The sequence below is a fragment of the Amblyomma americanum genome, chromosome 7 (assembly GCF_052857255.1).
Source record: "Amblyomma americanum isolate KBUSLIRL-KWMA chromosome 7, ASM5285725v1, whole genome shotgun sequence".
NCBI classification, from domain to species: domain Eukaryota; kingdom Metazoa; phylum Arthropoda; class Arachnida; order Ixodida; family Ixodidae; genus Amblyomma; species Amblyomma americanum.
In genome coordinates, this window is record NC_135503.1 from 98,645,326 (window position 1) to 98,717,414 (window position 72,089).

Genomic DNA, 72,089 nt, shown 5'->3' on the forward strand with positions numbered 1-72,089 from the left:
GTATGAACCGCATTACGAGCCGAGCAAGGCAGCTGTTTCTGGGCGGCGTTATTTAAGCGAGAAAGCTCGGGTGTGAGGTGGGCGATCGGCCCTGGATCAAAGGAAAGAAGCTGACGAAGCCTCTTGCTTGTTTGGAGGCGACTGCTGAGCCATGCATTTGCCTCTGTTCTCTCCTGAAAGAATCCGGCCAAAAAGCAAGTCTACAACGATTGTTTGTGGCTCGGGAGACGCTTTTTCTTCTCCGTTCTTTTTACAGTGTTCGGCGTCTCCTTAGGGTGACGCGTGAGTGAGTGCAGGGTTTCTTTTTCCCCTGCATCCTGCAACTTGGAGGTGACTGCGCTGTTAGGTAGGTCTCGGCTATCATTGAAACCGCCGAGGAGCCGCATTTTGGAATAGTTATATTTCCTGATCGATCCTTTTGATTGTTTGCTATTTGGCGACGAGGGCTCTTACGTCAGGCAGCGAATAATGGCCGTCGCTGGCTCTCGTATCGATTGCGCAGCTGTGCAATGGAAAAAATAAAAAAACACTGATTATGAAAACAACTGCGTGCGAAATTTGGCAGTTATTTTCTTTTTGCAGACTGAAGGCACTGCGCATTAGAGAGCTTAAAATGCGTGTGCCATGAGGAAATACCTTTCGGCGACTATTATTGTGCCATTTTCTAATGTGGATGCCATAATAACGACGTGTCGCGAAACAACGTAGTCATAAACCACACATAATAACTAACTTCTGGCCTGGTTTAACCATTTCGACTTTCTTCTCCCATTTTATTAAAAACAGTGCTTCGAGAATCCACTGTGCACTAGAGACGCCTTGTACGTTTGCAACTCACCGTTGCTTTGTAATCATTTCCATATCAAGAAAAAACAGCTGTGAATACTTTTCTCCCTCTCGAAATATGCATTTTTCATCCACAATGCGAAAACATAATTCACGAGAATGATCTGGTGATTTATATTTATTGCTTTACACTGTACAACTGGAAGCGCACAGAACCTCAGCGGCGCCAGCGCGTTCTCTCTACTTTAGGAACTCTGCAGTACAGACGTGCGGCTGTTACAATATTGTTCAAGCGTTATGGTCTTAAAGCTCCTGTGCTTTAAATTACCAGCGCATTTTTCTATATCTCTCAATATTATTTCAAATAGTTTTTTTTAACTTCTGTACCCTAATATGCAAGTATGAAAATTCTCGTCCGACTGAAATAAGTTTTTCAAATTCTCATTACGGCCGCCTTCCCATCACAAGCTGCATCACTGGGTGCCAGACTTCGGTCCTGCTAAATACATGTTGACGTTTTCAGCTCGTAATTGTTTATGTGAATTTTTCGAACGTGGGCTACCATTTTTTTCTGTCTGCGGCTGTCGCATTTGAATGGTAGCCGGCGAAGTTTTCTAGGATCTTCGGTGATCATTCTGTTTACAAGTCGCTGGAAGAGAAAACGCTATCATGACATGCTCCGCAATTCTTTCCAACGTTCTGTCCAAGAAGAAACGCTGTGCCTTCATTTATTAATATTACACTCGTCTTCAAAACGTTTAAAAAGTTGGGAGGGCTGAAGGTGTACGAGCATCAGTAATCCACCGTACACATAAGAAGTATCAACTTGTCTAGGCTCCACAGGACCGCTTTTTTATCAACTGTCGCTAGCTTCTAAGTGTTTGTGAAGGATCAAATAGGCGATACAATCGAAGGCAGTTTTCTAATAACCACGCTCTGTTCAAATCTTAATTGAATCCAGCGAATCAGAGATTTGTTACAGCACCTGCAAGATCACGCGGTCAGACCGGTCGACTGTATTGCTTTAAGTACCGCATAAAAGTGGAGATTAAACCACTGTTAATTCGGTCGCTGTTAGTCACAATAACTCTAGTCGCAGGACTCGTGACACCTCTTGTTTTGCAGAAGTTTTTCACTAATAGTTACCTCCTCTGTTCTAGTTAGCTCCTCTTTATTACGCTGCAGAAGAATTTTCGCTGAATTCTAACGTGAATTGAATATGTTTACTTTCTCATATCTTGTTCCCTATATGCGCGCTCTCAGCTCAGAACATCAATTGCTCTTAGTGCCTTAAAACCTGGCAACACTGACTGCAGTTGGCAGAGAGAAAAACAGCCCAAAGGACGGCGACACAGAACAGGAACACAACATGAGGCTGGACTATTGACTGCTTTTATTTCCGTAACGGTCACATATATAGAGTTCAGAATCGAAACCAAACAGGCGCACACATGACAATTTGCAAAGAAAAGGTAAATTGCAGGATCACAGACAACCGTTGGCTTTAGCACTAGGAGGCTTATGCAAAACAGCCGAGAGTGGTCAGCGCGCAAGCCTCTGGATGAACGTGGACATCGCCGTTCAAGGCGCTGCCACTGTAGTACGCTGGGTGAATACTCTTCTCACCTCATTTATTCGAAAATGCTCAGGCCCGGTGTGATAACAATTGGTTTTTTTTTTCTATTTTGATAACGTCGACCGTGATGGATAAGTATTGCAGACCGTGGACGGCTCTTTAAGCGAAGCGTTATATACTTCGCCAGCAATGGTAACTGAAGGAAGCGAACATGCTCCGACTGCAAATCAATAAATACATGCAATAAACGAACCTTGAACCTTGAACCTTGGTTGCGCAGCGATGACAAGACGGATGAGTAGGAGAGACGACACTAAGAGTCATTTTTGATCAAGCTATGGTGAGGGATGAAAACATGCGTGTAAAATTCGGAGCAGTTGTGTTGACGCGTGCCGCAGTATTATAAGAAGCTGCTAATATTTGATTGTTTTCTATTACATCTATAAATATATTGCATGTTTAAAGCGCGCAGATTCGGCTGCCGTATCATCACTTCTCACTTCCCTCCAATTTGGCATTTCTGAGCTTTAGAAATACGGAGAGTGTTTCTCTGCCCAGGGATAGATCACTGACGCTAAATAGGTTAAGGAAGCATAGATGATTGTTCTTTTAAGGCAGCAAAACGGCGTATCAGTTATTTGAAAGGTCAAGACTACCACAAATTATTGTTGCGTTGCAGTCCAGTCAGGCACATATTGTTAGTTTGTATTTACGATGCCGCGATTATTATTCCTCTATATGGCACAGGCGACGTGCCAGTGTTTTGCGCCTTTATCCTGTCTCTCTGTTCAGTATTATTGCTGTGTCCTGTCTCTTCTGGAGGAGATATATGCAGCCCCCCGAACAGTTCGAATTTCATTCCTTGTCATACACTTCGCATGTTTCTTCTTTATTTATATGCAGAAACCAATTTATAACCGTGTGCACTTTTTGTATCGTTAAAGAAAAACAACAGATCGCAACCTGTTCCCTTTTCTGGAGCCATTATTGACAGCTGAGCCAAGAAATTATTTCACTGACCAAGTTAAGTACCTAAATATTTTATTAGCTTAACACTTGAGATTAAAAGAGCTACAACTGGGGCTAGGTGGAAATGCATCCTTGAAGGTATTGGTGAGCGTTACGAAAATACGGAAACGGACGAACATCGCTTGTCCTGTGTGTTCGTCCGTTTTCGTATTTTGGTAGCACTCACCAATACCTTCAAGGACTTGAGATTACTTGCCGAAGGAGCGGTGACCTAAGGACAGGTTATCGACTTAATTAGCTTTTGACTTGTTCTTCGCCGCAAGCGTTGCTTTGATGCTTTGATGTGTGTCAGCGTGCTCATTTCAGAGTAAGCATTACTATATAGTTGGACTATAGGAATGTGCCGCGTTTAAAACGAAATGAGAAATTGCAAAATGGCAATATTCGTAACATTTAGCGGTTCACTCTCACTAAGCTATCGTTAAAGCTACGCTACTACGGCCAATTCAACGATAGGTAAGTTCAAGAGCATTACAAATGGCGGATATAACAGGTAATCTTTTGCACAATTATTTCTCTTGCCATAGACGACGGAAGCTCATTGTTCGTGGTTGGAAAATGTCGTATGTCAAAAATTTAAGCATGCCTTTATAGCCTGTTTTCCCTCCTGTGCATTGTCTTCGGCTGCTCCCACAGACATACGGCTAAAGCATTAACAAATAGAGACACCGGTATATTGAACGCAGCGTACTTCCAGAGAAGTTGTGGCTCCTAATTATTACGTACGCAGAATTTGCGAACTTATTATTTTCCAGAAACTTTAGCAGTAGTACTAACTTTTGATACTGCGCCCTTCACCTTGTGCCCAGAACCATTCGCCTCTTCCCTCCACATCCTCTCCCTCTGCCCGGCGGACCCTCCCTCACGCGGCCTAGAGGACCTCAAGACCTGGGAGGACTGGGAGACCCTGCTGCGCTCGGAGGACCCGGCCTTGCCACCGGCCGGGCTGCCAGTGTTATGGACCTTAGGGACATAAACACCTGAGTGCAGTGGGGTCGTGCGGAGACCCAGGGACGTGCCCCGACTTCCTCTCCATCAACAAAGTTTTTCTCTCTCTCTCCCTTTTACAGCCAGTGGCAAATAGATGCGTAATATACACGTGCACCCCCCTCCTCGCTTTTCACCTATAATTCTTGATTAGTACATTCTGAAAAGGTGGCACGAATTATAATTTGTTTAGTCCACAACTTGTCCAATGCAAGTTCGCGAATGAAGAAGTTTTCAGTTATTGAAACCGAAGTGCTTGAAATCTTTCTCGATCATTTTCGCACTGCCCTCTTCCCGCTGTTTTAGAAGCAAAATCAAGATAAAACTGCATTCTTTAATGGCGTCATGCTGCTAATAGCTAATAGAGGAACACGGAAGTGGCACAACCAGTTACCATAAGTACGCACTTAGAGCGGATAAGGTGTGCTACTGCCTTTCTAACTTGGCCTTCCCGCGTGGTCTGCGGTGTGTCTATCATGAATTCACCTTCGTCGGAGCGGTGATCACCTGCGTCGGAGCTTGTCAGAGACACTGACGGGAGCTCCAGTATTGGCTTCCAGAGCAAAACATGCCAGGTTTATTTACGTCGGCCTTTGTATTACCAGCCAGTGCTTCCCCCCGCCACCGTCTGGCCCCTGTCGCCTCTACCTATGCTTGGGCATGTGCTACACTCCTCTGAAGAACTTGTTTACGAGCACCTAGACCGGACAGCAGAGTTCCGGGTTTGCATTGCTGTTTCTACCATTTTGTATGGAGGCGAGTGGACCAGGAAATGGGTACTGCTGTGTCTCCTGAGTGTTGCGCAGTACATTTGCGCAGAGCGCTTTATTGCGGGTGGCTAGCCCTGGAGAAAGGCGCCTGCACTCACAAACTTGGCATGGTAAAAAATAACATACGCTTGAGGGATGCTCACTCGTGTGTTTATTCAGGGAATGCAAATGCATGCTGGTAGCTTTATCACAAAACCATGTTATTTTCATAAAGCAATGCCCTAATCTTTATTTTAGAGCGCAGCTCGTAAGCGGCCGTTCGTGGATTCCGCGGCGTAGTCTTCGACGTCGTCGTCGGCGCAACATGCCTCCTGGCAACCGTAGTAGTTACTAGCAGAGCAAAACGCCACATGCCTGGGCGAGAGCGGATGAATAGACATCCGGAAGGTGACTTCCACGGCAAGAATACGGAGGGTGGCTAAGCAGCCTAACATGCCACCTGCCAGCGGCGGCAGGTGGCGTGTCAAAAGCTGCGCTCATATTTCGTGTAATCCACTTTCATATTCGTCTAACGATCATTTTAAACACATTTATTGTCCGTCACTCAAGCGTTTGTACGCAGGAAATTACAAGAGGGATGACATGGTTTACGCAAAAAGCGTACAGGCGCTAAAAGACGAAGACAAGCACACTCAAGACAGGACAGGCGCCAACTTCCGACTAAGTTTATTCATGGAAAAAAACCGCTTAATAACCACACCAGCAGGCAAAGATAGAAGGAAAACAAAAAACACGCAGTGACAGAGCATAGAAACACGTGCCAAAAGGATCAAGCAATGGTTAGAACTCTGATAATGACCCACTGAGAAACCTAATCTCTTCTTCTGAGAGCGAGACAGATGGCTTGCTTATGCAGATATGACCCCTCTGCTTGATGTAATAAGCTTCTATTATTTCACGCTCTAATTTGTCTTTAGACCTTGCGATGAATTTGGTGTTTTCAAAACCTGGACGACACTTGCACCTTTTGCAGTGAGTGGCCATGTGGCTCCCAGAACCATTTTTTATTGCAATCTTGTGCTGCCTCACTCTTTCATTATAGCATTGACCTGTCTGGCCAATATATTCCAGACCGCAGCTAAGAGGCACAGCACACACAATGTCAGTAGTGCAAACAGTGGCTCGGATTTGTATGCTGTGCCTCTTAGCTGCGGTCTGGAATATATTGGCTAGACAGGTCAATGCTATAATGAAAGAGTGAGGCAGCACAAGATTGCGATAAAAAATGGCCACATGGCCACTCACTGCAAAAGCTGCAAGTGTCGTCCAGGTTTTGAAAACACCAAATTCATCGCAAGGTCTAAAGACAAATTAGAGCGTGAAATCATAGAAGCTTATTACATCAAGCAGAAGGGTCATATAATCATAAGCAAGCCATCTGTCTCGCTCTCAGAGGAAGAGATTAGGTTTCTCAGTGGGTCATTATCAGAGTTCTAATCATTGCTTGATCCTTTTGGCACGTGTTCCTATGCTCTGTCACTGTGTGTTTTTTGTTTTGCTTCTATATTTGCCTGCTGGTGTGGTTATTAGGCGGTTTTTTTCCATGAATAAACTTAGTTGGAAGTTGGCGCCTGTCCTGTCTTGAGTGTGCTTGTCTTTGTATTTTAGCGCCTGTACGCTTTTTGCGTAAACCATGTCAAGCTACAACCTACTAGCTCAAATGAAAGTCTTGCTACAAAAGGGATGTTTGCTTAATGTCAAAACAATCGACTTTATTTACAATAATCAGGAATGATTTGCACCCAGATACTTTCTTCCTCGGAGACAAATCTCACGGGTGTACTTTAAGGAATTAGGATTGCTAATATGTAACGGCAGGGGCTGTTTGGAGAGAGCTGAGGTTGGGTGGCTATGGCAGAAAGTGCGGTAGCACCATGCAATATACTGAATAACTGACCTGCAGGAAGGGTGCGAAAGCTCTTTTGACATAAGCAGCAGCGAGCTGCTCGAGGTCGAGAGGGAGGTGTAGATAAGCGCTACCAAAATTTAAGCGTAGGTAGGCTTCTATATATAGAGTGGTTAGATATGATAAATCTGGTGGCTGCAATATGGGCTGACTATGTGTCTTCAATGGCATTGGTTCAATCAAAATCCCAAACACAGCTAGCATCTGAAAGCTGCGCCGGTGCGATTCTCGACTGGTAATTTTAAATCAATATGGTTAGCCGGGAAGAGGTCTTGATTGAGTTGGGGTAATCAATATCTGGTCAAACAAATGTCGTGGAGGCCACTGGCTTGCAAGCGCTTAGCACTAAAGCAGTGTTGACACTGATGAAGCTTAAAACACTGCTTGCAGGCTTAGGCATTGAGTTTATACGCTTACATTAGGTTAGATGACGGGAAATATGAACACCTAAACACTTATGAATGACTATTTTGCAGTGAAACGCCCAGTGTATTAGTTTGGCAAATCAATCTTTGGGTTAGCGTGTAAAGAAATCGGTGAGGTTTCAGAAGCTCAATGGATACATTTCAGGCGTTACACTGATGCTGTGCTTCAGCAAGGTTGTTGTGGAGGGCGGGGACATCGGACGTGTATGTAATAGAATGCTGGTTACGAAAACGTCTGGAAAGAGTAAGATATTACAACTCATCTTAAGAAACAACGCAAAGGATGGGAGACAAGAAAGATGACAGGACGAGCGCTGACTATCAAGTGACGTTATTGATTTCAGAGGGCGGGCAGAAATATATAGGCTTTGGACGATGACAACAAAGATACAGAAAGGCAATCATGACTGGCACAACTTATCATACGAAGACTAGAGGGAAGGCGCGTGCTCCGCTCGGCCACTAATGAGATCCAGGGGGTGGGGGGGGGGGGGGGGGGGGGGGAGGAGGTTGAAGGAGCAACAACGAAAGTACAAAACCGGGAAAAAAGTCAACAAAATCCGGGAAGGGCCAACAAAAAGGTTTCTAAACATCGACAGCAAGAACCGTGCGGCTTAGCGCGTGTCAATGAAAATGCTGTTAAGTGATGTGATTTCCTTAGGAAACAGTGTGAGAGATGGAGTGCTGACACAGGCTTTAATTTTTACGCGGATGATGATAATAATAATAATAATAATAATAATAATAATTGGTTTTTTGGGGAAAGTAAATGTCGCAGTATCTGTCTCATATATCGTTGGACACCTGAACCGCGCCGTAAGGGAAGGGGAAAGGAGGGAGTGAAAGAAAGGAAGAAAGAGGTGCCGTAGTGGAGGGCTCCGGTATAATTTCGACCACCTGGGGATCTTTAACGTGCACTGACAACGCACACCACACGGGCGCCTTAGCGTTTTTCCTCCATAAAAACGCAGCCGCCGCGGTCTCCAAATTTCGCGCGGGCGCCGGCCCTGATATTTCTTTAAGAGGCGTGTTTAGTTTAGCAATGAATAGCAGTCGTTGCAAGTGGAGCAGTGAATATTAAGGTTACAACCTGCTATCGATCCGAGGGAAAGACATAACATTTTAGATAAATTATATTGTGGCAAAGAGGGACAACGGCTGTCATAAATCGCTATGAATTGTTCGGTAGCCTTAATGATTAAGTAGTAGAAAAGAAATTGTCTACAGCACGTTCATAATGCATTGGAGTAGCTCTCATCATCTCTCTTAGATACGATAATGAATGGGATGTGCAAGTTTTTAAAGCATTATATTTCTACTCTTAAGGTGATGTTGAAGAGGAATTTAAAAATACGACAAAGCGCTGAAAATGACCTCTCAAGATGGCCTTATATCGAGACTTTGTATTTAATCTGCATATATTTGAGCAGATTGTTTCGTTTTCACATTGAATGACGACACGCCAAGCCGTGTCGTCAACTGAACGGCGAAGAGTATGGGGGTCATTGCACCCTTATCGGACAATTAAGCGCCAGCTGTACACCAAGCGCGCTGTTGCAGAGCTATGTGACGTGAAACCTGGCTCTGTTGACGAAAAAATCGGTCAGTGCAAGCGAAGAATATGAGCGTCAAGAGAAAGTATCTTTGTATTAAAGGGAACAAAAGCAAAGTCAGTGCTCATGACCACGAGCCATTAGCGACAACGAACAAGCAAGGGAAGTGAACGTACTGGTCAAGCATGTCGGAGCGAGCGAAATCTTGTCTCTCGCATGCTTAAACCACAATGGCGCCCAAGAGTTGAAATGACGCTACGTAAGCAGCTATGCACATGGTGTGACAGTGAGGTCAACTTAATTATTTCTCCTCGTCGGGTCCTATCTCCCAGAGACAGGGCACTGCCACTCCTCGCACAGCACGTAACGGATGCGCTGTGTAAGGTGTGCCATTAGACCGATTTCACCAGCAGTTGCGCTACGCCACCGCCGCCTCGATGCATTCTCGGAGTTGTGGTACTACGGACGGCGACCGCGACTGCGCGTTGCGTGGCGTAGGCGAGAAAAGCAGTGATGTCGGCGTCGCCACACGATGGCTTTCTGCATAAATGCTGGATTTGGGAGGGAAGTGGGTTCATCTGGCGGGTGTCATGGGCACCGACAACTGCACGAAGCAAAGGACCCCGGATTTTATTTAACTCGAAAAGAACAGGTCCTCAAGATAGAGTGTAAAAGCTGGTACGAGATGCACCTAAAGTCCTGTTCAGCACATTTAGCTGTCTTGTCTCTGCTGATCACTGCATGTTCGAAAATGGTGAACTTTTAAGGTCTTATTCACGGGTATTTATTAAATACCTGTGAAATTTTTGAAGTTTCCTGGTCAATCCCGAAGCCTGCCAAGGGAATGATTCAAAGCACTCGCACGAATACTGCGGAGGGCCTCTGACTTTGAAATCTGTGCCAAAGAAAACATAAAATGGTACTCACAGGACGGAAGGCTTCGCTTAGGCGAAGGCTTCGCTTAGTACGCTGATACCGCTCACTCGTGTCTTGGTTATTATGCAAGATTTCTACTATTAGGGTATTAGTGTGTTCGGGGTATTTCGCCTCTGAGATGATAGACATTTTGGGGGAAGAAGCATCACAGAGAATGCGGCTACAAGACATACGTTTGCTCTCACAGATGAAAAATAAAATCTTGTTCGAATTGTCGCCGTCTGCTATGTTGCTTTGAGGCATTTCTGAGCGTTGGCTGTTGTGCGCAGTATGTCGAGTGATTTCTACTCGTCAATTTTCTTTGGTTGCATATATTGTCTTCAGAGTTCGTAGAATGCACTGTTTCGAAAAAATAAGGAAACTCCGTTCATCATTACTATCTGGTCTCTGAGCTCTGAATCCTTGGAACTACTCTGTGTGTTTTGTAATTCCAACTAAATGTGGCTTGCGATGGTTTCTTCCCAGCGTCTCGGTATTATTTATACCGAATCAAGCGGTATGCACTAAACAAGGAACAGAGATAAATCCGTGCATGTCACGCTCGGCTGCGGCAGAAGGCCGTAAATCAATATTCGGTGCATAAAATTGCCCGTGAGAGAGAGATAGAATAATTGTAATGACCAAGGGAATTGGAGCGCTAAGAACCCTGGATCACCGCACGACCCCCCAGCAGTATAAGTTTACGAGTTCGTCTATCACCTGGGTGGCCCGGTCAGTGGCGATCTTCTACTTGGCCAGGCCCGTCGTCCGCATCGTGCGCTTTCGTCGTCCGCATGAGTTTCCTGATAGTGTAAGTGTTCCGGCTGTTACTAATGCGAAAGCATTAGATGCCTATGTCGCGTCAGTAAACCCTTCTCCGCACGATTGTGTCGACCCATAAGTGAAAAAAATTGTGAATGCGTAGTTAAATATTTAAACGCGAAAATTACACTTTGGCGTCACAATTGCACCGTGTTTCATGTCAGCAAAGCTTTCTCCGCACAATTACGTCGTTATGCTAAAATAAATTCGCAAAACTCTTATTTTGTTAGTGCGTCATGAGGCCTTGCTTTTGAAAAAAAAAATTGTTTGATGAATTTAGTTACCTAATTAATTAAACGCGAAATATACACTTCAAAGTCACAACAGCCACGGACGTCGACATAGCCTCTGTACGCAAAAATAAAAATAAAAATTGAAATAAAAAAGAAATAGAACGCCTTCTGGCATCGTGGAAAAAACACGCGTTCTGGACAGTTTCATGCTTTCACATTCCTCTACGCGATTTTTCTGAATGCGAAGGTCCAGAATCTTGAGTGTGTCACCCTCTAGGAGAGGGCTTCCGTCTAGAGTAATCGTGACAAGGACCGTGGAAAGGATACGTGGTGAGGGGCGTATGAGAAGTAGCTCAAACTGTTCCGGGGAACAGGAAATACCCATGGTTTGTGCGTGTTGTAGTGTGATGTTTACAGCAGTTTGCAAGGTTTCATCCAATGCGTCATTACTACCGTGGGCTGTCCATAGAAGGATATTCGCTTAGAGGGTGCGTAGAGGGTCACATATACTTTGAAGAGCGCATGCTAGGGGAATTAGTGTGGCACTGAAGAGGAAATGGGAGAGTACAGGAGCTTGTGGAGTGCCCACCTCCTCTAAGGGTGCAGGGAGGGGACGCATTAGGGCCCTCATGAACCTCGGCCGTGTGTCCCGAGAGGAAGGCTTGCATGTAGGCATCCATGCGGACGCCTATATTGGGGGGGAGGGGGGGGGAGACCCCATGATTGCTGGGTGTTCTACGCGATGAAAGCCTTGTATAAGTCGAGGGCGAAGATGGCTTATGTATGAGTGGGGGTGATAGGTCCAAGATGTCATGCGTCAATTGAAGTATTGCATCTTGGGCGGAGAGACGCAGGCAGAAGCCTGCCATGCTGTACGGGTATAGGTTGTGGCGTGAGTAGGTTGAGTGAGTCTGTTTAAGGTAACATTCTCGAGAAGTTTCCCGAGGCATGATGTGAGAGATATGGCGTGGATGTTTGATATGGTGTAGGGTTTGTTTGGTTTGCATATGAAGGTAATTTTGGCGAGAGCGTCGCGCTCGGACTGTAGGATAGTGCCCTCTCATCAGCAGTGGTTAACGTAGTCTGTATCCTGTGTGATCGATTGATCACCAACGTTACAGAAAATAGAGGTGGTGATTCATTCCTCTCCCGGTGCAGATCTAACTTACATTTTGCAAGTAGTTGGCCATCTTATTTCTGTTCCCCAGAATTTATTGCTCGAGAAGTCCTCGGATGGGGACTGTTATCGAGCTTTACGAGCCTGGTACAATCTAAAATATTTCCATGTCGTCAGCTATGCACTGCTTTCGTTCCTAGACCACTTGCGAAAGTTTCATATGTTGGCAGCGGAGAATGCGAGAACGCAAACGTGGTCCCGACATTGCATGCAAAGTTCGACCGGTGCAAAAAATGTCATACCAAGAGTTGTAAGGACTTTTTTCCTCGTATGAAAAGTAGTAGGGCTACTGCATTATGTCTTTGCCTTATAATGCACTTGATGTCTTACTTTTTAAAAATACAGCATAAAAAGGTCCTATTACAAAAGTATTTTTTCAGCTATACAAACTAAGTGGGTCTCCGTACAGTGCCGTTCTTGGTCTGTAGCTCAGTTTCCAAGCTGGCCCTCATTATTGCTACGTTCTAATTAGTCAACAAATTGCGGCCATTGTAGATGGACTCGAGCTATTCGATACTTTCTGTTTACAATAGGCTGCACATGATATATATATATATATATATATATTATATATATATATATATATATATATATATATATATATATATATATATATATATATATATATATATATATATATATATATATATATATATATATATATATATATATATATATATATATATGCGATCCCTGATTGATACATTTACGCAGGTCAGCACTGAAGCTACCGCCGAAGGGAAACGTTTTATGGAAAAAGGATGGCCTGGTAAGCATTAATGTCCACCACTCTTGGACAACTATTTTGAATATCGAAATATTGCAAGATATCGTTATGAAAATATCGAAGGTAGTGGTTCATTCTTCCGGAGACTAGTAAAAGTTTAGTTTTAGATTGTTTCTGTCACTCGCATCCAGCAGTCAAGACGGCCATAAAAACCAATGGGGAACACTTTCGACGACAGCAAAAGTGTAGAGAGCAAAAAAATGTTATCCTGCCGAGTGGAAATCTGCGGATAGGTTGATTGATCTTACAATATATGAAAAAATTGCGTTCATTAACTGGTTCGCGTTCAAAAATTCTTTTTGTCTAGAATTTTTGGGGATGCTAATGCCTGTCAGCAGCGGCGCTATCCACACTGCATAGAACTTTGATGCCATAGCCGACAGGTTAGAAGTAAAGAGTTCTGGGCGACGCGGAAAGCGAAAACGGTGAGCCTAGCACCGGCATTGGTGCACAGGGAGATTATACCGGCGTCGAAAGAATTGCCTAGCTCTGCGTTCTTCGCGAATCCTGCGAGGTCAGGCAATACTTCCTAAGCCAACAACGGGATAAACACCCGGAACGCGGTGCCCCTGTGTAAAAATGTTGAAGACAGTGACTCCACCGAAGCTGCCACGCTAACCTCACTGCCTTCGTTCCCTCTATGTTATGCATGTTGAATGAGCTGTGACATCACGCCAAAACTGCGGCCCCTAGCAACAACAGGTGTTTCACCCCATTCTTGGTCTCATCTCTCTGCTTGCGAATGGCCGCTCGAAGAAGGCTGTACGCCGTTAGGGGCTCACGGCAGTGAAACGGTCTTAATACATGCGTAATTTCTGCTGTGAATGGGTTTGCACCTCTCTAAACTCCCTGTTTCCGCTCTCTACACTCTGTTAGTCCTAGCCTTGATTGATTCCTCGAAGCGTTGCCGAAGAAAAGTTAAATTTTACTGAAGACCAAGCTTACGGGCACTGTTTGCTTCCTAGAAGCGAAGTGAGGAGATTACGCATTAAAATATAAAGCTCGTCATATGGTCTCTCCTGGGCACCTCATTAATATGCATTTATTGAGCCACAGAAAGTTGCGCTAACATAAACAATCCTAGCTTTATTACAGCGTTGTGCAATCAGCAAGCCAGGATTCGCTACAAACTACCTGATTATGCATTGTAGTATCCAAAGGAAACGTGCAGCTTAGCTTTGCAAAGAGATGATGGATGACGCTATCACCTGAGGAGTAGCTAATGAAAGCATTAGGTGCGAAAGGCGAATAAATATTTTTGATTTCACAGTGGGAAAAAATGTTCACCTGGGTGTCCACATGTCGACGGCGGTTACATAACGTAGCCTTCCTATGAATACCTCCATATCCGCTTGCAGCATAAACAGCCTAATAATGCTGCCTTGCTGTCGCTTGCTATAAATCGATTGCATTGCCTACAATGAGTCGAGGCGTATACGGCGGTGCTTGTTTATTGAATTTTTATATACATGAAGAATATACTATGCATCAAATTAAACTGTGAGGTATGGCATGATCAACGCCTCATTGCTGTTATTAGCGGTGTTAAGAGCCGATAGGTTTAAACTGCTTCAAGCAAGGCAGGGCCCACTTTAGCTATGATATACGAAGGGCGTTCTATCGCAGACAAAAATATCCAAGACGCGCTAGCGGCAACTAAAGAATATAGCTTTGTTACCGACCGTTGTTCTTTGGAGCATAAAACTAGACTTGTATTCTTAATCGTGCGCTGGCGAAATGAAGCGATCGTTGAAAGAAATCATAACAACATGCCTGAAATGGTGTTTGCGAGTCACGAAGACTTTTTTTCCTCAATACTAAAGCGAAAAAACCTGAACAGTGTCCAGCAAAAATTGAGTAAAAGCCCGCAGTGCCTCAGCGCCTTATCCAACGCAGGTCTGTTCCCCAGTTTTGGTTCAACTGTGAAAAAATAGTGGGGCGTCTACAAGCCCACAAAAAAGAAAAAAACAAATTCCCGCTAATTTCACTGAAATATCGGTTTTATGAAGCTACTGCAGGAATGTCCTCCTCTCGGAATGTAAGCAGCTCTGCGTTGTTTCGTCGGCTCCACTGTCATTTAAATAGTGCATGACGATCTCCAGGCTTTCTATTCTGTCCTAAACACTCCGTTAGAAATGCATCATTTCGCATGGCCAACGAGGAAAAGTTACATACTAAGAAGTAATCAGTGACGCAATTCAGCTTGCGGCGAACAACTGAATGAAACTAATTTCACAGTTACAGGGAGTGTTGTGGATACCGGCAATAGCACAGATGTGAATCTCAGGAGTGCTAAAGGCTACACTCTAAACGATTTTTTAGTATTTTGGGTGTAAGCACGACAGCTTCTCTCTACAGACCAAGCTCGTTGAGCAGAAAGACTTCCTGCTGAGTGAGAAAGCCCAGTGCAGATTTTAGGGACTAAATTTTCAGCCTCCGTACCAATCCTACGAACTGAGAGACAAAGGCCGTTATTTATGTCCTCGTTATTCAGTTACTGTCCGGTTGCTAGTTCTTATCCTCCGGCAGTAACCAAGATTGGTGGCCGGTTTGCTGGTTGTGAAATTGTGCCATTTTATAATTGAAGTCCGGGAGAGTACATATTTACTGCAAAAAAAAAATCAGCAGAAGAATGTCCAGGAAAACAGTAACCTCGCTCTGTAGGCAGACGCCAAAGATCCTGGCTGGATCAAACGCTTATTGGCTTTGGAAAAATTGGCAGCTTCCACTGCGGCGATATATAAATGGTGGCTTTAGAACCGTGTTAGGGGGAGCTGCATGAGTACGCCTTAAGGGTATGCGCAGTTTTCTTTCACTGCAGTATATGCGCGAGTTTATACTGTCTCTCAGCAGAGCAATAAAAAGTGGCCTATATCTGCCGCTCCTTAACCGCTACACAAAGAAATACGTAAGACGCAGGTTTCATTGCTTGCATTCAGATGGTAGCATGAAAAAAAAAACATTTAGACATAACAGCCTGTGGTTGGGAAGAACTGATTGTAAATTGCGAGACTCTTGTTGCCACGAAACCTGCCTAATTTTTAAAAATTCCGACTTTCCGCAGCCGGCTCGGATGCTGCTTCAGTTGTGTCGGGACAGTTTGCTTTGCAGCTTTAAGTTGAATTGTGTTGCTGAGAACATGCGGAAGCTTGGGAAAGAAGTGCACGCAGAGTGAAGCGATGAAGGAGGTTGTAGACGAGTTCTAGGGCTGGTAGTCACGATGGTGTTTTCCAAGCGCTGTGCGGAAATGACTCCTGGTACTTCTCCTTTTTATTTCTTTTTCGTTTCTCTGAACAGCGGAGAAAAGTCTTTGCACATAAGCAATGGAAAGGCTACCCTTTGAGTGGTTTAGGTTTCAAAAGCTAGTAAGGTAGTTTTTTTTATTGTTTATTTTGCGGTCTACGTATTCGGAATGCTCGGCTGTCGTGTTTCTTTCTCTTGCGAGGCTACCAGCGTCGTTCTTTAGTTGTGTGCTTTCTTTCTTCTGGCCGTAGAGATGATCCATTTATTGCCCTTACAAAAACCTCTTGTGCTCGCTAACTATGCCAATATTTCTCCTTGAAACCTGCACTCACTCACGCACAAAACAATTCGAGGTGAATAATATGCCACGCATTAAGGTCGCGGCTACCTCTGCTCTTCAGTTAAGTTTTCCGGGCTTGTGGTAAAGACATGAGCTAGTGACCTTTCAGGTGTACTAAGACACATTGGTTTTTTATTCCAGGTACCCACGGCTTCAAATATGCAAATTCCATGACTACAGCGCAACGAACGGGACATAGAAGGACACAGCTAGGCAGAGACACAAGGCAGCGCTCTGTTTCGTACCTGCCTGTGTCCTTCTTCTATGTCCCGCTAGCTGTGCTCCAGTCATGAAATATCGTTACCAACCCGCCCACCAACTTACCTTGTCAAAATATGGAAAGATGGCGTGCTTGAAGAACTAGTTAAATGACCTGCACGTTCCTTGGTTAAGTTCAGTTCTCTGGTACTGTTCTCTAACACGTTCTTCTTTTCCAAGCTGAATAAGAGAGATGGTTTTTCTTCACTTGACTTATTAATCGACTTCATGCTTTATGAATTTTCACTGCTTCTTTCCGTTCAAGGTAGATGAGAGAACGTGTGCGGTGGAGGCGCCTAGAGGACGCAACAGGATAATGCACACATTAAGCAAGCAGATGCACATTCCTCGGGCTTACTTATGCGGCTGAGCTTGTGTATACTTGCGTCTTTATTCTGTTCGCACACTGAATCATCAACACACTCTTTCTTTTCCTCTCCTTCTTTCCGCAGTGGACAGTAACGCGCCAGATAAGTATCCTTCTGGGCGGGCTCTCTACCTGCTTCAAAATAAATATTTATTCTCTCCGGAATGTCATTGTCTTGAAAGGAATTCTGTGAAGCTCCAGAGAATATACGAAAAAAATCCTGAGGTGTGTTCCGGAGCTAACAGAGCAAAAAACAACAAAGCATGCAGACCATAAAGAAAAACAACAACGAAAAGGAATGCAGCTTAATCACTCATGCGTTAAAGAAACTGAGATAAATAAACGGAGGAAACCTTTTATCAAGTTAAACGGTGCAATGCAAGCTCAAAAGAATTAATCCTCGAATAATTAGCTACATAAAAGCACCGAAGAAAATTCAATTCTCGACAATCTGTGATTGAGACGTTATATAGAGAGCCCCTGATGAATACAAAAGTCGTCCTGAAAAAGGGAAAAGTCTGGTTGTAGTAAAAAAAAAACCGACAAAGGTCGTGACCAGACGGAAAAAAAAAATGAGTGCTAATGAAAGGTTGAGATCCGCAGTAAAGTAGAAAGATAAGAGGAGTTGAAAATGTAGGACAAAAATAGGAAAGGAATTAGCAGCTTAAGAGAAACGCGCGACAAAGGCTGTTCGCTTCATGGAGTGATTTATAGATGACAAAGGTACGGTGCTGAAAGGAGGGCGTGAATCGTGCTGCTGATCCCACATCTTGCCTCTGAGCTCCTGTGTTTTGCTTGGCTGCGCACAAACGTGTTGGCGGCAAACAAATAAACAGGAAGAGAAAATGAGCATCGAATGCTAAGAATATTTTCTTAGCCAGCCTAAAGGAGGCTGACGCGGTGTGTGTTGTCTTGCCGGCAAGCGACGTATGCCAAGCGCATCGGCTGTTCTCCTCGGGGGGCAATGGTGCCTGATAACAAGCGTTAGTATCTGTGTAACGAAGATAAAGAAGGTAAGAGATAGTTAAGCAAAGTGAATGAAGGAAAGAGCACACTTTTGTACTACAAAGCGTTGGTCTGATACGAACCGTCGTATGGTGAATCTGAAGCCGGCACAAAAACAAACTGGTGAAAGTCTAATGAAACCACTGTGCTTTGTGCCGGAAATGCGTTTACTATTCCGCTGTTCTTAAGTTGGATGTGTTGTTGCGTAGTTTTCATGAAAATCTGAACATACAGCAACGCATATCAGACGCTCAAAGAATTTCATGACTGCCCACTAGAATAAAAACAAAGGAACACTACACCATGATGGATTTCATATTGACGGCTGTACGTGGCTATTTATAGGTTGTCTGTACAACCAAATGATATATCTGGGAAAGAAACTTAAAAAAAGACAATCAGCTGGAGCAGCTTACCGTAGGATGTTGTGGTGCTGCAGTACTCATAAGCAAAGAAACAGCGATCTAAATGCTGAGGCGACTACAGAAGATCTGCGCATTCTTTGCTACTACAGCGTGAAAGTGCGTCACTTATGTTGGGATAAAAAGCTTCAGCTAAAGTGCAGCTCTATTAATGCGCAAAAGAAGGCAACAGCAGAAAATTTAGTTTGGGGGGATGAACATGCCGAAGATACGTATGCGGGCTCGCTGTAAAGCACTAGAAATGAGCTCTCGATTATTTTCGACCTCCTAAGTTTATTTATGAGTTCTGTCATCCTAATGTACGCGGCGTTTTTTATATTCTACCTTCATCAAATATGGGCACCAGCCACCCGGATTCACGTTTTCAGAAGGGATTAGTAGCAGAAGGTCAAAAGCAATGAGCCAGAGTCGCGGGTACCTGCATGAAATCTCTTGCCAAACATCCCATAATTAAATTTCGCTAATCTTCACGAGGCAGCAGAGCTGCAGATCAGAGGCTCACATTCCTTGAATAACAGCGAATTTTCAAGTACTCAACGATGTTTGCTCTAAACGCCCCTTTACATGCTTTGCTCACGGTTCTCGGTTATCTTCACTCCGTCCACATTACATATCCAATCGGTGTTTATGAATTACTACCAAGTTCTATATCAACATCTAAAGCTTTTCGGAAAGCTGTGCAATGCACGGATGTAACGAGCGGGAAGATTAGTAACCTTTTCTTGATTTTTAACGAGACAATAAGGGAATGAAAGCGAATCGTGAGGGATGACTAGAGCGAGTTTTTGAAGAGTCGAATCCGAAATGAACGTTCCCATCTTCGCATAACTGAAGGAATCAAATAGTTCCGAGTGAAAATTTTTCGCATCAATTCGAATGATCTCTTAAATTTTTGAGTAAACCACCCACTCCGTTTGTGACGGGTTGCAGACACTATGGGATTGTTCGAGAAACAGAGATCATTGCCGTGGCGCCGTCTATTCGCGTAGTGACCTTCATAATCCTCCTGCGTGGCCTCCATCACGGACAACACAGAAGGCTTAGCCAGGCGGGACGCCTGACTTCTGATTACTGAATCAAAGCACATGCTTCTACCCTCTAGACACCGTAGAACTACAGTCATATACAAGTCAAGAAGGCAACGGCAAATTTCCCTCTACGATGACCTTCAAGCCAATCTCGCTGACCGGATTTCAAGACGTCGGGGTTGCAATGAAGCCGAGGTTAGAGAGGAAAGATTAGGAGACGGTCTTTAGTCCCCGTGCTGTGGCAAGTAGTTTCTTTGTTCGGGCATGTGGTGCGGAGGGAGGAAGGGATAAGCTGGATAGAAAGAGCGGGTTTGCTAGTGCTGAGAAGCCCACTCCTCAACAGCACAGGGACCAAGGACAGCCCAGCCTGCTTCCCTTTCCTGCTTAACCTTTGCAGCATTCTCATAGGAAGTTGTTAGTGAGTATAGCGTGAAATCACAAGTGCTGGCAGGTGCCACCGTGAAATGTGATTAACCCGTACATCATGACAGCCGGTCGAGGCCATTGGCTCTAGGGATTGGTTTAAGGGTTATTTCCCTATTCCTTCCTGAATTTATCCTGCTAGATAAAGAAGCACCAGATGTCCTTTAAAGGAGGACCTCCAGTCGCTGGCGTTTGCCTGGACTGATTGTCAGCATGTCACGGTTAATTTGGTTCTTCGTGGTGAATCTCTTTGCTTGTGCCATGCCCTTGTTATGATAGGCTACAAGTTAAAGGGGATACGCCACGACGTCATGACCATAGCTCAACGGCGTTGGCAGAAGGGCGTTCCTTGAGAGGCATTTGTTGCTTCGTTTTGTGTTATTATTGTACTGTAATTTATGCACTGTCATCTCCAGCTGCGAAAGTCAAAGCTAACATTGTAACGCTAGGTACTGACGATGCCGCGTATCCCTAGCGGAGACCACTATTGAGTCTTGTAACAGTTGCCGCCATAAGTCCCCGAGACACTGCGCCGAACCACAACGCCGGTGCCAAAGCTTCAATGTTACCTTTAGCTGCGAATATTCTTCACACGTAGCGAATATTTGCGTAAATATTTATTTTTAAGCTATTCGCATTCGATTCGATTTTGAAGTTGTGCTCTCCGTACAACTCTGCATTGGATAGTCATTTGCATACAGCTGAGGGCGAGAAATTACAACCTCATTTTTTTCAGTTCGAGGGGTGAAGAACATCGTTCATTTCTTATGAGCTCGCCCCATAAATCGCGGCATTGATGTATATCACCCAAAAGGTTGCTCAATGTGTCATGGAGGCTCTGTCCGATTTCTCAAAATTATTTTACAGCATAATTCGCCGATGCACGAAAAAATACATTTATTTTCTGCTCTGTTTATAAGTTTTGCCTTCAGTTGCGAAGCTTGAACCTAATAAGCGAGAAGAAGACGATGGCTAACTCTGATTAATTAGGGCATTTGAAAAGGATTTTCAGCAAAATGAAAAACTATGGCGCGAAGCACCGGTTTTCATCTTTGTTGTGGACTCTAATAAGAAGGTAGCTATTTTGCAAGCTCGCATTATGTTTGTCATGAATTGAGACGGTCATTCCAACACATTAGGTGTTCATCCCGAACCATAGCTTGGCAAAGCGCTTCCGGCATCGCGAGAACCTATTTATCTTCAGGTTGGTAGACGGAAAACGAAATACGACAGCGGAGGACAACAGTGCCAGCAAGAGAGAAAAGGAACAGTGACGGATTGCGCAACCCTCCAAACTTGCGACATCAAGATAGCTCTCTTGCAAACCCTTTCTCTTCTAGACCCTTGCCTATTAAAAAAAAATATTACATCAGCTGTCATCATGACGCACTGGTAGGAGAATCTTGAAAGTACCTCGGAGGAGACAACGTCAGTTTCTTCTCTGGCCTATTCATTCTGTTTCCATGTCCACGTTGGATGTCGTAGTGTAGTGAATTCCTGTTGTTTCTGCTTCGAACCTCCCCATTTATTGCAGTGCAGTTAGAAGTGAGGGTTGCGTATTTGCCGCGACATTATTTAGATTCTATTCATGCCGAGACCGTTCTGGGCGTCTTCTGAATCTTGTATGCCTATCGGATTTCGCGGAGAAATACTGCGCTTTATTGTCAGTTATAATTGATCTTAAGCGGCTTCTCAGGTCGATGGCGGCATTTTCTGTCTTCTGAACTAAACTAAAATTGCACTAAAGGACTAAAATTGGGATGCAGACGTTCTTGCAATGATTATACATTTATGCCGCTGATGTGATAGAAGCAGAACCTTGTGACAGCCTAATAAGGGAAGTCGAAAGGAATTGACAGGGAGGACACATGGGGCGATAACAAGTTGCCGCTGTTCACAAGTCGAAGGCGGTGTGGTCTAGTGTTAAAGATGCATTAATGTAGAAAGCAGCGAAGTCACAGCAGGCAACCTTCAAGTCCATAGAAAACGAAGAAAGCTCCAGAGAAGCACCAGTTGTAGAGGCAACCAGAAGAAGTGTCTCTTCTTGTTGATGTGGTCAGTGACAAGTTTTATTCTGGTAATCACCAGAGACAGAAATGCATTTCGTATGGTTCTGTATAATAAAACGCAGAAGCTCTTAAAAATACCGGCCAGGCCGAATCTTAAAAGTTTTCACGCAGAAAATATTCCCTTTAAATACAATCTCGATGGCCAACTTTTGCAAACTTCTTTAGTTTGTTTAGTTTAGTCTGCTTTATTTCACTGGAGCAAAAATTATGCGGCGGCGAATGTCCGGACCCCGTAGAATATCTGTTACGGGTCCAATTGGACTTATTTTTGCAAATGCGGCGGAGAGTTTGAAGGATGCTCCACTCCCGCCATCGGTTGGCCCTTTATTGCACTACCTCCGGGATCGGCCTGGTCTTTAGCGCGTGTTAAATATTCTGTCTTTCTATCCCATCTTTCAACTCTCTTACTATCTGCACGTGGTAGCGATTATGGCTCGGCTAGAGCCAGTTAGCAGGCCTGTGCGCTTTTATTTTCTTTCTTCCTGGCAAGAACAGAGAGACAGACAGCAAAAATTATGTGGGTACCGTTTACTTTCTTGCTTTGCGTGGTGCGAAAGAAAAGAACGAAAATAACTATAAAATGTCTGTTGTTAACTCTGTTACTTTCAAACCCTCATTGTGAAAATGGCTTTTATACGTAAGTGGAAAGAAATTTACAGATTTCTGTGTTAGATTCATGCTTCGAGTTGATAAGCGGTATCACCAATATAAATTATTCGCTTAATAATCGGTTTTTGGGGAACGTAAATGGCACAGTACTGTCTCATATATCTTTGGACACCTGAATCGCGCCGTAAGAGAAGGGCTAAAGGAGGGAGTGAAAGAAGAAAGGAAGAAACAGGTGCCGTAGTGGAGGGCTCCGGAATAATTTCGACCACCTGGGGAACTTTAACGTGCACTGACATCGCAATGCACACGGGCGCCTTAGCGTTTTTCCTCCATAAAAACGCAGCCGCCACGGTCGGGTTCGAACCCGGGTAAATTATGCGCTTTGACCCAGTCATCAGTAATACTCGTAACGGTGGCTCAGTTCTTAAGGCCCTCGGCTACTGAGCCGCAGGGCCAGGGCTGGAAACCGGCCTCGGCGATCGCCCGTGTGCTGTGCGATGTCAGTGCACGTTAAAGATCCCGAGGTTGCCGAAATCATTCTTGAGCACTCCGCTACGACACCCCTTTCTTCCTTTCTTCTCTAAATCTCTCCTTTTATCCCTCCCCTTACGGCGCGGTTCAGGTGGACACTGAGGTGTGAGACAGATCCTGCCGAATTTGCTTTCATCAAAAACCATTTTTTTGTCAGTAAACAAAGGACGTGAGTGCTCAACACATTGTTTGTTCACCTTTGTGTGCTTCTTGAAAGTGAATGACTTTGCATAAGTTGTCCGTCAAAAAAAACGAGAATGCTAGACCTTCTAGTGGACATGCAGCATTCAGAATTTACTAGCGGCTCTTCTTACATCATGAGGACCGCAAGAGTGCTAGGTTAATTTTGTGCAAAATATACCATATAGAGGCACTGATGCGAGAAGTCATTTGGTGATTGCTCATGTGATGTTGCAGTAAAATGCAGTGCATGATTAAACGGAATGTTCAAACCGAACAAATATTATTATTCTGTCATAAAAAACTCCGACTTCATTTGCATTGAACGAAAAACCTCTATGAAGGCAAAGTGTTCCAGTGCTGTAAACCATTTCTTCAAAACACGACACGTTTTCTCTATAGGTCACGTAGCGGTGAATTCTGTCCGGAGAGCAGAAAAGACAGCGGAAATGACTTCAAAGCAAGACTCTATTCAGGCTGACTTGCGCTCGCAGAGAACTGAATGTCTCGGCGGCGGCGTAGCAAGAAGCGTGCCTGGCGGTCGTCGAATAGGAATGCCCGCCGGTGTCGGCCGTGCTTGATTTAAAGCTGATAGCGAACATTCGAGATAAGTTGTACAAAGTTACTAGAACATTCCGGAACAACGTAGAATCTGCTGCACCTGGATGCGATCAGTCCAGATAAATCTCTTCGCGTCTTGCATGACAAACAAAACAATATAGCCGCGTGCCTTCAGCGTTGAAAAATGAACATAGGGTACAAAGATTCGCGGCATTGCTCCCCTCTAAAAAAAAGCATCGACCCAATGATTTAAAGCAAATAAGGTGAACAGAAACAAATAAAACGGATGTGCACAATAAACACAGGGAGTGGAAACAACGTTCCTTAGCGCGCATAATACTGCTTTACATTGACAACATGGAAAATTTCTGGTCGTACGCGGCGTCGCTGGGATGCAGTCATTGCGTCAGGGATGGCTTCATAATCCAGTTCACCTAGCCGACGAAGAACCTTGTACGGGCCGAAATACCGGCACAAAATTTTTTCATCCAATCCGCTTCGTCGAATGTGCGTGCACACACGGACTGGCTCTCCTGGCTTGTATTCGCGTTGTGTCTTCGTAGGTTGTAACGTCTGGAGTCGCTGCTGGTCTTTGATCTGTAATCAGGCAAGTCTTCAGGCGTCTTGTGCGCGCTGAAGATTGACTGCGACGTCGATGCTCTCTTCTTCGGTAATGTTGGACAGCATGGCGTCTAGCGTGGTCGTGGCGTCCCTGCCATAGACGAGCCTAAAAGGCGTCATCTGGGTGGTCTCCTGCATAGCGGTGTTGTAGGCGAAGACGATGTAAGGCAGGATGACGTCCCAGGTCTTGCGTTCGACGTCGACATACAAGGCGAGCATGTCGGCGATGGTTTTGTCCAGGCGCTTCGTCAGTCCGTTGGTCTATGGATGTTATGCAGTTGTCCTCCGATGGCTTGTTTGATTGTAACGCAGGATGGCTTGCGTCAGTTCCGCCGTGAATGCTGCTCCTCTGTCCGTGATGAGCACACCGGGTGCGCCGTGCCGCAGAAGAATGCACTCCACAAAAAATTTGGCGACTTCTGCTGCTGTTCTGTTCGGTAGGGCTTTTCCCTCTGCGTAGCGAGTCAGGTAGTCGGTCGCTATGATGATCCACTTATTTTCAGACGTTGACTTTGGGAAAGGGCCAAGCAAGTCCATGCGATCTTCTGGAAGGGCCTTGAGGGGTGTTCAATGGGGTTCAGAAATCCTGCTGGTCGGTTGGGAAGGGTCTTTCGTCACTGACAATTTCAGCAGGTTTTCGCATAATGCGCGACATCGGCCGACAGTCGGGGCGAGTAATTCTTTAAGGAGTGTACGATGGGGGGCTAGTTGGTAATCCATGAACTAAGAACGAAAACCACGCAAAGGACGATACACAGGGAAGAAGTAGACAGGACGAGCGCGGACTTGCAACTGTTTATTGAAACACATCTTCCTTCCATCACCAACCCTACGCATGCGCAACAAGCAAACTCTATCTTATCGAGTTCAAGAACTTCAGCTCCTTCTTGTACAGATAGACCGAAGCCTCGCTTACACACTTCTCGGGCCCATATCTATCAATCTGCCAGGCTTCGATGACCTCACGCGTTTTCTGGTCTTTGGCCCTTCCGATTATTTTTGTACGCTCAAAGAGTGGCGTGCATTTATTGTCACAAGAAAGACAGTGTTTGGGCAAATGCATGCCGCTGTGAGAGCCCAACGAATTTTTGTGTTCTTGTAGGCGCTTATTAATGCAGCGTCCCGTTTGTCCCACGTAAACTGAGCCGCAACTAAGCGGGATTTCATACACTACTCCCATTCGACAGGACACAAACTTGATTTTGTGGTTTACACCACAGCCTGCTTTTGTTCTCGTTTCATTGTTAGTTAGCGCGCACAAACGGGACAGCTTACAAGGCGCCGAAAAGAAGATTTCCACACCGAATTTTCCTGCTACCCTCTTCAGGCCATGCGAGGTCTTATGTATATAGGGCAGTACTTCAAATTTCCGCCTCTCACGAATGCCAGATTCTCGAGCACTAGAAATTGGGATGACGGTTCTCAACAGAGACCCGGCAGCGGCCTGCAGAAGCGACGAGGGAAACCCAGCACAACTTAGGCGTGCGACTTGAGCGGAAAAGCTGAGTGAAACCTTGTGAAAACAGGACTTCAGTAATGATGACCTCAAGCAGGATGAAGCAATTCCTCTCTTAATAAGCTTAGAGTGACAGGAGTCATAGGGTAAAAGGGCCTTTTTTGTTCTAGGCATGTACATCCAACACAAGTGGTCCGGTTCACTGAAAAACAATCTCAAGTCCAAGAACTGTAAGCAGGAATTCTCAGGCAATTCCACGGTAAAATTCAAACTGGGAGCCTTAGATTTAAAAGACGTTAAAACTTCATTAGTGACCTCTTGTGGGTTGTCATTGGGATTCATTTTTAAGAGTATTAAAAAGTCGTCTACGTATCGGAAAACTCGCGCGATGCGGTCGTCAGTTAGCGCCCGTGAGAGTGAACAGTCAACTTCCGCTAAATATATTTCAGTGAGAACAGGTGCAACACTCGACCCTATACAAATGCCTCGTTTTTGCACATAGAATTTATCCTGAAAACTCACTAGCGTTGAGGAGAGGTACACATTCAACAGTTCCATGAAACCTTCTATCGAAATGCCGCAGGCATTTTGGAACCCCACAACCCCCAAACGCTCTATACAGTTGCTGACCGCCATGAGCAGTTCGTTGTGAGGAACCGAATAAAACAGCTCTTCAATGTCAACCGAGAAGCCATAATTAACACCTGGCATGCTCTCTTTGAAAATTTTCACAATGCCGTCCGAACTGGTGGTCTTGTACGGGTCTTCAGGCGACAGACTCTTCAGGTGTCTTTGAAGGTATCGGCTAACAACTGCCTGCCAGGTTCCTCTCTCCGTTACGATTGCTCTAAAGGGGCATTCTAATTTATGACTCTTTGCACTAAAAAACACAGTGAGCACATGTACCTTGTTACTCATCACTTCATTCTTCATCCGCTCAAGCTTCAAATCATCTAAAAGCGCAACCGCTTTGGCCTTCTTGTCTTGAATGCGGCGGAGGATGTGAGAAAACCTGAGATGTCCAGCTGTCGGCTCGTCGTGCGAAACCTGTGGAACTTCTTCGAGGAGACTTGCAGGTACAACAAGGAGGTAGGCTGTTTTGCTCGCTGCGAGGTTCTTCATGTATGGAACGGCTACCGATAGTCGGCTTTATCGCTTAGTTTGTGATGCGAGACGCATGCCGGCAGCTTTGAAGAATGAACAGAGTACAAGATTCGCGGGATTATATAGGGCTCTTAAAAGGACAGTCCGGAGTTTTGAAGCCAAAGGCACTTTGCGCAAATTCTACGATTTGATTAAATCAGCAGTATGCACTTGTTTTTTTATATTTAGGAACTGTTTCATGTACATCAACCTCTCTACGCTTTCATCGGCTTAATGAGCTGGTTGTAGATTGTGGACTTGAAAAGTAAACATTGCTAAATTTCTTCAAATGGCCACAAGGTCAGGGGAGCTCACTTAAAGCTATTCTCTTTTTCCTTAGGCTGTTTCCTATATTTTTTTATATGTGATCTGTTACATCGATCCAACTGCGCCACATGGGATTACCAGCTTTGTGCGAACGCCTGCGTAGTAGTGGGCACCACACAGATGATGGTTCTACCAGTTGAGACTCGACAGATCACTTCCGGGGGCAACCAGCGTAGATATGGATGCAACCAAGGTCGAAGAAAAGTTTGATGCAGGAGACGTTATACGTGTGTGAGAGTGTAGAGACCACAAATTTCGGGCTTGTCGTAAAGAGGCAGAGCTCGTTCGGGAAGACACTGTGTGACAAGATCCACAACTCTGTGTGTACTCATTCAGATGAGAGTAAAGCTCTCGTACGCTCCAAAAACTCATAAACAGAATCAGGTTAATAATTTTGTGAAACATGGAGCTAGCTCATATGTGGAGTAAACAATCGCTTGTTTTTATCCCCACCTTCTACCTTGAGCTATGCAGTGCAGTAGCCCTCCTAAGAAGAGAAGAGGAGACTAAAAAGCGTTAAAAAGAAAAGCGAGCCGCCATTTTCGATATAGTCCTTCTGGTGTTATTAACTGCGCCACGCATTTGAAAGTGAGTAGCAAAGGAAGCATCTATTTTTGTACATTAGTTCGTGTTATTTTCGACATGATTGGTAGTTGAAAATCATCGATCGGATATCGTTCGTTAGACGCTGCTCAAAGTGGAAGTAAAATGGCGATATATTTAAAGACGCTAAACAGGTAAAGCCGTTTTTTCTGACTTATAACGAAAGCAAGAAATTCGGCCTGGAATATCAACATCAAATGGTATTTTATATGAAAAATGACAAGAAATCAAAAACTGGATAATAAGCCGGATAACCCGTTCCCTTCTCATGGAAGCTGACATGAACAAGTTGCATTTCATGGCACCTTCTTACGCATATTATAGTTGCTCTGAAATCAATCGCTGTTTTGGGGCCATAGATCATAAACGCGTTCCCAATAATTCCCTTTCATATCAGACACGGCGCAGTGTCCCCACACCTTGAACTGTCGATAAAATATCAAAAGTAACAGCAATCTTTGGCGACCATTGAAGGCCTTGAGAGACGCGCTGCACGAAAACCTAATGCGTACATGTTTATAGAGTATCCGTAATAACTAAGATTGCGGAGAACATGGCTTTTAAAAGCTTGCACCGCACGTTTCACTTAGTTCGTTCCTAAACAGAACACACCTATCATTTTTCTTTCCATGGCTCGCTGCGTTGTCCTTAACCTAAGCTGAACTCTTTTCGTTAGCCTCCACGTTTCTGCCCCGTAGGTGAGTACCGGTAAGATTATGCTGTTGTACACTTTCCTCTTGAGGGAAATTGGTAAACTGCCACTCACGATCTGCGAGAATTTGCCATATGCGCTCCAGCCCATTCTTATCCTTCTAGTTATCTCCCTCTCATGATCTGGATCAGCTGTCACTACCTGCCCTAAGTAGACGTATTCCGGCACAATTTCTAGGCTCTCACTGCCAATTGTGAACTGTTGTTCCCTTGCTAGGCTGTTGAACATTACCTTGGTTTTCTGCATGTTAATTTTTAGACCCATCGAACTGCTCTGCCTGTCTAACTCGTTGATCATGATTTGCAGTTCACCTCCTGAGTGACTCAGCAAGGCAATGTCATCAGCAAATCGCAGATTATTTAGGTATTCTCCATTTATTCTTATTCCCAACTGTTCCCAATTCAGGCTTCGAAATACCTCCTGCAAACATGCGGTGAACAGCATTGGCGAGATCGTGTCTCCTTGCCTGACGCCCTTCCATATTGGAATTTTATTGCTGACTTTATGGAGGACTATAGTAGCTGTGCAGTTGCTATATATATCTTCCAGTATTTTGACATAAGGCTCTTCTACCCCCTGATTACGCAATGCCTGTATGACTGCTGAGGTTTCCACTGAGTCGAATGCTTTCTCGTAATCAATGAAAGCTATATATAGAGGATGGTTATATTCTGCGCATTTCTCTATCACCTGATTGATAGTGTGAATATGATCTATTGTGGAATATCCTTTACGAAAGCCTGCCTGATCATTTGGTTGATTAAAGTCTAACGTTGCCCTGACTCTATTAGCGATTACCTTAGTAAATACTTTGTAGGCAACGGATAGTAAGCTGATCGGCCTGTAATTTTTCAAGTCCTTGGCGTCTCCCTTCTTATGAATTAAGATAATGTTTGCATTCTTCCAAGCTTCTGGTACAGTTGAGGTCATAAGGCATTGCGTATACAGGGTGGCTAGTTTTTCTAGCACGATGTCCCCTCCATCCTTCAACAGATCTGCTGTTACCTGATCCTCCCCAGCTGCTTTCCCCCGTTTCATTGCTTCTAAGGCTTTCTTTACTTCATCTTTCGTTACTGGTGGGATGACGCATTGCTGTGCACTGCTGTCTTTCTCATTAGCGCTCTGATTACATTGACTACTGTACAGGTCTGTGTAGAACTCTTCGGCTACGTTAACTATCTTATCCATATTGCTAATGACATTGCCCTGCTTGTCTCTTAATGCATACATCTGGTTTTTACCTATGCCTAGTTTCCTCTTCACTGTTTTTAGGCTACCTCCGTTCTTTATAGCATGCTCGATTCTCTCCATATTAAACTTCCTCATGTCGGCTACCTTGCGCCTATTTATTAACTTTGATAGCTCCGTTAGTTCTATTCTATCGGTAGTGTTAGATGCCTTCATGTTTTGGCGCTTCTTAATCAGATCTTTCGTCACCTGAGATAGCTTCCCGGTATCTTTTCGAACTGTCCTACCGCCTACTTCTACTGCGCACTCCGTAATTATTGATGTCAGGTTATCGTGCATTGAATGAACATCAAGATCATCTTCCTCAGTTAAAGCCGAATATCTGTTTTGCAGCGCTATCCTAAACTCCTGTGCTTTCCCTCTTACGGCTAACTTTAAGAGATCGTTAAGAGATCGTTTAAGTAACGTTAAGAGATCGGAAGCGGGCAGAGTGGGTGAGGGAACAAACACGGGTTAATGACATCCTAGTCGAAATCAAGAGAAAGAAATGGGCTTGGGCAGGGCATGTAATGCGAAGGCAAGATAACCGCTGGTCCTTAAGGGTAACGGAGTGGGTTCCAAGTGAAAGTAAGCGTAGCAGGGGGCGGCAGAAGGTTAGGTGGGCGGATGAGATTAAGAAGTTTGCAGGCAAAGGGTGGATGCAGCTGGCAAAGGATAGGGTTAATTGGAGAGACATGGGAGAGGCCTTTGCCCTGCAGTGGGTGTAGTAAGGCTGATGATGATGATGATGATGATGATGAAACAGAAAACAACTAAGCTGTATAATTTTATGTGATGGTTTATAAGTGCATAATTAGCCGCCGCGGTGGCTAAGTGGTTATGGCGCTCGGCTGCTCGCCCGAAAGTCGCGGGCTCGATCCTGGCCGTGGCGGTCGAATTTCGATGGAGGCGAAATTCTAGAGGCCCGTGTACTGTGCGATCTCAGTGCACGTTAAAGAACCCCAGGGGGTCGAAATTTCCGGAGCCCTTCACTACGGCGCCTCTCATAGCCTGAGTCGCTTTGGGACGTTAAACCCATAAAAACCTAACCAAGCCAAACATAAGTGCGTAAGCACAGGTTAAAGCCGGTCTTGCTGCTTAGTCGAGCTGGTTTAGGAACTGGACATATAAACAAAAAAAAACGCTCAATTCGTGTGCACGTAACGCCGATATATCGAAAGGAGTGCTGCTGGAATAGATAACGGGTCACTGTTCCGCGCACTGTGGTGCGTGCTCTTTTGTGTCATCCATCGCTGCAAGAAAAACGCCAAGTACGCCAGCTCGACGAAGTCTTGGGTCTAGTATAAAGGTTAATACTCTAATGGACTTTTATTGCAACTGCGGTAACTAAAACTTGTAACGAATGAATTTGCAAGTAGAATTTTTATTATTATCAAAGCCTATTAAGCTAAAACGGATGAAACAAAGAAGGAATCATATATTCATTTTGGTTGAGTGCTGGTCATCTGCTTTTAGCGGTATACGATGGTATTTGTGCACAGTACAAAACAATGCCTTTATTATTTTTTCTCATCACTGGAAAAAAAACGCTTAACGATATACTTTAGGTCCTCCGTTGCTCGAAGCTGCAAAGCTTTACGTAGTTCATTTTGTTACTTTCCATAGCATGCATGTTCACACGAGTATACTGAGTATACTACTATAATGAATGATTTCTGACGGAAAGCGCATTGGATGCTTTTTCTCTCGTCGGGGAGCGAAAATAAGCAAACAATGGCTGCTTTTTCCGGAGCCCAAAAAAAACATTCAATTCATACGCAGAAACGGCACATGATACGTGTGTGCGAACATGCAGACTTGAAGCTTTATCTTCAATGTATGTTGACCCGTTTCTCTGCAATTTGCTCATACATTCCCGCAGAAGCTTCAGAATTCTTATCTTTCGCAACGTACATAAACACGAGAAATATCAGAGCCAGAAAAAAAGTTCTCAAGAAAGCGGCAACGTTACGATTTTGGACCCGGAAAATTTCGGAAAAACTGGGCCCTATTTAGATCTTACTCTCCAGAAATATCGTCCGAAATTGTAGGATTTAGAGCCCGCCCAACTGCGCACTGCCTGCGTTTTCGAGAAACAAGCTCGCTAAGCGTTATTTGGATGTCAGTGTTAAGCATAGAACGAGATGAGGACATTTGCATCCGATGGGTTTTGTTCAGGGACATCACGGGTGTTACCCGACTAATTTTGGTAATACTAAAGGCATGCAACGAACTTTTCTTACTGCTTGTGAAATTTTTCGTCTTTTTGCGGAGGGGGGTAGGTTCGAACTGCATATATATTATTCAGTTTCTCGGATGTCAGCAATGACTACAGGCTAGCACCCTTATTGAAAGGGTGCAGCCACGGCAGTGGAGGCTGCATAAATATCAATGCGAAATGCAAACGTTATTGTGTCGTCCTACTTCTTTAACCGCCGATATTCAAAATTATTCGGAAGTATTTAACTCCGAAGTCTCTAACATATAACGTCATAGGAAGCTGCATTCATTGGGCTTGTAAATAAATCACCCCGGTTGGCAGCCGTCAAAGCTAGCTCCTTTTCCCTCTCCATGCCTCCTTCCACGCGATTCAGTCATGGCGAGGCTTGTTGCATGTGGTCTACCTTTTAAGCGCCGTCTTCGTGGTCATCGTCCGGAGCCAGGTGGTGTTCAGTCGAGAGGAATGGCCTTGCACAATATTTTCCAATTAGCCATATCCTGTGCGATCGGCGGCAATCCTGTGGCATGTTGTAAACATTTATCCTTTAATGATTATTTGCCGCCCACAGGGCTGTTGTATGTTCTTGTGGTGATTTTGTTTTTTCAGGCACCTCAAAGTCAAATTTACTGTGTCCGTACTTCCCAAGTGCAAATTGGTCATGTGCATGCGAAAGTATTTTTCTGGTATTACATGCCCAGTGCCACATGTGCGCGTGGCAGCACATCGCTCTTTCCGAGTCACAGGCAAGGCAGTAATGCGCAAACTGAAACGTTGAGCACTCACATTGTCTGAGCTCAACCAAGACTGAACAAATCCAGGCATCTTCTAGTTACCTGAGCGTATGCTTCATGTGTAGAGTGCAGTCCACAGACAAGAGGCTGCCATTGGTCACCGGTCTTGTTAGGAATACCTAAGAGGAATAGCTTTCTTTTCCTAGTGACGATAAATGGTTTGTTTATGGTTGGCTTATGAGAGACGCCGTAGTGAACGGATCTGGAAGTTTCGACCACTTGGGGCTTTTTAACGTGTACTGACAACGCACAATACACGGGCCTCTAGAATTTTGGCTCCATTGAAATTTGACGTCCGCGGCCGGCATCGAATCCGCGTCTTTCGAGTCAGCAGCCGACAGCCATATCCACAGAACTACTGCGGCGGCTCGCTGATGATAAATGAATCGCTGCAGTGTGGAGCTGTCACTCAGACACCTAGAATAAAAATGCGTTCCTTGAATACCGCACTCCCAAAATCGGAACAGATTTCAAATCTGCATTAATATAACGGGTACCAATTACGATCTTACACGAAATTATTAAAAAAATAAACTTGACTTGTTTCTCAATTCAAAGTCGTGCAAGCAGCTTTTGAAGATAAGATTGATGCGGGATAACAAGCAACACTAGCGCACAATGCGATCCATGAGACTAACAGGCTGCGACTGCATAAAACGCCATAGCGTACAAATATTCAGCAGCCTTAACCTTCGCACCGTTTTAAACGGTGCAACCGTTCAAAGCATCAGACACTGAAAGTTGCCAAATATTCGGGCCACAAAAATAACCTCCGCATTAGCACGCGAGAATGACGTACTTTTCATCGTCCCCGAGGGGAATAAAAGCACTACTGCAAGTCTGTTTGCCCCGTTGGATAATTTTATTCCCCCTCCACTCTCCTCATCGCCTTGCTAACCTCGCTGCCTTTCCGTTCTTCTGTTTCTCTCTCCCTCCGCTCTCCTGTTCTCCACCTCTTACGTTTTCTCCATTTTTTATAATTACGCTCTGTCAAGTAAACAAACATTTACTTACTTGACAACGCGGCATTATTGCCAGGCTCGCAAGCGGCGTTCCAGCAGAAACGTTTCCAGATTGAGGGCGCAGCATAGCAATTATAGCGAGAGATAAAGGGAGGCCAACTCACGGGTATCACGCCCAGAGAAGGGGCATGTGTGCAGACATTTACGTTCGCATAAAAAAGAACGTGTCGGCTGAGTAGCTTTTGTTGTTTTCCTGTGTTTTGTCACGTAGTATACCGATTTCCCACTTCACCAAATCAGGCAGTATTTCTAGTCAGGTGGCAGCCTAATTGAGCCTATCAGTGTTTAAAAGACTGAGGCTTCGAACATAAGAATGACTAAGCTAATTATTTATCGCGGTTCTCCTCCTTCCTTGGCATGAATCAACTACGGAAGAAAAAAGCTGATAAAATACGTGCTGCTAAAGCGTCATTAGAATTCTAACCTGCGCCCACGGTATTTGTACAGCGAGGCTGATGTGGAAGGCAGTCCGGTGATTGCTGGCCGCCATTCAATGAGAGGGGCCGGTAGCTGCGGCTGATGACCAGCCGACCGATGGAGCTCTCACTTCAGCGTGTTGCTGAAAGAATCTGAATTCCGTGAGCGTTCGCGCTCGTCGGTTAAGCTTCAAGGTCCGCGGCGCCAGTGACACACTAGTACGGCTGCAGGCGACAGACCGCTCCAACGAGTCCGCAGCATTGCACGGCGTCTCCGAGCTACCTCTGCAGAACCGTCGATGGATGCTTATTGATCAAATACATTACAGAGACATAAGCTCGTTGGATAGAAACACTTAAAAGAAGGCTGGATTGCAGCGGTGAATTCATAAGATGATCTTTCGGTTCAAGCCATTGCCGCGCTGCTTTCGGGTTACCGTTTAAAAAGAGGGTTATATAAAGTGCACACCGCATAAAATTGTGAAAGTTTTGGCCACGCTCCCTCACGCATTGCATAATTTGCGGCAAGCCGAAGCATATGTTGACTTTCCAATTTTGTCCTTAGTAGCTATCTGACGTTTCTAATAGCAATTGCCCGAACGTCTATATAGGCCAATCGTGTAGTGTCATAGATAAAAGATTGCTGGATGCGGATTCGCCAAAAAATGTTCTTTCTGTGTGGCCGGCCAAAACATATTAATGAACTGTATAGAAACATCTGGAGACGTGCGTGCTCCATCCACTGCAATGAATACAATCGGACTGTTCAGCGAAGTAACCAAGATATAATTTCTTTTTTTTGTGAATTCGCTTCCCGCATACCTGCTCTGTCGGTGACTTTGCAATGCTGCTTATGGATACCAAACACCGCGGCTGTTTCCTTGTGCGTTTACTACGTCCGCAGTTTCAGCTACAGCTCTATATGCGAGTCACTGTCCATTATCTGTAGGATGTTTAGGATAACCATGGTGCACATCCACAATACAAGGCACTGAGTATTCTACTAAAATCCGCGCATAATTGAAGGGTCTGTGCGCGGTGCTTTGAGATACACGAAAGCGGATGAGCATTACGTGTGTAATATGCCCCAGTAAACGTGGATTATAATCACACGAATGGCAGCGGGCCAGCTTGCAGGAATTGCTATAAGTCAGAGTGGTTTCATTTCCATGAAGGGATTCGGGTTCCGGTCCGTGGGCGGTGGCTATGGACGTGGTTGTAACGATAGGCAGTGAGATGAGTGAAAATAAGTTGATTTGAGATAATAGTCACTCAACGCGGCAATGTAGGCCGATTAAGCCCCCCTCTAACACCACTGTGGGCCTTAGCAGAAAAAAACTCTGATTTCGTCTTTCTGCATTCCACTGTTTAACAAACGGGCGTGATATCTTCCAGTCGTACAGGACTTTCTTTCATAACCAATTCCCGAGTCGTAATGCAAAGTTGCAGACTGCCGAGAATTACAGTCATGTGCGCTCCTTAGCATTAGGTAACAATGGGGACAAATTAATTGGCTGCAGCATAGATGACCATCAAGCAAAATTTTTTAAGAAGCCGCATTACGAAGATATCTCAATTGTGCGTGCATTGTTGCCTGTTAGATCATTTGATATCATTTCGAATCACGGCCTGATATGCGCGTAGTGTTAACAAGGGTCGTTGTAGAAAACTTCAGCATTAAAGGTTTGGCATGTTACGTGTAGAAAGGCTCGTGCGCAAAAATATTTTGAAGGCAAAGAAGCATATAAGAGGACAATTTTACGGCAGCGGCTCAATCGGCATCCGCTTTGACCTAACAGATTAGGGGAGGTGTCAGCCGCTGGTAGGCTTCAACCACTACGGCAGAGTACTGATGTTTGAAGAACCCACTTTTACTGCGCGCTTTTGTTTCCTTTTAAAATATCACCTTCTCGCGTAGCCAGTCACCGCTGCACTGCAAGGAGCCGCTAGACACACAACGCATCGGCACCCTTCTTGCCACAGCAGCGTTCGCTTCCGGCGTGTCTGCTGTGCTGCACCAAACGAAATCGTTCAGCGGAAATTTCCCTCCATGGGGTCGGTCGATTCCCTTTTTTTAAATCTTTCTTAGCACAGAGCGGACGCTTCGGTGCCTTCTGTAGGAGCGTGACTACTGATCGCTTCGATGAGCGGGGGAGTAGGGGTGTGTAGGAGGGTGCAGGAGGCGACCGGAGACGTCGCTTGAACGCCAAACCGGGTACGCATGGGGTGCCGTTCCCCGCAGGAAGATTTGCTAATGCAAGCAACGAAGCGTTCGTTTCCAAAGACGGTGTAGTTGTTACTTTTTGTTTCCTTTTTTTCCTATAGAAGGGAAAATCTTTTGGCTTCGATTTATCCTCAGTTTGTGTCCTAAACCACGCGTGATGCGCTAACGTGACTGCTCAGCACAGCTTCAAGTTGAGCGAGGTTGCCTCCGAGGCGACGCGGGAAAAGAGTGGACTAGAAGAGCAGTAAATGTAACGCATGAACGTAGGAGTAGCGCCGTAGGTCACCCAAATACTCAGCAAATACTTGGCCGATCTGCGCTTGCCGCTTGGTTTGCATCATGCGGGGACGCCATTATATGTACGTGCAAGAACTGCACTTAGTTCGTGGGTGTCCGCGGTTTCTCTTCTGTTAGGATTGGAGGCAATCTTACCTGCTGCTGTAATGTGTTCTCAACGTTTCAGGTTGACTTCATAAGCCTTTTTACTTTTCAATACTGAATATGCTTTCTGGCACGACTGGCTAGAACTGTTCGTGTAGTACTCATCTGAATCTTTAATGCATGCTACTTCCCTTTTTATACCTTTAAGACTTTTTCGAACATGCGCGAGGTGCAATTTAACAAAAAAAAAACCTCTGCAAAGAAAGCGTGCACAATCGAGTCACACGGAATCTGCTTCGAAGAATCAACTTATGCAGTTGATGCTTATTTTGTACAAGCTATTTGAATGCACCTTTTTGCGACCGGATAATTTCCAGAGTTCCAGGCTTGTATGTGTTGTCTGCACTCATGCCACACTACTCTACTTGAAGTTATGGAAGAAGCAGTCTTTTTCTATGCACTGTGTCACTGCTGCGACTCTGAAAAGCAGAATTTTGAGTCCCCATTCACTTATCCCCTACCATTGATCGTCGCACCTTTGTTTAAAAACGCCGCATCGTCCTTGAATGGCTGTCACAGGCTCATAGCGGTAACTGCATACTCTGTTCCGTCGCTTTACTAGCAAGATGTCCTCCTTATAGTTGGGCTTTCCCGCATATATTTGCAGCGCACCCGATGGCGCTGTTCAGCACTGTCGCCGAAGACAACGCTCATTCTTTGTAGATTTACTTATTGACCAGGAATGCGCAAAAGACATGCATGTCGATGTCTGCACAATATTATATAAACAAAAAAGTCGTACAGCCAGACACTATAACAAGATGAAACTGATAACGAAATCATTTAATTTTAATCGTGATATTGTTTGCCTCCTATTGCTGACAAACTCTGGCCCAAGTCTTCCGAGAACGTCACTGCGCAAAGCCGCACTGTATATCGTGAAGCTGAATGTTTCTGAAACATTCTAATATTTTCATTCAGAACCTCATCGAATGGAGCAAAATATTTTACGATACCATATCCCGGAGAGTGATTCGAGCCTCCACCACCGCAAACAAAGCACCTTTGTTTCCCGGTTCCTTAGACCACTCCGATATTGCAGCAGCCTCTCTGGCTTCATGTTTTAAATCATCGCTGCATTCGTCATATTTCGTCAGTTCATTCAGCATTCCCAAACGCTCAGCGTCACTAGCACTGCTGTGGATATTTCACTGAGATTGGTTGAGTTGAAGAGGGACAAAGCGCCGCCCATGTCACTAATGGCTGTTTTTAGCTGCCAACGAAGTTTCAATGCGCCTAAAACGTTCGAACGCGCCGGTAATAATACCGAAGAGCGTGCGAAGGACACAAAGCGAGGTCCGTAGCACCAAAAAGAAGATCGACTGAACACTGCAGCATGGAAAGCCCCAAAAAACAGCGAGGGAAGCTGAGCGCGCTGTACAGGTAGAAAAAAAAGAGGGATGATGAAGGCTCCTTGCGCTGCGAAAACAGCCAGATCTTCATTAATCCTGCGTATTTCCTACTTCATTTCTACCTATTTAATCCGACCACACTCAGTACCTAGCACGAAGGACAGAAGTAGGCGATTGCGAAAGCACGTTCTGCACCCAAAGGATTCGCTATCTCATATTACATGGGAATGTAGACACAACTATGCATTCAATAAACTAGAAAATCCCAGTGCGGAACAGTGGGAGGGCCTGCTCACCAGCAGCGAGCTGGCGGTCCAGAGAGGACTCGTGCGGCACGCAAGCGAGGTGGCAAAGCTCAGCGGGGCCCTGGAATGAGGGCACCGACCATTGGAACTCGGAAGATGAAGACGTCCGGAATCCGCTAAACCCAAGGAAACGAAAATAAAGTTTTATTCATTCATTCATTCATTGATTCATTCGCCGGTGCCTCACTATCTGTCTCCTTCCTGTTTCACTCTCACGCTTTCCTTTTGCATGTGCACAAGCACGATATAATTATAATTACAACTATGACTAATTAACCTCCTTTAATTTATTCTCCCTTTCCTCCCAACCGTGGGCGGTTGCCAGCTTTTAGAACGCGTAAAGCATTCCGAAAATGCTCAGAGCTGCACTTTTCTTAACAAAAACTGCAAGCTTACATCTACTCTTCACGACGAAAGAGAATATAAATTTATTTTCATTTTGCCTTTCCGATAATGCATTTACGAAAGAAAAAAAATATTTGCAAATGAAGGAGGCGGCGATACATCGATTTTTATTCATTCGGATAAGTGAGAAACCTAAAGCACAAAAGCAAATAACATTCAGTAGCCACTTCGACAGGCTTATGGCAGCTAGATTTCCTAGCGCCCACGGCTTTAAGAAAGAATACAGAGCAAAAAACTCCAGCCTATTTGGCACCAGGAATGTTAATTCACAAAGTGAACATCGTTGGGCTTCCACCTTCATAAAAAAAATGGCACAGGTTGAGGTAGCTTACAAGTTTATGTTGTGAGGTCGGGTTTAATAAGACGGAATATCTTGACACAAGGAGCAGACGCCAATAATTCTTAGAACGCACCAAAACATTGCTTTCTGCGTAATTTCAACGGAGCGCAATATTCGGAAACTGTAATAGTGCATTCAGCGCGGTCGCTTTATTCTAACGGGAGCCACAGGAAGGATCTGTATCCGTGCAATGAAGTCTTAATACCTCTAACGTTTGCTTCACAGGGCTGGCTGAGATGAAAATAGCCAGATGGAAGAACTTTACACAGGTTATACTTGTTATTTTCTAAAGCGAAACTTTAAATCTCATGAGCGAGAAGTAGTATGCTGCGCCAGGTGCTAGAAAATAAGAGAGCCAGGCATAATTCTTGTCTAATAGAGGTGTAAATATGAGCTGTGATCAATCAGCAACGTTTATATAGGCAAACTGCAAATTATGCTGTTCGGGCCAATGAATCCGTTCGGCCTACCTGAAAAACTTTTAAATCCTTTCCACCTACCAGGAGCTAAAATCAGTCACTTGTACCACCTCGTCCACTAAAAGCGCTCTCTCAGAGATCAAACAGCCTGCAATCAGTGAGAGCATACCATTCTACCGACCAAATTTTCAATGGCGCCCTGCTTGGCTAAGTGAGCTTCTGAACTGCTTGGGAGGAAACGCTAGAGGTTTCCACTACTAAGAACGAAAACCACGCAAAGGACGATACACAGGGAAGAAGTAGACGCGTGAGGTCATCGAAGCCTGGCAGATTAATAGATATGGGCCCGAGAAGTGTGTAAGCGAGGCTTCGGTCTATCTGTACAAGAAGAAGCTGAAGTTCTTGAACTCGATAAGATAGAGTTTGCTTGTTGCGCATGCGTAGGGTTGGTGATGGAAGGAAGATGTGTTTCAATAAACAGTTGCAAGTCCGCGCTCGTCCTGTCTACTTCTTCCCTGTGTATCGTCCTTTGCGTGGTTTTCGTTCTTAGTTCATGGATTACCAACTAGCCCCCCATCGTACACTCCTTCAATTCGTTTCCACTACGCCACGCAAACTTATGCCGTTTCCTCAGGCGAACACGCATGCCCCGATTGAGCTGTAAATATAGCGCACTGCTTTGACAATTTTCATCGGTAACCCAAGAAGGAAAGTTTTCGAGTCTTTATGGTGTTGTAATTTGTACATCTAAGGCAAAAACATGCTGATGCCGGTCCTGTCATTTGGCTGCCATGTAGATAAAGGGCACCTGCAGAGTTTGCAGTAAATAGTGCGACGCTCATTATGAGTTAATATAGACTGAAAGCAAATTTATATACAGAAAGCTTTACCACTCAGTGGAAAAGCATTCTATGTCATTTTTTAGTACCGGCGCATGCACAAAACTGCCGCCGTTATCATTCGATACTAGCCCTGGTCATATCAAACATCATTAAAAAGATGGCCGAATCATTTTACTTAGCCGAATGGGTTCCCGTTAGCAACGACGCGAGACTAATTCTGTGATGAATAGTTGTGATGTATTGAAGCAAGTTAGGCGTTCCTCTTTGAACTCGAGATTACAGCGACTAAAAAAACTACAATAATTTTGAATATTCAGCAGAGTTTGTTCTTTCGTACCAGCGTTATGAGTGTATGCAATAAGCACGTGGGCATAGCCCAAACGAAATGAAACGGCGATCAATATATTCCAAATTTGCTCCAGAACTGCCTCAACTGTTGCGCCATTCTGGAAGCTACAAAACTGACTGGATGTCCCTTCCGGCCCATTAGATACAATAACACTACTTATTAATATTAGTGGCTCTTTAATAATAAAAATCACAGATGAAAGAAAAGGTGTTGCTAGCCGCGGTATGTGCTATTGAAATCTGAAGCAGCTGAGCTGCGGCTAGCGCGAGAAAAAGGAGAGGGAAAGAGAATGGAAGGGGCAGCGATATAAAGAAAGGGCAGAGGTAAGGCTTTATTGTACACTATATATGAATAAAAATATACAAAATCACGCTACTTTTGCTTTTAGTAATTGTTTTTATATTATCAGTTTTTGTGGTTTGTACTCGTTGCGTAGATACAGCACTTTTGCTTGTTGATCCTTTGTAGAGCAAATTTGCTCTTTTTCTTTAAAATATGCTACGCTCAGTAGTGACTTCTTTTTTCAGACGAATTATATGAAAAGCGCGCTGTTTGTACATAGCTATCGGCCGAATTATTTATAATTTCTAAAATAGCGATCATAGGAGCGCGACTATCGGCAGAGCGTCATACCTATATTTTAGTAACAAAATATTATGAACTTTTTCTTGCCTTCTAGCGTCATGTGTGCCTAAAAAAAGGGAGTAAAGGATTCGATACTACCTGAAGAGCTCTTTTAAAACATCAAGGGGATATCATGCTCCACTATCATGTGCTTGTGCGCCTCACAACTTTGTGCAGTCATGGACAAAGGTTTATGGGATGCAGTCTGAAAGCAAGAAATTTATTTTTTTGTGGTCGCAAAAAAGTAGGTCCACAAAAATGATAGTAGCATTGGGGGACATGCGTGCTCCCTTCACTGCTTGTAGACAACTGGTCGTGGGAGTTTAGAGCTTCAAAATACTAAGATATCTTTAGGGCTCTTTAGAAAATTTAAGAAGCAATTTTTCATGAAAATAGGAAGTGGCGTGTGACAGCAATAATGAAGGCTACGCAGAATGGCTTACCAAGCAATATTTATAGTCAAAAGCTGTGCGAAATCTGTCGTTGGTTCCAGCTGGAGGATCGAAGCGTGTTTACAGCCTCCAAAAAATTTCAGGACGTGCTCAATGACCATGGTGAGATAATAGACAGATTACCGCGGAAACTGCCGTCATCTCCGTTGGTCACCGGAAGTGCAGCTGGAGAATATATTAGAAAGTTTACACTGTACTACATTCCCATGATATTTTAGGGCTGAAATGTGGAAAATCTTTTCTGGAAAAATAGATAGAAACACACCAGCATCTTAACAGGGCAAGGAAGGGAACAAATTTGTACGAGCGGATGCTGAAATCCCTATAGCTTCACTGGGAAAAATGAGCGATAATGCAGTGAAACTCGCCAGATAGCCAACACTTTCCCCTCGAAGGTGAGTGCATTTTTCCCGTCGGCTCTTGAGCCGTAGCTGCTTGAGGAATAAGCCTTGTTGTTGCACATCAGCCATCCTTCTGCAGTGGTTATGACATCTTTATGGGCAGAAAAATGCGCGCCTCTCATGTGGTTCTTGATATTCACAAGCTGATTGTAGTTACTGGGAGCTAGACCGTGTAAGAAGGCAGATGTAGTATTTTAAATCTAATATTTGTCTTTTTGTGGCCAGTTACGTCTGCTGCGTTTGGTAGAATATTGTCTTTGTAAAGCAGCACTCTTTTGGAATGATTTTTCCGGCGTTGTTTAACAAGATCCTGCCCGACTTTCTACAACAATAAAGGAGCAACGCCCAAATTATAGATAATCCTGAAACATAACTCCATCTCTCTCTATAATCACAAATTAACCGCTTGCGGGTTGAGCTTCAATATCAGAGTTTATTCGTGGTGAACCAGGCTCTATCGACTCTTTCCACTTCTCTTGAGTCTGGATAATGCGCGAATGACCATCTCTCATCCTTTCTGACAAGGTAAGAAAAATAAAATGGCTTCATATGCCTAAAACGCAGAAGAATGATCGAAAACTTAGCTACACGTTCGTACCTCTGGTAAAAATGTAGGCTTTTAAAGACCCATTTGGCTAAGCATTTGTTATGTCTGGTACATAAGATAAAATGCAACCCATGTGCTCTCGACGAATATATGGTGTGTCTCCTGTGCATTCAGCTGATATTTCTCTGTTTAATAAATATACTTTGTGAACGATGTCTACATTTTCCCAAGACACCGCATGCCCAGGCCTGGCGCGATGCTTCGTCTTAAGTGCTGGAAAGGCTTGCTTCGAAGAGAGCCACCCGCAGAATAACTGTGGGTTATGAAGACCTGGGATTCCCTATGCTGCTGGCAGAGTGTCAGATATTTTATTTGCAGACTTTATTGCACAGGGGAACGCTAATTACAGCTCGGCAGTCTGCTGGCGGGAAGGCCACTGCGATGAAGAGCTACTTCATTTCATCACAAAGAAAATAAAGCAGAGAAAATCTGGGTTACTAAGTTGAAATTTCGCCCAACATGTTCAAAAAAGATAGGCTTCCTGAGACATTACCAGACGGTATTACTCTATATTTGCATCAGGGTAAAGGTGCATACTTATCGCCACCCCGGGTATAAAATATCGTGCAGTACAGGCTGTATGAAGAGCCGTTACGAGGCGACATTGTTCAGAGTAGCTTCTGAGGAAGGTACGGTTTTTGTGCAGTGAGGTTTCAGCTCTCGCCAATTTACGAGAGTAGCAGTACCGATCATGCTGACGACAGAATCGATAACCCGTCGATGCAAGGAACAAAGCCATATTTTTTGCAGAAAAACTTTAAAATGAAGAACCCAATCCGTGGAATGTGGAGAGAGTATTGGTTCCCTTTAACACATTCAAAAATGCTCAGGCTGTGTGATAGAGAATTCATTCGCAAGTGTCATGTTCCCTCAGAAGCATACAAAAAACTATGCTGCCTCATACACATCCATGAAGTATTGTATTGACAAGATAGGAAATAGCAACGGGAGGTATTCAACGCTAATCAGGTCCCGTAACGAATATGGAGAACGAGGAAAAGTTGTTTATGCAATTTCCAGCACTGCAACGACTTCACTACTGCGCTTCGCTATTGCGCTAGGAAACGAGCTCTAGGCTAGAGGCGTGAATAAGCAGCCGCTTCCTGAAGATGCTTTAAAATGGTTCCCTGCACTTTCCTCCTCGCACCCACTTACACTCCTTAGCCTACCGATTCCTTCTTGTGGTTAGCATCTGCGCCGTGGATTATCTTTCACACGTCTAACAGCGTTCGAGGTCACCGTACAGCGTCAGCTCATCACATGCAAGCATTCAGTTTCGCCTTTTACTTGGTTCTGGATCGCTAAGCAGATAGGAAATCTGGAGGAATTACGGCTGACAAAGAAAATGCCGTGCACATGTCATCGTTTAAAGTGGACAGAGAAACGCCGTATTCTCTCCCGTCTTTATGGTTGCATTAATATCTTTGAATATCTTTGCGCACTCCAGTTAGTCACGCTAAGGTGTGCTATTGGGCGGCTCATGACGCGTTCACTGCTTTTCTCGAGTGCCTAAGTCAGCTTGCTAAAGCTCCACCATAGCTTCGATCACATACACTCTCACGGGAAGTAAAAACAAAGGCAAATGCTGAGAGCATTGTTGCTGGGGACAATGATCCAATGTTTCTGTTGCTTATCATTCTCCACGGGATTGCCGGAAATCTTAACAAGCACTAGTGAGAAAGGAAAAGACGAAAACATCCCCTGGGGTCCCACTCATTCCGCATCGATCTGATCCCCATGGCATGTCTTAACGATTGATGCCGGCGATCGGCGCAATCGCGATGGAGAGCGGAGCCATAGCGTGCGTGAGAACGCAGCGAAGTTAAGCGAAGGAATGTACAAACGACAATAAAAACTGGCGGAGTTCTGCTTTTTCAGGATTTCGAGGAGGAGCAAAAACCAATCAACCGGTACCCTGTTCGCTTCAGCCATTTGTTTTTAGCCAGCACCCTGCGATTAATAATGCCCCCATCGATGGAATTAACCCTCAGACCGTTTTTTTCGCCTCAGGAAGGACTGTTTATGACGAAGATTTTTGCATGCGTGGCTTTTTATCAAGTCAGCCATCGCGGCGTCCGGAGATCGTGTCGTCGTCGGAGGCGTTTGCAGAGACAACAAAAGAATTGATTTCGAATAAACGAAGCGGGCAGCAACTTCGTAATTTATCTGTTTCGAAGCCATTTCATGCAACCATCTTACCTTAGCCGCTCAGAGCTGGGGATGATGAAATTGGGTGTCAATTAAGCAATTCACAAAGACGCTATGGAGTGTAGCTCTCCAAAATAATTCAGAACATCTAGGTTTTTTCATTCCACAACCCGTGAGGGAATGGATGCTATGAAGAAAGGGCTCAACTTTAGAGGATGGCGCTGCTCATTCTTCGAAGCAATCACCACAGAACGCGAGCCTTTGAGTCTTCCTCATCTCCAATGCTGTGCGTAACTACCCCCAGTAGAGGCCTGAGGCCGAACAAACATTAAGACGTCCTCAAAACCGCGAACAAAAGCCTCTCGAGACACCGCCCTTCGTGCATTGCAGATTGCCAGGCCTATTAGAGTCGGCGTCAGGACCCCTCAATGCTTTCTACCTAATCCGGGGCGCAAGAGCTATAGCCAACAAGGGCAGATGCAGAACGCGGCATCTGATACGAACGTTAGCAGTACATTTCTGATTTCCAAGACTAACATTTCTATTTAAAAGCCTGTGGCACAAAGAAATTAGGTGGAAATGAAAAGCAGATACTAAACTTACTCCTGCGATATCTGATGTAACAAATACAACCAAATTCTGTGTATTGGGGTCTAAAATACACTACTATTCTCACGAATGATGAAATATTAAATTTTACACCTTTCAAAATAAGATTCTTAGTATCTACTGCATTACGATTTTATAGGAAGAGCTAACACAAATCTGTGACTTTGGTTCATTGAAAGAAACAGTGAAATAGAGTTTACTGGCACGTTGGATGAATGGCTTTTACCTGAAAAGCTTTACGATTACACACGAGAGATCAAAAAGTTGGGTGTCATTTAAGCAAGACGGCGCCGGCCAAGGACGGTAACCAGCATCGCATCACGACAGCGACGACATTACTTAAAGCCCCTCTCCGCACGCCAGGAGGGGACACCTGTGGCCCGGAAGTAAATCGGAGTTTTTCAGTTCCGGTATGCTGCACCCACAAAAGCTCTTATAGGGGACAAACTCTCTAGTGCAAATAAGTCTGTGCAGAAGAAACCTCAACAGCAGTGTTAATTTGCGGACCTGCAGATATGACAGGAATATCTGTACCGGGCCCTCCTCACATAATTTCATCGTGATCAGCCTAAATGCTTCCGCTACAGAATAGGCACCTCTCGCAATAAACTCTAAATCAAACTACCTTGAGATGGCTGTGGCCTCCTTGTGCCGTCTAACATCCAATCTCCAGCGCCCACATCACTGATTACCTCTCAAAATCCGCTCCTTTCCTTCAAGGGACCATCGGTTATCTTTTCTGCTAATTACATGCGTTTCAATGCCCATTTATTCTCCGTTTCGACTATGATATTATTAAGCCACGTTTGTTCACTTAGGTTCGTAAAAAGCCTAAATTTCGACAGCCACATAAATCACGGGCTCTCACACACGAGAGTGAATGTGACAGCGGACTGATCAGCCGCACATGACATTCGCCGTCTGGGGCTTTCGGCTGGGATTTATTTGAGTGCTCCATTGAATCCCAACAATGGCCATCATAAATCTCTCGCTCTAAAATAGAACGGTCATTCCTTGACAGCAGGTTCACAAGCTTACCAGATATCTCGCATTTGTGCGTTCTGTCGACAGAAATACTGGCATCGCTCGGACGCAAAGTATTGCGCCTGCGAAGCTTTTGAGGCATCTGCACTGAGCCGTTGTACAATGGCGCTGTAGCGCACACTACATATTTCTGCGATCGAGCGCCTGGCCAGCTTTTTTGTTCATGTGGGCTTCGAGTTACTTCTACCACTTCTGCACCGTTCTCTTTTATAGCCTACTTGATCTTCGCTCGATCATAGAAGAGTCCGGTCACTTGCGGCCGTCAAACCACAGAGCCACAGATTGAAAGCACCAATCCAGTGCCAAAACTAAAACAGGCATTCTTTGAGTGTTAATTTGGTGGAAATCAACGGCAGGCTTATCTCTTTTTTAGAGATAAATCTTCGGTGACACGTTCATTTTTCCTCCGTGTCCTTCACCTCTAAGAAAATATTGTGGGTCCCATTAAGCGTGGGAACTTTCTTGCATCCAATCGTGATGCAGTCATGCGTCGCGATACCGAAACAATTTCGCAACGGTATTGAGAGCGCGTCTGAAAATACATTTCAATGAGGAGAAGAATGTGCACTGTTCCCGAATAAATATATAGTATTGCAGTTCATTTGGTGGGGTATGTGCTGCAGGATATTCCACACATAAGTGCATTTTTCCTATTTCCACTCAGTCGGTATGATAAAATATCCTAGCGCGTTTTCTTTAAAATTTATTTTTCTTTCACTTTCTGCCATTGCACTCTAAGGAACGCTATACTTTAAACCTGACGATCGGCTTGCTTGAAGCGAAATCTGTTTCATTGCGAGAAAACATTAAAATACTTGCTCAGTTTAGGGTACTAAGGAGTCAAATTAATTATTGAAAATTTTTTTTACTGTTAGAATAAATCATCAATTCGCTTCCACTAATTTTATACACAAATATGCCAGAAACCACCTAGTATTAGTTGTAGCTCTCTGCATAATGTTATATCAATTAAAAGGTGAATAATTGTGTGCAAGAATATTTTCTAATGTAACAATACTCAGGATTCTCCGCGGCCACTCTAAACGCTTCTATGCTCTCGGCTGTACGAGGAGCAGCCCTCCTTTGCTGAATAAATCCTGATGACGTCTTTTTAGCGGACCAAGAAATTTAACTTCCCTTCTACTCCCAGGTTTACCGTAGTGGGGCCACGCTGGGCAGATAGGCTGGATACTTGCCTTCATACCCCGGCCGATTTTTCTTTCTGAATGCGACGCCGGTTCTTCTGCAAAGTGGGAGCCTTAATGCTATAGCGTTCAAAGATTTATCAGTAAATTTCTCGTTTCCAACACTGACATTTCCATTTGAAGGGTTTGCAATAGTGGTGCGGGCAAGGTTCTGTCGACCACAACCCCCAGTAAGTAAAGCCAAATGGAAAGGGTTTCCTAGAGTTCCTGACACAAAAAATAAACCCATATTTTGCATGTTGCTTTCCATAGTCGCTACAATATTCGCGTTTGATGGAACAATGAATTTTTGAACTTTAAAAATATCATTACTACTATCCGCTCTAATACGTTCTTATGAGAGACAACTACTTCACATGCTTGATTTCAGCAGACCGAACCAGTGATGCAATTGATTGGCGCCATCATAAATGGCCGTTACTAGAAAACATCACGAATACACACGATTCCCACAAATAAGCACTACGAGCAAGCGCACTTGAGATACTTCTGAAAGAGTGCAATCTTATAAAACAAAAGTTGCTATCGTCTGCCCGTCTTCCTGACCGTACCTCGCACACATATATGCACTAAGCCTTCTCACAGCAATATAACATTTGCCTGGCTCTTGAGAGTTTATTCAGTTGCCGTCAAATAAAAGTCTCAACTTCATCGGTTAGATATAGCTCTTTGAGAGGGTTCTGGGTGTTGTTAGCTGCGTTGATTTACATTCAAAGTGAAAAAGGAGACCTTCGCGATAATATATAAGTGAGCCGGCCGGTTGTAGTGCTTCCAGCCATTAAACTCGGAAAGAAGCACTGTGAATTATTTACGTTAACTAGAGACTAGGTTTCTAAAATGGCAACATGACCTCATGACCATTTCATTCGGAAACCTGAACACTCAGTGGTTGCACCTTCGTCCAGTCTCTCCAAAGTGCCCACTGTGAGGCCAACAACAAACACTTGTAACGGAAAACAATCGTAACCTCGCAAAGGCTTCTAGCTTGAGCGGTGGCCTAAGGGCTCCACTATACGACTGAGAAGCAGCCCGGTACCTCAGCACATCCGGTACCTGTATCACAAGAGGCAGAGAGGGCATTCTCTAAAGCGCCTTCACATGGGTCCACCTAGCAACTTCTTTTTGAAGCGGAAGTGAACGCGGATTTTTTAAGTTGCGGTGTGCTACGCTGCAAAAACCACTTGAGCGGGACAAATTCCTTTGTGCAGGTATGTCTGCAAAACAAAATGCTTCGAAGCATTCGTCACTTTCTGGCCCCGAGAGGTGACCTCAATATTTATACCAGCCCACGCTCCTTAGTTTCGTAATCAGCCAACGTATTTTCACTGCAGGGCAGAGGCCTCTCCAACTGAACACTAATTAACATTACCCAACGTCGACTGCGACCACATTATCCTCTCTGGCTTCCCAGTTTGGTCCGTCAGTGCTACCCATTACCACTCAGAATCAACTACACTGCTGCAAGGGACCATAGCAAATCATCGTTTCTGATTACGTGCCTTTCCATACACATTTGTGCTTCTTCGTCTCAGCTAGAATATCAATGCCTCGCGTTTGTTCCGTCGGTTTCCTAAAAAGCCTAAACTAAGAGACCCACATAGATCACGGCAACTTAGATTCGGGAGTGAGCGGTCTCTTGAGCTCTTAGGCAGCATTATGATCAGCCGCATCTAGCGTTGGGCAGCTGGTTAAACCAGGAGATTTTGACTGTATTCTATTAGAGTGCTCGCGCGAAGACTGTAGGATCTCAACAAATGACATCATAGATTTCTTGCTCTCTTATGGAATGGTAATTTTCTCAGCGCAGGATCACGAGCTTACCGAACATCTCACATTTCTGCCTCGTGCCGACAGCAATAAGGGCATCGCTCGGACGAAACGTATTGCGCCTGCAACGCTTTCAGGCACATGTAATGAAGCGTGGCACATCGGCGTTTTAGAGTGTAATGCGTATCGCTACGATCGAAGGTCTGGCTGGGTATAGATGACTTTGTTGGTTCATGTTGGCTTTGCGTTTATGTTGACGTTTCATCATCGTGTTCTTTTAGAGCCAAGTTGATCTTGACTCGATACCAGAAGAGCCCGGCCACTGGCAGCCTTGAAACGGCAAGCGAAGCGGTGATTTATACGCTCTACTTGGAAGGAGACCACAGATCCGATGCCCAAACACAAAATACAACCTGCGAGCAAGTTCGTTGTAGTTTTATCGAGTTTCTATAGACGAATCTATGGTTTTACCAACACAATATTTTCTTTTTGGTCAGTGACCATCATGGATAACAATGCGTCTCCGATTAAGCGTGCAAGGTTTCTTGTAGCCAACCTTTCTGTGGTGGGGCGTCGCATTACTAAAGCAATTTCGCAACAGTGTTTAGTCTGCGACACCATGTTGAAGATACAACGATAAGATTCTCTAGTGTCGCAGTGAAAAGTGTCATAGGGCGAAAAAAATTCCCAGGAAGTAATAATAATAATAATTGGTTTTTGGGGAAAGGAAATGGCGCAGTATCTGTCTCATATATCTTTGGACACCTGAACCGCGCCGTAAGGGAATGGATAAAGGAGGGAGTGAAAGAAGAAAGGAAGAATAGGTGCCGTAGTGGAGGGCTCCGGAATAATTTCGACCACCTGGGGATCTTTAACGTGCACTGACATCGCACTGCACACGGGCGCCTTAGCGTTTTTCCTCCATAAAAACGCAGCCGCCGCGGTCGGGTTCGAACCCGGGAAATCCGGATCAGTTGTCGAGCGCCCTAACCTCTGAGCCACCGCGGCGGGGCACGAAGCAGTTTTTCTTCCTCTGTGAAATGTGGTGATCATGATTACCCGTTTCATGAGGACAGCTGCATGTGGCACTTTCAGCGAAATTGCGTCGTCGTCGTATTCCGAAACCCCGCTAGGGTTGGATGGCCTAATGGTAATAAGGTGGCTGTATGGCATAAAAACCCACCGTGCCCTTGTGCGCAGCCCATCGCAACGGCGACAACACTCCTACCCTCTTTACTGCTACGCCGTCCATACAAATTCTGCCCACATTACACTTAATACACACTAAATTACGTCAGCGTTTACAGCCACCCCAGGTGCCGATTAAATTCGCCTTTGCACAAGAATATTTCTCCGGTGATTTTTATTTATAACACTATCTTTGCCCGGCACATCGCATATTTCCTTTTACACTGTCGTTCTCGGGAATGGTATTCAGCTACTGCGCCTTTTCTTTATTGACCTTGGCTATTTATTCTTCTAAATTAAAAAAGATGTAAAGCGGGAAGAGAAGACGAAGAGAATAATTTGGTTTTAATCCCCTTTTAAAAAACTGCAATTGGAAAAAAAGGAACCCATTCAAAGCCCAATTTTCTTCAGGATACACATGAGGCCAAGAAATGGCCTCTAAGAGATTCCGTGCACTGCAGCAATTGTTGAAGGCGGTTTTGCGCCGGATTCGCAACGGCGATCTTTCCGCCCCAAACCGTGCATTCCCTGGATCTTCAGACGGCCACTGCGGCCCAACCGTTTGTCGCAGCGGGTTCCAGATGATGTCAAATGATTCGCAGTGTTATGATGCAGACGCTTATAAAACGTATTGACCGATATAACGAGGAAATATACAAGAAACAGCGAAAGTGGCTTTAAATCGCAAAATTAGTGCAAAATACATGAATTAGATGCGCTGCTTGCATCTTAGAAGAGATTGCTGAAAAGGAACACAGGCTCATATGGCTAGCATTTCTGTATATTAGGGGAGCCTACGACAACGTTATTCAAGAGTATCTGTGGGACATACTGGGCACATTGGATGTGTGCGATTGTCACGGATCTCTCCGGAGAACACTCGGACCGAAATAATGGACTAGGCGAAGGGTGTACCTACACAAACGCACGTTTAATACACCCTACGTGACACACACACTAGAACACAAAACTAACAAAACTAACACAACACACAAAGGCTATAAATACACACGACCCGGGCACACTACTACCAGCTTCTACTACTAGCGTTCTACTATTCGTGGTCGGCGTTCGTGCTCACAGTAGGTTCGGTGCGGCTGCGGCGTTGTATGGCTCCCGTAGCCGGCGTCGAGGCGGCGTTCGGCGTGCTTGGGCTGGCGTTGCTGGCGGCGTTCGACGCGCTTGGGCTGGCGTCGCTGGCGGCGTCACTGGCTGTGTCGTACAAGGTCCTGGTCCAAGCGCCCGTGGAGGTGATGCCGGTGTTGTTAGCGTTGGGGGCACCACTCTTATGGGTGGCAACCGCGCTGGAGACACCCCTGGCCGTAGCAGGTGGTAGCGTCCTCTGTTGACTCCCCGGAACGGGCTCATATATATATATATATATATATATATATATATATATATATATATATATATATATATATATATATATATATATATATATATATAGGTATATATAGGTAGGTATATATATAGGTACCAGAGTGCTTAAAAAATGGGAAAAAAATGTATCAGAGCCTGTAGAGATACAGCGGGGGCTTAGTCGAGGATGTCCTATGTCTCTTTTTTGTTGTTCATGTTGTACATGCAATGGTTGGAAACCAAGCTAGAGAGGAGCGGACTAGGCTTCAACCTTTCTCTTTTCAAGCAAGGCGAATGGATTACACAGTCATTACCGGGACTAATATACGATGATGATGTAGTGCTAATAGCTGAAAACAAGCAATATTTACAGAAGTTGATAGACATATGTGGTACAGAGGGAGATAGATTAGGTTTCAAGTTTAGCAAGGAAAAATCTGCAGTCATGATATTTAATGATGAGGTCAGCGAGCATTGAACACAGGAGTTCATGCTAGAAGTAGTGGATGAGTACAAGTACCTTGGGGTGTGGATAAATAACGGTGCTGCGTATCTGACAGAGCATGAAAAATATGTAATGAATAAAGCTAGTAGGAATGCAGGTGTCATGAAAAATAGGGGACCTGCGGAATTACAATGGGTATGAAGTGGTAAGAGGGATCTGGAAAGTGGTGATGGTTCCTAGCCTGACTTTCTGTAATGCGGTCCTGTGCATGAGACCGAATGTTCAAGCAAGGTTAGAAATTAAACAACGCGGCATAGGGAGGCTAGCTTTGGGAGCACATGACAATACACCAAATAATGGGCTACAGTGTGATATGGGATGGGCGTCGCCCGAGAGCAAAGAAGCTAGCAGTAAGATAGCATTTGAGGAGCGATTGAGAAAAATGGGGGAAAAGCAGTGGGCTAGGAAAGTTTTCAGATACCTGTACATAGGGAATGTTGATGCGAAATCGAGAAAGCGAATGAGAAAATTGACAAGCAAATATCTGAGCAGCAGTAGGGGGAAAAATCAGCAATTATCGGTTGAGAAAAAGGTTAAAGAAACAGAGAAAGCACTGTGGAAAACAGGAATGGTGACGAAATAAGCGCTAGAAACATACAGGATTTTAAAGCAGGAAATTGCCAAAAAAAATATCTATTATAATTTTAGGGGAAGCTCTTTGTTTTTTGAGGCCAGGACGGGAGTGTTGCGGACTAAGACATATAGAGTCAGGTACCACGAGATAGACACGTTGTGCGTTGCGTGCGTAGAGGAGAATGAAATGACTGAACACGACACTTTTCTGTAAAGGGCTTCACCCTGCAGAAGAAATCAGCTGGGCTGATCTATCCAAGGCATTGGGCATGTGTTCAGTCACGTCCTCAATTCGGCAACGGTCGCACAACGGGCTCTCTAGCCATTCGATTGTCTTCAGAAAGTGTCCTTCTTGCGGCATCGGCATCAGTGGTTGACTTTATTCATTCAGTCCTGACTAATTTCTTTTTCATTATAGAAGATTTGTAATAAATTTTTTCCAGCCAAGAAAACACCATTTCATTTCAAGTTCACCGCTGAAGAAGGATACAGCAGATGTTCTTCATCTTATTCTGTGCACGCGATTTCTGTGTTTTCACTCGTGGGAAATGTTGCTGCCAGGGCCGGAGCTGAAGGCCGAAGTTCATTTGTGGTAGGCAGGCAAACACCACCGTCACTGAGCAATCCAGTAGAGCGCTTAATTTTGCCACGCAGAACTTCTGACTGCAGACTAGTGTGGCTCCATAGAGGTGCCTATTTTCTAGTTTTGATTCTCGGTAAGTGTCCTAAACACATAGCCGCCATACTTTAACGCGATAGCGTCGAGGAGCCCGTGTCACAGAACACCCGGCGTCGGCGTCGTTTACTGCGAGTGAAAAAAGTCTACGAATAATCCCCACTGAAGCAACCTAGGTAGGAGGTTGGCCACCAATGTCACTCAGCATTCAGGCGCCTTCACTGCCTGCCCACCGGATTGTGCGGAAACTGCGCAGTGGCAGGTAGCAAATAATTGTGTGATTGGTCGCGAGAAGTTGCTCGGGAAGAGCAACCTGGGACGCACACCAGTGGCTGCACATGCCACCTGCCACCAGTGGCTGCACCTGCACCTGTGGCGCATCACTTAACCACAGCATCACTGCGCCAGGAGTGGTAAGAGGACCCCATGGATCTATGACTGCTGAATTGATAATGACCAATTCTGCATATATGGGGCTATGCTGGAGGTGCGGGGTTCGATCCCCGGTGCCGCCGGATACTCACCGGTGATACAATGGGTACAAGCATTCCTCTGGTCTAGTGCTCGGTTTATTTAGGGTGAAATGCTTGGGAATTGGGTCTCTGACCCCACCTTGAGAAGTCGAAAATACCTTATGTCCTGGCGCTCTTTGGCCATAGATGCCCTTGCGGCATAAAATTTAATAGTCATCATGCATATATCGGACTCAGTCCATTAATGCTAAGGCGTCATACCCTTAAGGCGGAGCTCATGTGTCTCCTCCAAGTTTGTTTGCGCTCACCGCAGATATAATTTGTTTTAATTACAAACCACTCAGATTTACTCCGCGCGCTTAATTTTAGCTACCGTAACATTTCTTCGATTTTTAGCTCTTGTTAAAGGAGCCACTTGACCTGCAATATTGTCAAAGGTTTACAGCAAACAGAACGTTCACATCATTTTTGCAAAGTTCATTTTCATCCCTGTAGCTTTATCCTTTTTTTTTTGCTTTACTAAGCGGGAAATACTTTAGATGTGGACTTTGCGAATACTTGAAACGTTGGTTTAGGAGCTTGAAATACTTGCAAGGCGGGGCGAAAGAATCAAGCATATAGCATATAAGAAGTTTTTTTTTTGCACATTTGTGTCTCCTCATTGGTTTCTTCATATGGCGCGTGCACTCCATTCGTGTCGCGCATGTGTTCATTTGTTTTCCATGAATGCTGCGATTTAGTCTTGGTTCACTTGAAAGCTAGTTAATAGATTTATGCAACATGCGTTTTGAGTTTATCAACTACTTTTTGTATTCGTCAACAAATTTCGTTTCGCTTTATTACACATCCAAGTTTCCTGGTAACTCTAGCATGCATTCCCATTGTCTCGTGATGTATAAGGAATTTATTTCATATTTAAATCCACTTGATCAGTAATGGTCAGCGCCAAATCGAACGTATCTACTCCCCATGCGTATTTCAAAGCTCTTTCTAAAAAGCAAGAGCAGATGAAATTGCATTCTGAAGATTTTTCACAACTGGCCCTGTCTACGGCTGCTGACCCGAACGACGCACGTTCGATCCCGGTCGTGACACTCGAATTTCGATGGAGGCAAAATTCTAGATTTCCGTGTACTGTGCGATGTCAGTGCACGTTAAAGTATTCCAGGTGGTCGAAATTTCTGGTGCCGTTCACCACGGCGTCCCTCGTAGCCTGAGTCGCTTTGGGACGTTAAACTCAAATAAATCAAATCAAACCCTTTTTACAAGATGCATGGCGCTGGTTCCTTCAGAAGTTCGGTGCGGCTCCTCAAAAAAAGTATACGTAAATTGGTACTTGTAGCTGTTTGTTAAGGTTATCAGAGCGAAGAATAACATCGCAATGCACATCATACATAGCACGAAAATAAGATGGTTGCATGTTGAAAGTGTGATGTGCAGTTCCGGCTGCCACAATGACAAATCGCAAGAAGCAATAATTCTGAAATGACTCTTAGGATGCGTAGAGTCCAGTTATGGTGACGTTCCGACCACGACGTTTCGACCGCGTAGAAAGCACTATACGAAGTGAAACGAAAAGAGTGCCACAGTGGGAGTGTAACATCGATGTAACATCAGTGTGATCAATACTGCTGGGACACACGGAGCTCATCTCTTGAAGTTTCTTCTAGAAGCCTGGCGGCGCTCGCGGACGTGCTTGCTTGGGTGGCTATGGCGCTCCCAAAGAAAATGAAGAGGTAGTGATGCTTGTTCATACTTTGTCCGGCTAAAACGTGCGAAGCTGAACAGGCTCGCAACGAAGAGCGCCTTCCACATCTTCCTTAGGAGTGATGTAGTGTGACACCCGCGGGACGGGTCGATCCGCTCCACTTTTTATTCATCTTGTGCCGCGGCTGTAGTTCATCCCAGGTCAGAACCAAAGCGTCCAGGATTTTCAAGACTGGCACATATTGATGGCTACTCACTTTATTTGCTGTGTTTCGCACGTACACTAAAGGTTGCGCCAGCGGTTTCACTGTACAATGGTCACTACTTAAAGTGCCACTTTAAGAGCAACGCCGGCAAGATGAGGTGCCGCAGAGGCAGCGTAATGTGTGCTGGTGTTCCCATGTGGCAATAATCCCATTCATATTCGGTGCATCCTCTCCCAGTAGGCAATGTTTTGCTAGGGGGCCATGGCCGAACTTTTTGCAGAAAGCCCCCAAGGTATACTTTTTGCCACAGCCGTTTTTGTTATTACAACTACATGCGTTCAACGCTAGTCAGAGGCAGGGTCAAGCTACTTATTTTCATTTTTCGTTTTGTTTCCTGTACAAGTATTTTCACAAACGACGTCAGAATTGCCGAATTATTTATCCGCTTCTCATTGAGAAATGAGACATTCTTCAAAAAAAAATAATAAGCTTTTATTTTACGTTTGTACATTGCCATTTAGCGCTAGAACGCGCACTTGTGCCACGCTTCTGTCTGCTGCTAAAACACACCGCAGAATCCTATATCTACAAAAATAACTGTCCGCATAATATTGTTAGTGACCAAAAGAGCTCGAAAGCCTTGGATAACAACCAATACTCATGATACAGTTTCAAATCAAATGCATCATGCAATCATTCTTGCATTCCCAAGATGCTAAGGACTTCAGCTGATTCTGAGATTCGCAACAAAATCCCATACATCCATGTTCGTTCGTTCGTTCGTTCGTCCGTCCGTCCGTCCGTCCGTCCGTCCGTCCGTCCGTCCGTCCGTCCGTCCGTCCGTCCGTCCGTCCGTCCGTCCGTCCGTCCGTCCGTCCGTCCGTTCGCCCGCCCGCCCGCCCGCCCGCGCGTCCATCCATCCGTCACGGAATGTCGTGACTGCGAAGCTGCAAGATTTTAAGGCGAAATTCTTTAATGGCTCATACTTGCGGTGTCCGTCCGTCCGTCGTCCGTGCGTCCTTGACACCCTTCAACTCGATAAGAAAAAAAACCTTTGTGCACGATGGAGTTCATACCACCATCCTTCCGTTCCGCAGCTGAGTGTCCTAAGGACTACGCTACTTCCTAGCAACGCATATGTAGTTCTTCTCTAGGGCGCTGGAGAGTGCACAAGGCTTCAAATCAGATGGATGCCTCCCAAATGCCTTCCAGTGTCTCCAGAATTTAAGATTCACAAACAATTGTGTACTTAATTCACATCTTAACCACACATCAGTGACACAAGCAGCAACAACGCGCTAAAGGCTTTCGCCTCACCGCACTTTAGGTCAAAAAAGTGCCCCCTGAATTTTTTGAGACGACAACGAAAATGCTATCGTACTAATAGGGCATCTACGTTGAGTGATCCGAATAAACATTTATAACGCACACGATGAAAATAAACATACGCTGCTACCCGCCGCCTTCGACAGGAGCCAGGGTTCTTTACCTGAATATATAGCATAATCACAACACTTCCGTAGCTCAACTCAAATATTGAATTAGGGTTATAATATCCTTCCTTAGATTTTTTAAGCAGACGCTATTGCCCTCTGTCGCTCTATTCTACGTGTTTAGTTGCGCCAGTTTTTAAGGGCTCAAGAGGACAGACCTAAGTTGGCCTGTAACAGTGATAGAGGGTTTATAATGACGAAGAGAGAAGGGAAATTAAGGCAGTTTTTGTAGTCTAGAAAACACGCAAAAAACTACTGGGGTCGCCACCCTCGGCTACCAACGACAGATTTCGCAAGTAAACTGCAGTGCGTTAACTCAGTTTGATCGGCACATATCTCAAAGCATAAGTTACATCGACATTTACTTCTTAACAGCGATCATGGAGCTCTTTTCGATGCACATAGCACGAGTTTCATTTGAGTAGCGGGGAATTTTTAAACAAAACTTCTGCGCCAAAAATACATCTAGTCTATTCGGTAAAACGTGAACATAGCGAAAAGAAGAGACGAGGATTTTTTACTTGCAAGAATCATTGAATAAACTCGTTATTAGTGTACCTTTACGATATTCTCGAAAGGCTTTGTATCATATCTGCTTGTGCGTGCATTTACCTTTACTTCTTTTTGTTTGAAAAATAAGGACACCGACCAGTGAAAAAAGGTTCGTTTTTGACGTTTAGGCTTCCACACGGAAGCCTTGTTCACAATGAATTTATCACCAAACATGGGTCGTTTAAGTATAGTTGAATTATCGGCGTAAGGAGCGTGCGCATATCGGGTTTAGATTGCCGTCGTTCCGGTTTAACGTGTGTGAATTAGTTTGTATGATTATAGATTTTAAATGAAGTCGTGATGTTGCTACTTTTTCCGTTGCGATGATCCTTGCCTTGTCACAGTCAATTTTGTGGCCATTTATGACGGCGTGCTCCGCTAAGGCGTTGTTGCGAATGTTTTCGTTCTTTACGTCCCGAGCATGCTGCTGTTAATTGGTTTGATCATAGGAGGTTGTGGCCAAGTACTACACCAGGGTGGCCAAATCCTGCTCTGGTGAGAGAGTGCGTTGTCGGTTCTGGTCACCGAGATAAGGCCGCACTCCAGGCCTGGTTATGCAATTCCATCGACACGCGGATTTTTTTTTTAAAACCGGTGGAGAATTGCGCGGCACCAGGATTTGAACCCCGGTCCTTGGGCAGGGCATGTAATGCGAAGGCAAGATAACCGCTGGTCTTTAAGGGTAACGGAGTGGGTTCCAAGAGAAAGGAAGCGTAGCAGGGGGCGGCAGAAGGTTAGGTGGGTGGATGAGATTAAGAAGTTTGCAGGCAAAGGGCGGATGCACCTGGCAAAGGATAGGGTTAATTGGAGAGACTTGGGAGAAGCCTTTGCCCTGCAGTGGGGGTAGTAAGGCTGATGATGATGATGATGATGATGATGCTGTAATCGCTTCCGGTAGTTTCCAGTTTCCCTGATATACACACCGTTGCAGTCCGCTCAGGGGATTTCATTGGCAACTCCGGGGAATCTTTATTTTAGCAGTGTGTCCTTCACGTTTACAAGCTGATGGCGCATCTTTCTGGCCGGGACATGTGCCACCTACACGTCATATTCCCGTAGGACACGTGCAAGGCATTCACTAGTTCCGAGATAAACGGCACTGAAGCCCGTTTTGTGAGCGGAGGGCGGGCGTCCGGTTGTCCTTGTATTGGCAGCTGACGTTCCACCGAGTCGATGAAGCGCCCGGGGTATCCACAGTTTCTGAGGTCATCCCGTACCTTTGTCTTGTACAGGGTCACATCCTCAGGCCTTGTGCACAACCTTTTCGCACGCTGCAGTAACGGGCTAACAGCGGCCTTCTTATGGCTGGCAGGGTGCACTGAGTTGAAATTGAGGTAGCGCCCAGTGTGCGTCTCCTTCCGGTATACGCTGAAAGATAGACCCTGACCTTCACGTGAAACAAGGACATCAAGGAATGGTAGTTTTCCGTCCAATTCTTCTTCTATAGTGAATTGAATGACTCTTTCAAGGCTGTTAAGATGGGTCAGAAACTGGCTCAGAAACTTGCTTCCGAGCACACATGTGTCGACGTTCCCTCTCCTGATAACACTACCCTCTCGTCCAACGTGGCTATAAATACGATGCAGTAAACGACTATTGGCATTCCTTCCTTCGACACGAACTGGCGTCCATCACATTGTCAGTCACCATGACTGATACACGCTTTACCTCATTTTTCATGTCGCTGGGAGAGAAGTGGCGAAGCTTGGTGCACAAGTACTGTAGCTGCTTTTTATGCAATGCCGATTGTGCTTGCGTCGCGATCGCTAGACATCCGAGCAGAAAATAAAAACTGGACACTGTAAAAAAACTGAAGATCAACTTGAAAAAAAAGTGCTGAATTCAGCGTGCGGTTTAGTTCCAGAAAATCCTTTTTAATATTAGATTTGGCATTGTTCCTGTTGTGAATCAAACAGCTAGCTATTGAGACTGTTGCTTCTTTGTCCTTGGAAAAGTAGAACGAAGCAGCGCGTTTTCCAGATTAAAAGACACAAGTTACTTTTACTTTTAACGAGGACACAGTATCATATATATGGTATAGCTTTGCGCATGATAACACTGCACGACTATGAACAGTAGTCTCTTTTTATTTTGTTGTGTGATCAGTGTCCTATTCAGCAACGCTACAGCTGGCTTAAATCAGCTATATGCGGCATATTGATTCTTTTTAACTTTTTTAGGAAAATCATTGACTGAGCCGTGGCGGAAATCTTGGGCCAGAGGTACAAGGGTAGCGCTTATTTTCATGTATGAAAGACCGTAGCACTAGCGAACTCAGGTACCAGTTTTTAGACCGTATTCACAATTTTGTACAATAGCAGAACGATCGCGCTCAATCAGTAATGCGATGAGAACCTGAACAACACCTTTGTTAAAAAAAAGAGGGCATTTCCTCATTGTCCGCAATGTGTATTATGCACGCCCACTGCTTACCCTTTCGTGGAGTGGCTAATACCTGGCTCTACTTTTTCTTTCCAAGCCGAATGCAGAAAGAATTTCTCATTAGGCTACTCGGAAAAATGCCCAAATCCCGAAAGTTGAATCGGAGCTGTGCACGCGTCGAATTAGTTGAGGCAACGAGTGCACCGAGGCAAGCAAAGATACGACCGGCAATGACTGCCGATGGCGTAGGCACGTACCGTAGAGCGGCAAAGAATATTGAACGCGGGGTACTGAATCCCGCTCAACTTTTTTCCAGCGATTTTGGCGGCACAGAAAGCTTTGTTGAGACAGCCATGCTCGGTCTGTATTGTCTTCACCTTCAGCTCCTGATCTGAGCTCTTAGCGACACCTCTACAACTATGCACTAAAGATTCGGGGACCTGTAGGATACACACCCTGGACTCCTCCGCAGTCGAGTGCTGCTATGTGTTCTGAACAAACAGAAGAACGTATCTATCACAAGGTGTAGTTGTCTGTTGCAAATGAGATCCTATTAGGCGCAGGCCATGCAAAAACAAATTTGCAGGACGGTTTCGGCTACGCAACAAATGTTTTCACTTTCGCCATCTTAACATTAATATAACATTAAAGGAGCAACGCCTCTCACGTCGCAAAACGTGGAAAAATGTGGCGTTGCGAAGAGTTTAGCGGAGAGGTGGTATCACGTTTCTAAGGCATAGTTGGAGCAAACTCGTTATCTAACGTAGCGGTTATTTTCAAAAAAACGTTATAACGAAGCCATATGTATCCAGGACGCGTGACCAGAAAGTGAAGCTGATATCTGTTGTGCTAACTGGTTACTAGAGACCAAACTTGAGGATATGAATGGCGGACTCATGAGGTTACGGCTATCAGACGTGTAAGCAATGCTCCTAGATTGCTTTGTCCTGTATTCAAGTCTATTATAATAAAAAGTCGATTATAGTAAAAAAGTCTATTATAATTAAGGCAAAAGTCTGTGGACCACGTTTTCCTCAAAAGAAGCCGATAGCTCTATTATTAGCCGGCGAATGGAGCCCACACCTGTGGAGGGGAAAGTCAGAACTTTGTTCTTTCATCTCCACAAGAGTGCTCTTCAGCCGCCGGATAATAGTAGAGCTATTGGCATCATTTGAGGAGCAAGGAGGTCCAATTGTCCCACCTACATAAATGTACAAAACATGTGTGGTAATGATTATTTGATTATAAGAGCAAGGAAAAAGAACAAGCTTAGTTTTTGCGTAATTAGAGCTAAGTTTTCATAGAAAAAGCTAATGACTGTGTGTGTCATGTCGAAGATTCGAGATTGCCTGGTCATAGTTGGTATGTTGAATAATTAAGAGGGTACCATCTGCATATTGGAAAACACTAATGTGGTGTGTGGTAGTCATAAGGTCATTTACATAAACAGTAAATAATAGAAGGGCTAAAATAGAGCCCTGCGACACTCCCTTTTTAAAGAGAATCAGATCACTTTGAATTTCTACTAGTGGTACAATCTGTGTACGATTCGAGAGGCAATTCAGTAAAGGAGATAGGAATGGACCTCGAGGAACGTAACTGTACATCTTCTGGAGCAATATGCTGTGATTAACTTAGTCAAACGCTTTAGAGACGTCTAAAAACAGAAAGCATGCGAATTCATAGTTTTTGATTGTCCTATTTACGGCTTAACAAACTGCATCTAAAGCAAGCTGAGTTCCATTCTCTCGACGAAAGCCGAACTGATGAGGAGAAAAAACATCATTAGCCCCAAGGAAGGTTTACATTGAAGTATAACTAATTTTTCTAAGATAAGAGCGACAGTTGAAAATATCGGTAAACATTGGTGGCTTTTCACGTTGCTTTTAACACCACTTTTATGCAATAGAATAACAGGTGCTTCTTTCAATCGTCGTGTACAACTCAGGTAACAGTGATTGTATTAATGTGGCATAAGAAAACACCTTTCACAGAATCAAAGTTTAAAACAGTTCAATAGACGCTCCATCCAGTCGAGGAAATTTGCGTATTTTAAACCAAGAACGAATACATCGAAGGTCATTTTGAGTACATTCGTGCAAAGCTGCTGAACTGAGAACCGAGGAATAGTTGAATGAAACGCCTGCTGAAACAGGATAACTGCCTCTTGTAGCTAAAAAAAACTGCGGTAAATTCATCAGTGAAATTTGCCGGAAGTAGTAAAAATTATAGATTGACACCAGTTGGTCTCGTCGAAGTACAACTTCGTCACTCCTTTTTGAATCACCTAATGTGGAATGGGCTGAGACGCGATTCCGAAACATTCGTTGGAAGTATTGCCGTTTTTACGATCGTTTTAATGCATTTTCATGGTAGCAAGCAGCCGTAAACTGTTCTCCTAATATGTTTTTTTGGTGAAAACCCATACCTGGCTCAGGCCAACTTCCTTTCGTGTGTAGCAGCAATGATGGTCTTAGTATTCAGAGGAGATCAAGGTTTTTGCTGTGTGAGCGGCACTGTTTTCTTTCGAAGATTTAATAAATCTATAAAGGATTTCCATAGACGATTCATTATTCTTGGCAATGTGCTCATTAAGTGTTCCTTCTCATAATTCTTTAATGTCAAGTAGAGCTTATACTTATCAGTAACCAGAATAGCGGACCATTGTAATTCATTATCTAAACACAGATTATGCACTAGAATGCGGTAGCCGACAAAAAATCGAGCAGACTTCTTTTGTTCGGTAACAAAAGAAAGAACAGCATTCTAGTTAGAATGTACATGGACATGGACGACGGATGACGAAACTGAGGAGCTCACCGAAAATTCTACGCACGTTGGAAAACAAAAGCGGCAGATATTCCGGAATCACCTAATACGATCAGATATTTCACAATAATTTGTTCTTGGTTTTTATTATAAACCCACGATGACATTACCGATAAAGTAAACGTTAACCTGCGGAAAAGACACACGACGTAGTTCGTCAAGAAATGTGGTTTAATGAAAAAGAATGGTGCACACTTTTTAATAATGTATTTAATACCAACGTCTATAGAAGCAACGTGAAACTTACGATTATAAGCGAAAGGCCAGAACAAAACATCACACTCCTGGCGGACAACCATTAAAGGTACAGCACAGCTTAGTTTGGAGTAATCTGGTCGGCACTGTCAACTGCACTAGGGGAAGAGTTGTGCGGAAGCCAGAAAAAGGAATATTATTGTCAAATCTATAGGAAAAAATGGGGGCCTTGATGTTTGTCAGGGGCAGGCAAAAATAAGCGAAGAAGTTGCGAAAAAATACCAGGGACTGCGAGAAGTCGCAGATACGAAAACACCGAATAGAAAAGCCACGAAGAAAGAATTAGACAAAAAAAAACAACACTCGAAGCACTTAGTGCGAAAACGGAAACTGCATAAGTGGAAAGCAGGCAGATGAGGGAGTTAGGAAGCGAAGAAGTGTTTGTCCGATGACACCTTTATCCTCGGCAAACAGTGCTCAAACACGAGCCCGGAAGAATCCTGTCTTGTAGGCGTTTTCATAACTTTACCGGTCTGTGTTGTTGTGCCTTCGAAAACGCGGCTGAGAACGGGAAAGCACAAAGAGATAAGAAACAACCAGGGTAAACGGAAAATGACGCGGTTCCTTATGGGTTTATAGTGCGAGAGAATTCCCGGGCTCCGCATGTTCGCTTGCCGTGTCGAATGCAGCAGCCGAGCTTTTCGACGTAGTGCATCGGCAACAAATGCTCGCTGGTACGCACTGCCTACAGAGCGAGTGAAAATGAGAGTAATGAAACGCGTCTTTTGGAGTTTGCTATCTTCGCTGATGTATTATTGTGCTTTTAATAAATAAGATGCCTGTAGCATTCTCCTTTAGATAGCCGTACCATAAATAAGACGCTGATGAGACACTGGGTGCACTACGGGTGCCAGTCACTGCTTGAAAGAACCACCTGTCTGTGAAATTGTGCACCTCTTAACCGCTGCACCCCTGCTCTAGTAGCGGTATGAGGACTCCTCGCGATCTATGAAAGAGAAGGAGTACGTGCGTGCTAGGGGTCTGTAAGGCTCTCGTATTGTACTGTTGAGTCTAGGATGAGCCTCGTACCAGTTTAATTAATTAAGGTGCAGTCGATTAGGGCAGCGAAACTGACTGAACCTTGGTCAGGCACAAAAGTGTCCACAACGCAGTTTCGAAGGACAAATATTTATTGCCTCTTTGAGACGCAACTCAAAGAATCATCCCAATAACGCACACTATATGTCCTCCGAATCAGTAATGATCAAATAACGCTGCGGGCTCTTGCATTTTCGAGCAAACTGGGCCTGATAATGATATCGCGGCAAGATTCATGAGGTGACTGCACATAATTTGGCAGTAGAGAAAATAAGAACTCTACAAAAATTGTTGTATCTTAACCACATTTTTCGAAGGCCCCATGGGCAAATTGCAAGTCTCTTATCATTCGCAATTTTTACCTGCACACGGTAACGGCGCCGCACTGGGCACTACTGCCTCACTCTCACAAAGCTCGAATTCAACCAACAACGGCGTGTTTCCTTTTCAGGTTTACAATATGAAAGCCGCAACAGTCGCTTACCGATATGACGCGAGTTTCAGGTGAATATCTCCTTATTCTTGATGGGCCTGTTACTGCGTACGCTAGGCACAACAACAAATTTATTTCATCTTTTGAGACATTTTAGCTCCATGCGAATTCGCAGCTGTACAATATCTCCGCACCAAACATGTCGTGTCGAGATGCTTTGGCTTTAAATATTGGAATATTTTTTGAAAACAACAATGACATTTTTTAGGAGACAGCCTTGAGCAATAATAATAACGTAATAATATGGGCTGGTCTTGTTTTTCTTTTTTTTACGATGCGCTAAGTTTTCCTTTTCGTTCGCGAGCTGTAAAGAAAGCAGAAAAAGTGCACACCTTAGTTCAATGCTATTTTCGCATGCGCCCTTCAGAAGAAGCGGCTCCTGGCAAATAGTGCCGAGAGCTGGATACGGTCGCCAACGCTGCTTCGTAGGGAAAACAATGCGACCCTAAAGCTATTGTATTCTCGCGCAAAGGGCAAGGATGGCAAAAATCGAAATCGTGCGAGGATTGCCCGGTCCTCGAGAATCTGTGCCTACGTGGGGCGCGGAAAACATCAGGAAAGCAATGAAGACCTATTATTTTCTGTTTGTATTTCTATTTTAGCACAACTTTCTCTCACACCCCGTTCTGACGTTCTTTCATTGCTTTTTTGATCCTTTATTTTTTCAAAGTTAGATTTAAATAGATGGTTAAATCATCAACGCTGTGGCGCTATTGGAACAAGTAGAAAATATCCGCCGCCTGTTCTTGATGTGACCTTTGCGGCACTTTTTTCACCTTTGCATGTTTGCTATTTTGTTTTTCTTCTCTGGTTGTATACTTCTTTTGCTGGCGAATTCGATATATTCTTTCTTACTAGCTTCAAATTTGTATATCGCAAGTTAATCATTATTTCCAGTTTCATTTTCTCAAGACTAATTTTGTACATCCGCGATATATAAATTCGTCTATATAAACACATATAAAGCATTCAAAGTGATTTCGCCTAAAAATGCAAAGAAATTGGTGGAGGCAGATTGTAAGGGTACCTTCTGCGTATCGTACTCTCAGGTATAAAATTGCGCGCAAGAAATCAGCTTCATCGAAATCCCACCACTCTGCCCCGGGGCGATCGAGTAGCGTAGTAAGAATACCATTCATGGCAGTCAATTACCCCATCAGCAAAACAAAGGAATAGGTCACTCCTACATTTATAGCTGTTTCCAAAAAGAGTGAATTTTCTAAACCCTCCAAAAATAAACCTATCTTCAGAGCCTCACTTTGGCCATGTGGCAACCTATCGGAAGGGCGAAAGAAGCAGTGAGGCAGGGTCGCGAGGTTTTTGACTAACTGTGAAAGTGTAAATGCGTTGTGACTTCTTACCTCCATCTACGAATAAGAAGAGGCATAAACCGTGCACTGTCACCCTACCTGTTGCCAAAAAGGATTGCTTGGCTAGTTGGTATTTCATGCTTACATTCTCACAGCGCGACAACTGACACGGGCACTGACAGAGAAAGACTGCAATGCGTTGGCTTGAAGTAAGTTTATTCCGGCGCGTTGCGCATGCGCATGTAAACAGTTCAGCGCGCACGTGATTATAAAGAAAACATCATGTGTCAGAGTATCTGTAGCCGCGGCAGGACCTGTACATGAAAAATTATTTTCCAGATACAAGGGAAAAAAGGCTAAACGCACAGTGATGGACATAAGGACGCAGTGAGAAAAAAATAGCTCTTCTTTTTTCCTTCTTTCGCCCTTTGCACACGCACACGACCACGAGATTTATATAACAGTAGTGAATGCAGCGAATAATTACTATTCCCGATTGCAAGGCCGTGAATATTTCTCGTCGGCAATGCTGTTCCCTCTGACATCTCTGCAAGCGACTAGATGGAAATATAATCTGAATAAATTATTCAAACTGAATTTGAAAAGAGCAGCCAGAGGAAAGCAGGCCAGCTTTGCTCTCTTCGGCATGATTTCAACATAACCTCGACGGTAAAGGGATCGCTCCAACTCAGTCGCCAGTCATAGTTTCGCTTTGCACGTCGCTGTTGTCACATGCAGGGCCGCGCCGCACTGTTTCGTTTCACAAGCTCAGCTTCTTGGTTTCAGTGTTCCATTTTGGCTCAGTGCCTCCTAGGGAAGGCACCAAACGAGCTTGCACGTAGCTGACTTTGCACCGAATTTCACGCCTATGCTTCTATCATAAGTTTTTTTATGCATCAGCCCGTGACAGTCAGGTCATGCAACCAGTGAATCCAACACCGCGCTGTAGTTATCCAAACAGCGTCATTCCGTCAGGCGCTCGCATAACTATGTTTGCTGAGTCATTATTCGTGCGCACCGCTTACGACTGGAGTGTCCTGCCCAACCACCCGGCGATCATCGGTGACCCTGCAAGCTTCAAGACAGCCATCGAAGAAGCTGCCTCATCTTAGCCATGTTTGCATATCCATGACACCATTCATTGTCGTACACACGCCCACACCTGACCAGGAACTTTGAGGTATTAATAAGGAAAATAAAAAAAATTGGCAGCGGCTTAACTTGGATAACCCTGGGATTCAGCGACATGCAAGCACGCTTGCTGTCGTCCACGGCAACTCCGCTGCACGCTCGCGATTCGCGACAGCCGTTCTATATATAACCACGCCATGTGGCTATTACGTGGTATCACAAAGAATTACGACACCCCATCGGATGTTGTTTAAGTCAAAGCAACCAACGTCAAATGTCAAAGGCCAAATTTCAAGTAAAGCTCATTGGTTAAGATCGCGGCCAAGGGTTCCACGCCATAACTGTGCCACATATGGTATTGCACGGCTAACGTGATTGGGCTGAAGTTCTTTCGAGGTCATTCACCAGCCTACGCGATGGCTGCTTTACCTAGCGTAGTGAAGCCTTTCGCTTGAAAGTAAAGTAAATAAAATATTTCGCGCACTTCATATCAAAATAATTTATGGTTTATGGTTGATAGGGGTTTAATATTTCAAAGCAAATTCGGCTATGAGGAACGCCGTAGTGAAGGGCTACCGAAATTTCGACCACCTGCTGTTCTTTAACGTGCACTGACATCGCACAGCACAAGGACTTCTAGAATTTCGCCTCCATCAAAATTCGACCGCTGCGGCTGGGATCGAACCCGTGTCTATAGGGTCGGCAGCCAAGCGCCATGGGCACTGAACCATCTCGGCTGTTAATATCTAACCTAACCGCCGAGGCCAGTACATAAGGATAATGAACAAAAACATCACCGTTACTAAGGTATTAAAAACGTAATTTTTTAGGAAGCGCGTAAAATGAACACAGAAGCCGCGCTTGCCCCTCGAATGATTTGTACTGTGCTGTACGCTAATGTTCATTTCGTTTGCATACAAATATATGAAGGTGTGCATAATAATTATCTCGTAATATTGTTTAGTATATTAAACGAATATTCTTATCCCTTAAGGAGTGTGCTTCATTTGTAGCGCTTGATTTTCGGTTTATTACAAATCACTTTATTCTTGCACCTATTATTTTTCTGTCAAATAACTGAGGCCTCCACTATTCGTAAAGAAACATTCGTGGAAGCAAAATGGATGCGCTTAGACAGCAGCTGCAAACTTTCAAACACGCGGCGCTGTGAAGATACCGCGGGTTGCCATTTCGACCGTTGCATGAAGCCCACTTACGGGAATGCATCAAAAGCCTTACTAAACGACATTCCAATTGGGTTTAAGCGAGCAGCGTCTTGTGGCGACATCCATAAAGCGCCTTAATACAGAATATTGCATTCGGACTTATGCAGCAGCGCCATATAGTGCCGCACATAAAATTCCTTACAAACTGAATTGCATTTGGGTTCATGCGTGCAGTGCCATGCAGGGGACTGCACGAATTTACTTACTACGCAATAATGCTTTTGGATTTATGCGGCCAATGACACTCATGCCAGTGCCCTGCAAACGCCTCAGTAGTCGATAAGGCATTTCGGTTTATCAAGCAGAGCCACATAGCAGCATACATGAAATGCCTTATTAAACGATAATGCTGTTGGATCAGTGCAGGCAGTGACAAGTATGGGATGTATAAAATATCTTACCTAACAATATTTTATTTTAATTTATGCTGCCAGGGTCATAAAAGGACATTCGTGAAAGGTCTTATTAAGCGATATTGCATTTCGGTTTATGCAACAGCTCGATGTTGTGGTGAAAGCGGCGAAGTGGCTGCTGCTGTATTGTGCAAGGCATCGGAGACCAACGCTTCAGTGGGCTATGAATTTTTAAGAGACACTACATTCTTCTTCTTTGCTGAACTTTGTATTGTTGCGCACTACTTAGTCGCTGGCGCCTAGTGGAGCTCAATGAATCACACTAGGCTGAACAAAGCTTCGTTGGTTTGCATACCTCTGGCAAGAATTAGAGTGCGCGATTGTAACCTCCATTTTAGCCAAACCATCTTCGTGTCTTCCTGCGTGACTTCTCTTGGGTAACTTTTGCAATCTGGGTTATAGCTTGAGACTTTTTGTAACTTCTCTAGTTCTTGAGCATTTGGGTGGAAGAGTTTGGTTAGGTTTGGTTTACTTTATGGTGGTTTAATGTCCCAAAGCGACTTAGGATATGAGGGATGCTGCAGTGAAGGGCTGCGTAAATTTCGACCACCTGATGACCGCTGAGCTGCATCGACCATCTCGTTCATTTCGATCAGTCTCGTTTGGCTTGAACGACATTATCTGTTTTAACATTCTTTACTGTAGTTACAACTGCACAAATTTGTTCATGTATGCAGTATATCTAAATAATGCATTGGAATATACGAGTTGAGAAACATGTGAACAGAGGCTTTGCTGCGGCACACATTGTTTCCCTTTAAGGCTACCTTTTGTTCTAAAATAGACTGGTTTAGCTTAATTAATGAGGGTTAACGTCCCAATTCGACTCAAGCCATGAGGAACGCCGTAATGAAGGGCTCCGGAAATTTCAACTACCTGGGTTTTTTTTTCTTAAGTTCCCGGGTTCAAACCGGACCGCGGAAGCTGCATTTTTATGGAGGCAAAACTCTACGACGCCCGTGTGTTGTGCGATGTCAGTGCCCGTTAAAGATCCGTAGGGGGTCGAAATTATTCTGGAGCCCTCCACAACGGCACCTCTTTCTTCCTTTCTTCTTTCACTCCCTCCTTTAGCCCTTCCCTTACGGCGCGGTTCAGGTGTCCAACGATATATGAGACAGATACTGCGTCATTTCCTTTCCCCAAAAACCAATTATTATTTTTTTAACGCACAATGACATCACACAGTACACGGGCCTCTAGAATTTCACCCACATCGAAATTCAAAATAGCTTGGTGCTCGGAAAATCAATCATATCTGATGGCAAAAATGAGCAAAAAGTTTGAATACGGAGGCACTAGCAACATGCCTAGGAAAAAAATAGTAACGAAGAGTCCAGGTGAAGTAGCAGCAGATAACCAATGTATTAAAATTAAGCAAAAATTGTTATGTTTTTTATATGATACCTCAACTTCCTGCCTTATTGTAAGCTGCAATTCCTTGCCAGCTTGTGGACCCTTGCTTCAGCGCTCAAGTTTAAAATTAGGAATGAAGTAGAAAGTTTTTCAAGGGTGTGCTCCGCACTAATCGGCCATACTTCTGGTACATGCGACAAAAAAGGCGAAGAAGTCCGGCCAAACGTCCTTTTGAATGAAAGAAATCTGTTTTTATAGTGTCGAGTTTGGCCGGAAGCTACACTGAAGAAGGGTAAAGTTGGTCGCTTGACCTAAACAGTGAAGTACGGGTGTAGGTGCGTTATTGACGAAAGCTCCCAGTAAAAGGAACTGGTTCGTGCTCGGCAACCAAGGCTTCTATTAGGTCGGGCTTCAGAATTTTTGGACGGAAGGCTTACTATAAAAGTGCAAAAAATGTTCTCTTTTCTTCTAAAACGAAAGTTTGAGACAGTGTACGAGTGATGGTATCAAGTCCAGCTGCGTTACAAAATTTAAACAGGTAAACAACTATTGAACTCGGTAAGGCTATAGTTGGAAACCAAGACCTCTACCCGAAAGACGAAAATTAGGACAGAAAAAAGTTTGCTGTCGAACTGAAGATTTGCTTTACATTTATGTGTTCGTGTAGTTACTTGCCTCCCCCACCACTATCACCTTCTGGAGTTTTGAAATCTAATTTTTCAGAATTACACAAACCTGCCGTCCTGTTTACTCAACTTTCCCCGTGCTCCAGGACGATAATAAATGTGTAGCTTTAGCTTCGTTGCGCTGTCTTTGTGATAGTGGCTTTATCATCAGACGAATTGTAAG